Source organism: Sminthopsis crassicaudata, chromosome 6 (assembly GCF_048593235.1).
Source record: "Sminthopsis crassicaudata isolate SCR6 chromosome 6, ASM4859323v1, whole genome shotgun sequence".
NCBI classification, from domain to species: Eukaryota; Metazoa; Chordata; class Mammalia; order Dasyuromorphia; family Dasyuridae; genus Sminthopsis; species Sminthopsis crassicaudata.
Genome location: NC_133622.1, coordinates 94,664,900 through 94,725,847, shown reverse-complemented (window position 1 = coordinate 94,725,847; position 60,948 = coordinate 94,664,900). Strand labels below are relative to the sequence as shown.

Below are 60,948 nucleotides of genomic sequence, written 5' to 3'. Positions count from 1 at the left end.
ATTTAAGACCAAAAGTCATTCCCCAATAGATCAATGGTCAAATTACATGACTAGGTCCAAAGAAATTTCATACAGGTTAGTCGCCATATGAAAGAATGCTCCAAATCATTACTAAGAAGAGAAAAACCCATTCAAATAACTCTTATTTTTGTCATATACTCATAAGTTGGAAAGGGTGACTAAAGATAGGAGTAGTGTTAGAACTGTGAAGTACTTTTAAAAATCATTTTGAAAAGCAATTTTGAATTAAACATGTAAAGTAGGTAAAATGTCTATAACCTTTGGGCCTTGAAACTTTATTAGTAGACATATATCTCAAACAGGTAAATAATAAGCAAAAAAAAAAAAAAAAACACTCCATAAACAACCACATATTTATTCAGTTTTGTTGTTATTGATATGGTTGTTGAGTATGTGTGTATAGGCATACAAAAGAACTAGGATCAACAAGATTCATTGGTTAGGGAAATGTTGGGCATATTTTGCTAAATAATTATAATGGAATATGAATCTGTTATAAGGAATTATGAATATGTTGAATACAGAGAAGACTTCCATGAACTCATTCAAAATTAAGTAAATAATGAAAGAAATCTATGTAATTAATAATAAATAGAAATGGAAAAAAACCACCACAAAACAACTGAAAATAAATGTTTCAAAATGACAAAGAATAAGTATGACTTTAACAAGGACATAGAGGACACATCTCTTTTCACTCTTTGCAAAAGAAATGGTGTTTATAAGTATGGAACACAACAATATTGTCACATTTTTCTGAATGGATTAATGTTTTGCTAATTATTTTCTCTTTCTCCTTTTTATTTTTTCTTTCTCTAAAATTGCTTATTATGTGGTTTGACTGCTTAGAAAGGATTCAGGGGAAATTTCAAGGATCAGTTGCTTTATGTATATACATGCTTCTCTCCTCCATAGATTATAAACTATTTGAGAACAGGGGCTATTTCATTTTTCTCTTTATTTTCAGTAAATAGCTTAGTATTGAGACATAAAAAGAACTTAGTAAATGATTTGTTCACTGACTTGTTTAGTACTTAATACCTTTAAGACACTATTGAAAATAAAAAGATTAAAACCCTCCCTTGTCCTTATAGAACCTCAATTCCATAAAAGGAGAAGCAGGGGAATAAGGGAGGAAGAAGAATTACTACTGAAAAAGGCAGAGAAGAAAGTGAAAGTAGAATCAAAATTGTAATTTTACAAATCCTACAGGAAAGGTGAATGTAAAAAATGAAGAGGTATACAATGTTGCATGCTTAAGAAAGAGCAAAATATTTGATCCACAATATTTGGTGATGAAGGTTATTGGAGAAATGAGATAGCAGACTTACCTGGGTAAAAAGGTAAAAAAGCTTTTCTAGATATTTGGAAAAGCAAAGAGGAAATGAGACAATTTTTTTGTAGGGTACTATTTCTGAGTGAGCAAGAGGGAGAGGAAGTGTTAGGAAATATTTTAATATATTATTTTATATGTTATTTTATATATTCTTATCAGGGTAATATATTGTTTATAGAAATGTATATATGTATATATACGATTTTATATATTCTTTTTATATATTATCAGACCTTATTGTTAAAAACTATATTTTCTTCAATGAGACTATAGATGTTTCAAATTCTTTATTGAATGCAAAAATAAGGAATTATTTTCTTTTATCATAGAATGTTTAAGAATTACAATTTTGCTGCAAGAATCATAGAAAGTTTCCAAGGCTTCTAGAAGGAGAATCTATTTCTTTAAAAATATTAATTATAACCATACTATATTATTCATATTAGATGTGAAATTGAATACTATGTGTATGTACTCACGTGTGTATGTGTGAGTAATACACACACACACACACACACACACACACACACATTTCAAGTAATCTCCAGGTTGATGAATTATAACTACATGACATTAGAATTCCATTTGTCTTTGAAAGCAGGGACTTTGTGATTCTTTGAATCCCCAGAATTTATCACAGTCCCTGGCATGTGAAAAGTTGTTAATAATGCTTATTGACTTTTGGACGTGGAATATGGGGTGAGGCCCATATGATTTTATGAAAAACTCTTTCAATTACAGTTCTCTGTGATTAAGTCTGAATCCACAGTTGAATACTTTGCAAGAATTGTTTTCCATTCTTTTCAAAATAATGTGGTCTGGCAAATGTCACTTAGCAATTCTGCTCCATGTAGATTGTTCTGCTGTCTCTGATTAATAAAAAAGAGGAGGAGGGGAAGTCAGAATTTCCCAATAGGTAACTCCCTTATAGGATTAGATCTAAAAGTTTCTAACAATTAAATGGCTGCTGGAAATATACCATAACTCAATAAAATAGCACTGGGAATCATCATCTATTTCTATGTTGATTGGATCTATTTTTTTAAAACATTTTTCCTCCTCAAAGTGGGGAAAAATTTATAGAGGTCTACTAAAATTCAGTGTAAATTTTGTTGAAGATGAACAACAGAAGGCTCAGTCAATGAAGTTCAAAGCATAGTTTTCTGGAGAAGGTTAAAGGTTAAAGTGCAGAGAATTGGGGGGTAGGGTGGGGGTGGTGAAGACCTTTAGAATAAAGCTACAAAATAGTCTTCAAATCAAATAGTCTTTATTGAGGTCTTAAAGATGTTAAGAAATAAAGTGAAAGCAAACAGAAATCTATGGCATTAAAAAAAATACCCCAAATTCTGCTTACAATCAATTCTAGAAAAGACAACATCTATCTTTTAGGTGATTCTTACGTTTATATTGAATTCATATGATTTTGTATAAAATTACTTTACTAAGCACACCATAGACACATGAACAATTCTTATATGTCATAATAGTCCTTATAAGCTTAGAATTGAAGAATTACAAAAACCTTATTACCAAGGGATCATTGTTCAATGTTCTATCACAGTAAACAAATATTTTGTACTTGATTAAATAGATATATAATGTTGTGAATTGCCATGATTCAAGGTTTTTCTAGATGTCAAATTTTAGGGAAAATTTAAATCAAATACTTTTTTTTAAACATTGATTCAAAATTGGCTTGACTGAAATTTTAACTTTTCTGGTATGTGCAACAAGTATTTATTATATGTCTACTGTGTACCAGGTACTGAGTGAGATGCTGGAAGTTCAGGCAAAAAACATCCTATTCTTAATGAGCTTGCATTTTATTGGATAGTGTTCATTGATTTATAGACAAATTGTTTTATGTGTAGACATGGTCCTAATATGATAACATCGAATGATAGCTCTTTAAAACTAGAAAGGACATTAAAAATCATTTGAACACAGCCAAAATTTTTGTGGCATTTTGAGAATAGACAACTAAAGAAGAAATCCAAAAGTATTCAGGTCACATAACTTTTACATATGGCAATGCTATACTGAAGACTATTAGTCATTCAAAAATAACGGATTTTTAAAAAATCACTTATCCAACAAGTGCATGGTAAGCCATTTAAGATGACCCTAGTTCAAGACCTACCTGGAAAATGATTAGCTTCATAGATATAGGCTCTGTTTGTCCCCAACAACTCTATAAATGAAGCAGAGGAGATAATTTATTTTATTGGTATATTTTTCTTTGCCAACAAAATTTGCACTTGAAATTACAGAACAAGAATAGCTTCAAATAAGGAATTGATATTCAAAACAAGTAAACAAATTGTAAGTGAGCATCTAGTTGCCTTTGGTGGATTCAAGTCACCTGGTTAAGATGGATATTCTAATACACTGAAAAAAACTAGCAGATGTGATAGGAGATATATCTTAAAGTATAAAGAGGCAAATAAACCAATTTTCAAAGAGGATTAGAGAGCAAGCTATACAATATAGGCCAGAGTACTCAACTTACAAAAATTCTGGATTTAATAATAACAGTAATAATAATAACTATTATTTGTAAAAATGCTTTGTGTATATCATGTCAATTGGCAATTAACATATAACTGTATCTATAAAGAGAAGTCTACTTACAAAAAAGTAGAATGGCTTCATTAAAAATAGAAAATTCCTAATTAGCCAAATTTCTTTTGGGGCAGGTTTATTAAATAAGTAGATCAAGAAAATGTTATGGATATGATTTATCTAGATTTTAGTAAAACTTTTGATATTGTATGCCAAACTATTCTTATGAAGGTAAAAATATGTAGACTACATAATAAAATTATATGATTCCAAACAAGTAGGTGTAATGTTCAGTCTACCTTTCTGGAGGACCTCAGGACCAACCTTGATCTTAGTGCAAGAATGCAGGAGGCAGGACAGCCACCATGAGGCTGGTCAAAGATAGAATGTCTATCTTCCAGTCCTGCTTTGCCTTATATATCTTATTGTAATTACATCATTACCACATACTGATTATGTGTGAACTTAGAGAATCATTATATCACCTTACTAACTCCTAAGTATAGATGTGAACTAGAGAACCATTATCTCATCAATTCAATTGAGTTAACACCTTGTTTCAAGTATACTTCTCCAGAGCTCCAGCTCTCTTCGTCTCCCTCTTTCTTTTGTTTTAGAACACAGGTGGTCACACCCTCCCTGACTTCTCAGGAAGAGTGGTGAAAAACACCCCCCCCAAAAAGGAGGTGATCCAGTCCTTCCTGATTTCTCAGGGAGATGAGAACATCAAACCAGATATTGTTAGCAGGTTTCCTCTGGGCTGAAGGGTCTTACCTGAAAAATGTATACATAAATCAATCAACCTGAGAGATATTACACAAGCACATATTAATATAACACAGGCTAGTTGTGATGTAACAAACAACATGAATCAACATGAGGAATTATGAATGTCCATAACTGCTAGAGATAGCCCAAAACCAATCTATTGCCCATTACTTCATGTGTCAAGAAAACCAATGATTCCTGCAAGTTTTGAAGTCCTGCATCAATCTCATCAACAATTTTTGATGTCTATGAGTCAATTGCCATACATATAAGGTTAACAGCCATCCTTTTTCAGTGGCACTTGTAGACAGAGATGGAACTGCCCAATGTTTCTTGGGTCTTCTTCTTTGTTTCAAGGGTCTTCTCCATCTCTCTCTGATGGACAAGGCAAATACAGCTCGTTGGGACCCATCTGATTCCTTCTCCATCTGTAGAGATACAAGCAAACCCTCTCCCCCAAGCAGTTAACCTATCTGGTCCCTTCCATTCACCACTTTCTAGATCTCTCCACATGACCTGGCGATTATCTAAGGATAGTGGAGCTGCTCTTACTGGACTCTACCCTCCCAGTGGGTTATAAAACCTGTCTGCCAGAGCCAGTGCATTTTTATCAAAAATAAAATAAAAAAAAAAAATTAATGGTATAGAGAACTAAGTTTAGGAGTCCTTGAGGACTAAAAGACATGCCAGCAGTGTGTAAAATCTGATACTGTGCACAGAAGTGTACAAAATGTTTAGAAGTATATGCAGGTCAATTATCAGTTTTTATTGCTTATGGAACACCCAATTGCAAAAGCTTATATAAGCAATTCAGTGACCACTTGGGCTGTCTCTTTTGCCACTGGTATTGCAAATGTAAATCTTGACATGGTGTCAACTACAACATGGATAAAAGATAGACACCAAAAGATTTATAATGGGTCACATCCATTTCCCAAATTTCAATGGGTCTCAAACCATGAAGGTTTTTCTCTGAAGGGAGTATAGGAGCGTGGAAAGGAAGGCAAGTTGTACAGGCTTTTACTATGTTCCTAGCTACCTCTTTTGTTATCCCAAATTGCAAATGTAAAGCTTGAGCAGCCTGATGATATTTAGAATGAGATTCTTGGGCTGCCTGAAATAAAGGAGTATTGGCCAATATGATTAGAAGGCTATCTATAGCCTTTGAATTACCATCAAAAATGGTAGTCCACTATGTGAATAGACATGCAAAATATAGATCTTACCTGGATGCTTTCTCACTTGCTTTTGAAGTTCCTTAAAGAACTAATATATATTAGAAGCTACAAATTTTATTTGGGCTGTGGCAATTCTTTGTACCACACCTGCTAAATAGGCCAAATCAGATATTATATTTATATCTCCTGGATAATAATAAGAGCTAGCATGATTGCATACAATTCATTCTGCTGAGTGGATTGAAAAGGAATTCTGACTACTATATTTATAGTTAAGTCATGAAAGTACACAGCACAAATTTTATGTTTGGATGCATCTGTAAAGATAATTGGTCCTTTAAGAGGAACATTAGAAACCTTTTCTTGAAGAATCCATTGCCAATTATGTAATAGTTGGGTTATCTTTAATGGAGATCATGTGTAAAATTTGGAGCCATGGCCAATAAAATTTGCTATTCTGAGATGGTTTCACAGCATATATTAATTTGTGCATTGATATAAAAGGTATATATCTTGTCAGTCTTATCCCAAATAATTTTACTGCTCACTTAATTGCCTTTAATAAAATTCTAGCCACAAGCACTGGGTAAGGAATAAGGTTTTGTTCTGGTTGTGCTGGGAGGTTCACCATGCTATCACAAAAACTGATATTTCCAAGGGTTCCTAAATGACACTTTCAATCACATTGGATAAAACCAGTTCACCTTCTCTCAAAGCCTTTTGAGCTTCTTTCATAGGCTCACATGGTGAGGTTAAAGCAGTATCTCCTCTTAAAATGTCATATAATGATTGTAATTGAAAGGTAGTTAAGCCTAACACTGAATGCATCCTTTGAATATCTCCTATCAATTTCTGAAAGTCATTTAAGGTGTTCAATTTCTCTGTTTTTAAAGAAAGTTTTTTTTTGGTTTTGTTTTTTTTTACTGTAAGTACCTTAGGATACACTTCATATCCTAAATATTGAAAAGAAGCATGACTTTGAATTTTTTTTCCTAGAGCTATATGTAATTTGTAGTTCCTTAGTGTTTCTATGGTCTTTTGTAGTCATGCTTCTAACATTTGCTCTTCAGGTATACACCCCAAGATATCATCCATGTAATGCTTTTCTTCCTGGAATAAGAGCAGTAGCCACATACATTTGGCACATAGTAGGGACATTTTTTATTCCCTGTAGCAAAACTGTCCATTCATATCTTTTATAGACTCACCTAAATTAACACTAGATACTGAAAAGGCAAAATCTTTTCACATCTTCCTTATCTAGAGCGTTAGAATAGAATCAATGCTTAATGTCTATAACCCAAAGAGGCCATTCTCTAGGCAATTGAATAGGAGAAGGAAGTGCACACTGAAGAGTTAACATAGTTTCCATCTGTTCATTTACCTTTCTTAAATCAGTCAACATCCTCCATTTTCCAGGTTTCTTTCTTACAACAAATACTGGGGAATTCCAAGGACTTAGAGAAGGTTGCTTCTGTACTATATCTAATAAGGCCTGAATTCTATCACTACTAAGGGCCATTGTTCTACACACATTGGTGTATCAGTTTTCCACTGAATAGAAACAAGTGAGAATGCAGTCAGGCTTTCAACAGCAGCCCTGCCTAAAAAGGCAAAATACTCAATTGTAATCCTAATTGTTGTAAAATGTCTCTTCTCCATAGATTTATGGGGATTTTTTCAACTACAAAACAAATAAAATCTCCTGTTTCACCTTTAAATATCCATCTCAAAAGGGTAGCATTAACTTCATCTGCTATTGATTCTCCTATGCCAGACATATAAATGTCTGCCTTAATCTTTGGCCAAAGACTGCACCAATTGCCACCTCTAATGACTGTACCTTCTGCACCCATGTTTACCAACCCTTCCAGTGTTATGCCATTTACATAGATAGTGAGCATAGGATGCGCAGCTGTGATAGCTGCGATGTAGAATATTCCTGGATTCTGTTTTTGGGAGTCAAAATATGGGCAAATATCACCAGATTGCCCATTAGAAGTATGTATCAGTAAACCTGATGCTACTACTTCTCCTGGTTGATAAGTCAAACATTGTCTACCTGTATCAGTGACTGGGATAATTGCTACACATTCTCTAGTTCCCCAATCAGTGTATTTATGAACACTGTTTTGTAAGCACTCTCAAGAGGTTTAGTGGTCAAGCCTACTGTGCCTGGTGGCAAAGGATCCATAATCCAGAGAGGGACAGATTTCACCTCTCCCAGGGATATCTAAGTTTTTCCAGCTACATACAATTTTATTCCCCCAATTATAATCTCTTTCCCCCATCAGGTTCCTTTTCCGTTGATTAATCATGTAATTCCTTTCTCCCAACATGTTACTTCTTGGTTGATTGATCATGTTGGAGTACTGAACTTCTAAAGACTCTCTGGGTATAACATCAGCTGCTATCATTACCTGGAGCCTTCAGCTTCCCATTTCCTTGAGTCAATCTATATTCTGATGCCCAGTGGAAGCCTCTGTTGCATTTTAGTCTTGTTCTCCCACTCTGTCTTCTCTGCCAACATTGAGCTTTCAAATGCCCTACTTTACCACATTGAAAGCATTGATGAATCTCTCTGTAAGTCCCTTGCCAAAAAGGACTCTGTCTGCTCATATTCAGATCTTGAGAATTCTGCATCATAGCCTAGGAATAAAAGGTATTTGTGCCCATTTTGGCACAGCATCTTATGATCTCACCTAAAGGAGTATCCTTTTGTAGTCCTAGTATAATTCTTCTACAAAACTCATTTCTTTATCAAGTTGTCTTACCATAATTTCTATTCCTACATTTTCAGTAATAGTTCATATGATAGCTATCTGCATACATCCCAAAAATTAGCAAAGGGTTCATTTGGACCTTGCACTATTTTCATGAAGGCTTGCCCTCTATCTTGTCTTCCTGGGAAGGTGTCCCATGCTTTGATAGCAGCAGCAGCAGCAGCAATTTGCTCATAAGCTGCTATAGGGTAATTAATCTACGCTAAAATGTTTGCATATAGATCTAAACCTTCTAGTTGATCAATGGTGACTAGCATATTAACTCCATGTTGCCTATTTCCTTGGGCTCATATTCTACAGAGTTCATTATACTCAGAAAGCCACAACAAGTTTTGTCCAGGTTCTAGACTTGTCCTTGCTATAGATTTCCATTCATTAGAGATTAAAATTTCAAAAGCCAAATTCTCTAATAACATCTTAATATAAGATGATGTAGACCCATAAAGAGTGCAAGCCTTTTTCAGATCTTTGATAATTTCCAAATTAAATAGAGTGTACTTTCTTTTTTCTTGACCTGAAGAGTTAAAATCTTCAATTACAGAGTACACTTCTATTCTCAAATCAGATGTATCTTGTCTTTCATTTTTAGCTTTAATTAATGCCTTTTGTAATCCTGTCATAGGGGGTGGACAAAGCTGCTGCATAGGTGGTTCTGATTGAGATTCCTTACTTTCATCAGCACTGTACTTAACTCCTTCCTTATCCAATTCTTCGACCTTTTCAGCTGTTTTGTCAGAACCTCTCCTGCTCTTTCTCCTTTTTCCTTATTTTAGAACTTAGATAATTCCTAATAGTCAATTGTATTATGTTGTATATGTAGAATGTTTCCTCAGGAATTGAATCAGGACCATTATCACTGTAATATTCAATTAGTTGCTCTCCCACTAGTTTTCACTTATCTGGCTCTAATTTTTCTTCCTTAGAGAAACAAGGAGATGTGTATTCTAATGTATCTAAGAGTTCAATAATCTGCTCCCAAGTTACAATCAAACTTTGCCATTTTATTAATCTAACTATGCTTTCTACACACTTCCCTTTGGTAGGGGAGGCTCTTTTCTTAGTATTAGTAATCTCTTAATATTATAATATTTCTTAGTATTCATATTTCTTATCTACACTTTTTGTTATAAACCTATCATTGTTAAGTCAATTCTACATAGTCCATCTTTATGATTAAACAATACCTTCTTTTAAAATTATCTTTTTCTTCTCTTCTGTCAAAGTATGTGTACATATGTTCTAGATCTCTCATTTGAAATTTTTGAATATCCTATTTGGAGAGATTTATTCTCTTATATTCATTTATTATGAATTCAACTTTTTTAACCCACATTTTCTTATTTATTATTATTATAGCTTTTTATTGACAGAACATGGGTAATTTTGCAACATTATTCATTGCACTCACTTCTATTCTAACTTTTTCCTTCCTTCCCTCTACCTTCTCCCCTAGATGTTAAATATGTTAAAGTATATCTTAAAGTATATGTGTGCAGATGCATACAGTTCTCTTGTTAAACAAAAAAAAATGGATTCATAAGGTAAAAATAACCTGGGAAGAAAAACAAAAATGCAAATAGTCCACATTCATTTCCCACTGTTACTTCTATGGTATAGCTGATTCTGTCCATCACTGATCAATTGGAACTGAATTGGATCTTCTCTTTGTCGAAGATATCCACTTCCATTGGTATATATCCTCATACAATATTGTTGTGGAAGTGTATAATGATCTTCTGGTTCTGCTCATTTCACTTAGCATTAGTTCATGTAAGTCTCTCCAATCCTCTCTGTATTCATCCTGCTGGTCATTTCCTATAGAACAATAATACTCCATAATATTCATATAGAAACAGTTTCAATTTCATCATTTGAAAATTGTCTGTTCACAATTCTCAGATGATGAAATTGAAACTATATCCACTCATATGAAAGAGTGTTCCAAATCACTACTGATCAGAGAAATGCAAATTAAGACAACTCTGAGATACCACTACACACCTGTCAGATTGGCTAAGATGACAGGAACAAATAATGATGAATGTTGGAGGGGATGTGGGAAAACTGGGACACTAATACATTGCTGGTGGAATTGTGAAAGAATCCAGCCATTCTGGAGAGCAATTTGGAACTATGCCCAAAAAGTTATCAAACTGTGCATACGCTTTGACCCAGCAGTACTACTACTGGGCCTATATCCCAAAGAAATACTAAAGAGCGGAAAGAGACCTGTATGTGCCAAAATGTTTGTGGCAGCTCTATTTGTTGTGGCTAGAAACTGGAAGATGAATGGATGTCCATCAGTTGGAGAATGGTTGGGTAAATTATGATATATGAAGGTTATGGAATATTATTGCTCTGTAAGAAAGCACCAGCAGGAGGAATACAGAGAGGCTTGGAGAAACTTACATCAACTGATTCTGAGTGAAATGAGCAGAACCAGAAGATCACTATACACTTCAAGAACAATACTGTATGAGGATATATTCTGATGGAAGTGGAAATCTTCAACATAAAGAAGATCCAACTCACTTCCAGTTGATCAATGATGGACAGAGGTAGCTACACCCAGAAAAGGAACACTGGGAAATGAATGTAAATTGTTAGCACTAATATCTGTCTGCCCAGATTACATGTACCTTCGGAATCTAATGCCTATTGTGCAACAAGAAAATGGTATTTACACACATGTATTGTATCTAGGTTATATTGTAACACATGTAAAATGTATGGGATTGCCTGTCATGGGGGGGGAGGGAGTAGAGGGAAGGGGGATAATTTGGAAAACTGAATACAAGGGATAATATAATATCTATATCTATATATCTATATCTATATACATATATATATAATTTTTAAAAATCAGCTTTTCTTTAATTAAAAAAAAAAAAAAGAAAAGAAAATTGTCTGTTCATATCCTTTAACCATTTATCAACTGGAGAATGGCTTGATTCTCTGTATATTTTAGAAATGAGGCCTTTATCAGCATTTTTAAATGTAAAAATGTTTGCCCAGTTTATTGCTTCACTTCTAATGTTGTTTTTGCATTAGTTTTATTTGTACAAAAGCTTTTTAATTTAATATAATCAAAATTTTCTATTTTGTGATCAATAATGACCTCTAATTCTTCTTTGGTCATAAATTCCTTCCTCCTCCACAGATCTGAGAGGTAAACTATCCTATGTTCCTCTAATTTATTATCTCATCTTTATGCCTAAATCATGAACCCATTTTGATCTAATCTTGGTGTACAGTGTTAAGTGTGGGTCCATGCCTAGTTTCTGCCATATTAATTTCCAGTTTTCCTAGCAGTTTTTGTCAAATAGTGAATTCTTATTGAAAAAGTTGGGATCTTTGGGTTTTTCAAACACTAGATTGCCTTAGTTAATGACTATTTTGTCCTGTGAACCTAACCTATTCCACTAATCAAGTAGTCTATTTATTATCCAATACCAAATGGTTTTGGTGACCACTACTTTATAATATAGATTTACATCAGGTACAACTAGGCTGCCTGTATTTGATTTTTTTTCATTAGTTCTCTTGATATTTTTGACCTTTTCTTCTTCCATATGAATTTTGTTGTTATTTTTTCTAGGCCATTAAAATAGTTTCTTGGGAGTCTGATTGGTATAGCATTAAATAAGTAGATTAGTTTAGGTAGTATTGTCATCTTTATTATATTTACTCAGCCTGTCCAAGAACACTTGATATTTTTCCAATTGTTTAGATCTGACTTTATTTGCATGGAAAGTGTTTTGTAGTTTTGCTCATATAGTTCCTGACTTTCCTTTGGCAGATAGATTTCCAAATATATCATACTATCAACAGTTATTTTAAATGGAATTTCTCTTTGTATCTCTTGCTGTTGGATTTTGTTGAAATATAAAAATGCTGAGGATTTATATGGATTTATTTTGTATCCTGCAACTTTGCTAAAGGTGTGGATTATTTCTAATAGCTTTTTAGTAGAATCCCTGGGATTCTCTAAGTATACCATCATATCATCTGCAAAGAGTGATAATTTGGTTTTTTTCATTATCTACTCTAATTCCTTTAATTTCTTTCTCGACTCTTATTGCCAAAGCTAGCATTTCTAATACAATATTTAATATTAATGGTGATGGTGGGCAACCTTGTTTCATTCTTGATCTTGTTGGGAATGGTTCCAAGTTTATCCCCATTACATGTGATGCTTACTGATGGTTTTAAATAGATACTCCTGACTATTTTAAGGAAAAGTCAATTTATTCCTATACTGGCAAGTGTTTTTAATAGGAATGGATATTGGATTTCATCAAATGCTTTTTCTACATCTATTGAGATGATCATCTGGTTTTTGTTAATTTGATTATTGATATAATCAATTATGCTAATAGTTTTCCTAATATTGAACCAGCCCTGAATTACTTGTATAAATCCTACTTGGTCATGGTGTATTATCCTGGGAATGATTTTCTGTAATCTTTTTTGGTGATATTTTATTTAAGATTTTTGCATTAATATTCATTAGGGAGATTAATGTATAAATTTCTTTCAACCTACCTGGTTTAGGTATCAGTACCATGTCTGTGACATAAAAGGAATTTGGTAGGGCTCCTTCAATCCCTATTTTTTCAAATAGTTTATATAGCATTGGAGTTACTTGTTCTCTAAATGTTTGGTAGAATTCACATATAAATCCATCTGGTTCTGGGGATTTTTTCTTATGGAGTTGATTAATAGCTTGTTCTATTCTTTTTCTAAAATGGGACTGTTAACCAATTTACTTCTTCCTCTGTTAATCTGAACAAGCTACATTTTTGAAGGTAGTATTCCTTTTCATTGAAGTTATTGAATTTATTGACATAAAATTGGGCAAACTCCTAATTATTGCTCTAATTTCCTTTTTATTAGTGTCCTTTTATTAGAGTTCTCCCTTTTCATTTTTAAGACTAATAATTTGATTTTGCTCTTTCTTTTTTTTAATCAAATTTACTAAGGGTTTATCTATTTTGTTGGTTTTTTTCATAAAACCAACTCTTAGTTTTATTTATTAATTCAATAGTTTTGTGTTTTTGTTTTTGTTTTTTTTTTTTACTTTCAATTTTATTAACTTCCCCTTTTATTTTTAGAATTTTAAGTTTAGTATTTGACTGGCATTTTTAATTTGTTTCTTTGTGAGCTTTTTTAGTTACAAGCCCAATTCATTGACCTTCTCTTTCTCTTTTTTATGCAAGTATGCCTCTAGAGATATAAAATTTCCCCTTATCACTGCTTTAGCTTCATCCCACAAATTTTGGTATGATGTTTCATTATTGTCATTTTCTTGGGTGAAATTATTAATTGTGTCTATGATTTGCAGTTTCACCCATTCATGTCTGCTTCCTATCCTTAGAGAAGCTATCTATAGTTAGAGTACCCTTTAATTTTTTTCTCATTTTGACCAAAAAAAAAAAATCAAAGAAAACAAACAAACAAACAAAAGTAAATGAGGTCTGCTTTTTGGGGGGCAGTATGGTATTACCAAGCTTCCTCTACAGACTACCAGAGGTAGCAATGAAGCAGCAGTGGAACAGCAATGGCTGGGCTGCCTACCCAGCGGCCACTCTCTGAGACTCTGAGAGCATGCTCAGTCATTCTCGGTGTTGGATGGGTGTGGTAAAGTCCTGAGAGACCCCAATGTTCTGGGATTGAAGTCTTTACCACTTGTGCTGATCTACTGGCTTGCTGCCAGGGCAAAAAGTTCACACTGGGTAAAGTTCTCCCCACAAATTTTCCAATAGCTGCAACTACACCCCTCCCCTCTCCAATCTGTTCAGTGTGAGCTGCCTTTTGTGCTCTCACTCCCTGCCTGCAGTCTGTGCCTGGTCTAGCCATCCCTGCCCATGAACAAAAACAGACCTTTTCTGGCAAATTTTAAGGATATCTTCTGTTTTATAATGTATTTGTGGGTTTTTTCAGTCAAGCACTAATTCCAAGTCCATATCATGAAAAAAAGTATTCTGAAGGCAAGAAAGAGCTTAGATGGATGTGTGTGTCCTCTCCACCATCTTGGCCAGAAGTCTTGACCTACATTTTCAATTCTGCCTTGAAAAAGACTTAATTTTATTCTTAATCTTTTTTAGAATATAATACATCTTTTGAACCATATTGGCTCCTTTTTGTTCCATATTTTCTCAGTATTCTCTTTTTCCTTGTATAATTTTAGTTCCTTTCTTATCTTCTACTTGTTCATTTAGCCCTGGCTGATTTCTGAATTTTTATTTATTTATTAATTTTGCTTCTGTCTTTATGCAGCCTCTCTGTTGTTGTATTTGTTTAGGAGCTGGATTTTTACTCAGGGTTCCTATCTTTAACTTTATGTCTTTCAGCCTTTCTCTTATATTTCCTGTCATTTGGCTCTGATTTCTCTGAGCACTCTGACTCCTCTTTCTTCAACTGCTAAATTGTTCCCAAAGACTGGTCTTCCTTAGCCTTCTTATGGTGAGAAGTGTTGGGGGCCAACCTGTAGCCCAACCCAAGTGAAATTCTTTTGCAAAAGATCTAATCCTAGTGATTTCTAGTGTTCTTTTCCTCTGGTCTACAATCTTTTCCTTCTATTCAATGCTGCCCTGATGGAGTGCTGAACATTTTGTCTACGAGGTATTTTTTTCCAACTTTTTCCTTTCCAACAGATATGCTTCAATGTTTATTGTTTGGTGGTGTTAATAATGATGGTGGTAGTTTAGTGATTATAGTTGTTGTTATTGTTGTTTAGAATTCACATTTGCCATATCTGTGCTTGAAGGAGAGTGAATAATTGCCATGGAGAAGACAAACAGGGATTCCCCAGAGCCGGACTCCAAAAGCACAAACAAAGTGACTCCTGGTGGAGTCACTTGCCTTAACTGCACATGGTAGAAGGCAGATGGGTAAAAATTCTGAGTCAGAGATTAAGCATTTAAAGTACTCAATGTTATTTCAAGAGGTTTTTTTTATCAGTTTTTCTTTTTTAAATATTGTTGTCTTTATGATTCACATTTATTTACTCTATATATTGACTTTATAGTTGGTACATAATTCCTTTTTTTTCTGAGAATTTGTTCGTATTAGACAATTTAGTAGAATAACAAACCCTCCAGACAATTTTCCAATCATGGGACCTTCAACATTGGGGTTTTAAATGAACAAATTCTTGTGACTGATGAGAAAGAGAGATTTAGTGAAAATATTTTGCAATATGAAATAAAAAAAAAATTCTTTATCTTCTAAGAAAAGATTAAGGCCCTTCCTTTGTTCCATTCTAGAAATAATCTTTGTTTTTTTTAACTGTCCCATGAGATGCAAGTTCTGGCAAAACACACTCTTGAATAAGCCTGAAGAACAGAACTTATGTACCATCTAAATGATTTGTCTTAAGACCAATCCAGCTAAATTCAGAGAGATTCATCACCAAAAAGCTGGAGATATAATGATTTTTTTTTCAGTCACAGCAACTCATAAGGACAATTCATTAAGATAAAGAGGGGTTATATTCTGCATTAGTGGCAGAAAAACTCACAATGTTGAAATTATGGACCTTTGAAGTATCAGAAAATACACATATACCAAATTAATTCAAAATCAGTAGTTTCATCAGTAAGCAAATAAATGTGACTAATAGTATAAAGATTTGCCTTTCTTTGATTTTGTAATTTTGCAAATTATGCTCTATCCATGATTTTTAATTAAGCTTTTTTCTGAAATTGTTAATTTATTAAATTACCTCTGTTATTACTGCTTCTAAGAATAGTTCCAAACTTTTCCTAGTGTTGATTTCTCACATGAAACATTTCTAGTTAAAAGGAGAATGATCCCTATCAATAATTGGTGGTGACATATATTAAGAGATATAAGAAATTAGGAATGGTCCCTTGTTAGGCTTTTCTCTCTCTCTCTCTCTCTCTCTCTCTCTCTCTCTCTCTCTCTCTCTCTCTCTCTCTCTCTCTCTCTCTCTCTCTTTTTAGTAGCTTACCAAGTCAAAAATAATTGTTAAGTAGAAGAAGAAAATGATTTTGATGACACTTTAATTTAAACATAATACTTGACTCCATCCCAAAGTTCTTACTTTGCTTCTGCTCAAAGACTATAAGGGTTATAAGTAATTAAAAGAAAATCTGAAATGAAGAATTCAAATTTTCCTCTGCTTTGATCTTGAAATTCCTTCTAGCATTCCTATCATTTTCTCCTTATGCTTTCTTCCATTTCTTTTTCAACTCCCTCAAAACTTGACTTTTCAAAGATAACTCTGGAGCATTTTCCTCAGTCTACCCCTCACAGTGTCTATCCCATATTGATTGAAATTATCTTGTGAAATATCAGGTAGTATCAGAGAGAGACTTTTTAAATCTAGACTCACTTTTCTTCTATCTGTTACTGAGTAATGCGTGTTTAACTAAATATTCCCCTACTAGGTTCCCAAATGACCCAAAGATGATCTAATATTTTTAGTTTTTAATATTTATTACATTGCCCCACCAAGTTTATTGTGGGCACCAGATTGATTTGTTTTTATTATAGGATTTTTGGCAGTGAAAGATAATTTCAATACTTTAGAAAGCATCCTTTTCATATGAAGCATCTTCCCCCTCCCAAGTCTGCTTAAATGTTGCCAGATTGCTAATACTCATCTTTTCTCTTTGATCTCTAGTCTAAAATCACCAAAATCTATGTCATTGGGAATCCTGTAAATCTTTCAAAATGCAAAATCAATCATTTTAAATTTCTTTTAGTCTCATGAATTTTTAATCTCATACTCCTTTTATTCACATTCTTCCAGACATTTTAAGTAATTCCTACTTTAAAGTGACTGCTAGCTTCTTCCACAACAAATAAGTAACAGTAACAAATGTACTTATAAGATACTATTTAAACAGAAAAGTATGTTTTCCCCAATTAGGAACAGCTTTCATTTAAATATTTCTTGTTTCCTAATGTGTTATTGGGTAAAATAATTGTATATCTAATATAAAATCAGATTCAGTTAAAAGTCAAATTGTCTCAATTGACTTCCAGCTCAAGAAATAAAATGAGAGGTCAGGAAGTGCAAGAATAATGAACTAGTAATAGAGATGGAGTCAGGTGTTAATCATCTCTGGAAACTTTGAATCTGTCATACTTAGAAATAGAAGAACTCTTGTTATTTAACTTGATGAGTTAGCTGCTTAAGGAGCTATTCAAAGTGAAATGTCTGACCCAAGAAGAAAGTTAGCTGATTTCTGTAACTTAGATAATTTGGTGAAAGCTAAAAACTTGTCAGTGACTAGAGCAAAACAGAAAATGTTCTAGCAACTGAGGAAATAAAACCACAAATGTTAGTCTCTTAATGGCCTGAGGTCAGTTTGGGAAATCAAAATGTTTCTTTGTCTATCTCTTTGTTCATTAAAAAAAAAAAAAAAAAAAAAAAAAAAGATATATATGGTACTTCTGAGATATGAATGCTATGCTTAAATAAATTTTTGGATTTACTTTGAATTGATGTAAAAAAGTTTGAAAAAATTGGGATTGTACAATAACGATAAGAAATCAAAGGAACTTTTCTGAAATGAAATCAGGAAGATAATTTAATTTGGAAAAAATCATTTTTAAGTATAGTGTAGTTATAAAAAAGGAGAATAACCTGGAAGGTGAAGAAATCCTGGGCTGCAGATCTTTTGATATTTTCATGATGTCAACAAAGTAATCATATTCTACTTCTCACAAAAGAAAACTACAAATATTTATGTCAATTCTTCTTCAGACATCAAAGGGGAAAGGAGAGAGAGACCCAGAGAGAGCACTACTGAGATACTGGAAAATCAGCCTGTCAGAAATTTCATTTAAATCAATATCTTATACCACATTCAATCATAGTATCCTGATAGACATGAATCTATTAAAATTTGTACATTTTATATATATATGCATGTGTGTGTGTGTGTGTGTGTGTATAAAATAAATCTTTCACTACTATGGATAGTGAATAAATACATAGGCAAAGGATAAGGATAATTGACAAAAACATTTTTGAAGGAACAAAATTGTTGTAACTAAAAAAATAAGAGAAAGTCTCTGACAAGGAAAACATTTATGGGAATAGTCAATGTAATGGTGTTCTAAAAATAAAGAAACATTAGTGTCTTGCTTTTGGAGCTATGAATTGGTTAATGAATTCTGGTGAAAATTAGAATTCTTAAAAGATAGGGACAACAATGTTTAAATCCAGAGACTTTCCAATTAGACATATACTCCAAGGAAATCAACAACAACAAAAAAAGGTCAGTATATCCCAAAACATTTTGTTGTTGTTGTTCAATCATTTTAGTTATGTCTGACTCTTCATAACTCCCTCTGGGGGTTTTCTTGACAATCATACTGGAGTAGTTTGTCATTTTATTCTCCAGCACATTTTACAGATAATGGAACTGATGCAAACAGAGCTAGTAATAGTCTGAGGCTGTATTGGAACTCATAAGTCTTCTTGATTCTAAGCCAAATGCTTTATCCATTGCCCAACCTAGATAATGGGCATGAGATAAAAAGAAAGAGAGAGAAATAAAGAGAAAGAGAGAGAGAGAGAGAGAGAGAGAGAGAGAGAGAGAGAGAGAGAGAGAGAGAGAGAGAGAGAGAGAGAGAGAGAGAGAGAGAGAGAAAGAAAGAAAGAAAGAAAGAAAGAAAGAAAGAAAGAAAGAAAGAAAGAAAGAAAGAAAGAAAGAAAGAAAGAAAGAAAGAAAGAAAGAAAGAAAGAAAGAAAGAAAGAAAGAAAGAAAGAAAGAAAGAAAGAAAGAAAGAAAGAAAGAAAGAAAGAAAGAAAGAAAGAAAGAAAGAAAGAAAGAAAGAAAGAAAGAAAGAAAGAAAGAAAGAAAGAAAGAAAGAAAGAAGAAGGGAGAAAGGGAGGAAAGGAGGGAGGGAGGAAGAAAGGGAGGAAAGGAGGGAGGGAGGAAGAAAGGGAGGGAAGGAGGGAGGGAAAAAAAGGAGAGAGGGAGAAAAGGGGAGAGGCAGAGAGACATTAAAATTCATAATTTTTTTTGGCTAAGATGAATAAAATTGTAGACCTTGCCTTGAACTCTGCTTTGGATTTTTAGCTTTGGACTCTTCAGCTTCCTCAAATGAGAAATAAAAATAATAATAGCTTGTATCTCCCAAAATTATTATGAGAATCAGGTGAGATAATATTTATTGTAATCTTAGCATGGCATCCAACATATAGTAGATACTTAATAAATGCTTCCTTACCTCCTTTAGTTATGCTACATAAAATCATATGAAATTACCTTCTAATTCTGGGGTTGTCATTTTGAATGAAAAAGGTTGTCTAGCTCTTTTTATGGTGGCAAAAACTGGAAACTATAGGAATGTCCATCATTTGGGAATGACAACAAGTTGTGCTACATCATTGTGATGGAATCCTACTGTGCTATAAGAAATGATGAGCTCAATGATTTTAGAAAAACATGGAAAGATGTGCACACACAAAGAAGAATAAAATGAGCAGAACCAAGAGAATATTGTGTAAAACAACAGCAATACTGTTTGAAGAATGATTTTGAGTGAGTAAATCATTTTGACTGTAGTATAAATATCCAAATTAATTATAAAGGACATATGAAAAAAGATTTTATCTGTATCCAGAGAAAGAATTCAAAAATAGAAATTAGCATAGAATAATTTTACATATATATGTATACAGCTATTTGTATCTAATGGTAGACATTTCTGAGGCTGGGGAAGGGGAGGAGGAAAAAAGAGGAAAAGGAAATTTACATGATAACTAGTTGTGTATGTAAAACAAATACCAAAATTTTTACATAGTGAATTTATAGTTTCATGAGGCTGGGGAAGGGGAGGAGGAAAAAAGAGGAAAAGGAAATTTACATGATAACTAGTTGTGTATGTAAAACAAATACCAAAATTTTTACATAGTGAATTTATAGTTTCATGTGCAATAATCTTTTTTATTGTATGATGTTATGAAAATTCTTATTTTATTCCATAAATTTAAAAATAAACAAATAGATAAATAAATCAAATGGCTGTATACCACTATTAGCAGCTCTGGATAGAGGTGACAAATGTTTTCTTAAGGTGGTAATGATGAGGGTTGGGGTCCCTTTAAGATTCCTTTTTAATTGCCCAACCCATGACTGACCTTGATTCACAAATCCTGGTCAAAGGCACCTTTGAATATCCAGGCCCAGCCCCCACCCTCAGCTCAGCTTCCCCCAGCTCTCACCTGATCTGAGCTAACTGAAAAGCCCTCCGAAAACTTAGGAGTACCGCCCATCATTTTTTGGGTATAAAAGAAGTGAACCTGAACGCACTCTTGGCAGGAGCCCTTCCAGCCAACACATGGTATCCTTCCAGCCATGTAGGGGTTCCTGCCCACCTAGCGGCCACCTCTGGCCCTGGCATCTTTCTAACTGAACTTTACTTCCAAATTTCTACAATAAATCTGTAAATTCATTTTACAGGGGACACTGCGCCTCATGGGATTATCTATGAGCCGAGAAATGGGGTTCCCCCTTTCCTTTCCCTCATTAGTAGTAATGATGGTCAGTGCTGACTTGTCACTGTTACTGTTACTTTTAGGCAACTAGTGGTTAATAACAAATAGATATGTGTATGCATATATATATATATATATATATATATATATATATATATATACATATATATTTGTATATAAATTCTTACATTTCATAATATTCTAAGTTATTATTTTCTGTGGAAAAGTGATCTCATACATAGTACAATATGACCAAAGAGGAAGAAATATTTTTTTTTCTTAAATAACACTTTTTTTTTTTATCTGATCACTTAAAATTCAATTAAAAATGATTCTAAAACCTGAATAATTATTAGAGATGTACTCCTCACATGTGAATGTTATTATTGCAATGCTAAGTTTGGATCGTGTGAAAGATTTGACAGCAAAAAGTATGTAAAGGGGGCAACTAGGTGGCACAGTGGATAGAGCACCATCCCTGAAGTCAGGAGGACCTGAGTTCAAATCTGGTCTCAGACACTTAACACTTCCTGGCTGTGTGACCCTGGGCAAGTCATTTAACCCCAATTGCCTAAAAAAAAAGTATGTAAAGAATATTTCAAGATTTGTGTATCATAAATTTAAGTCATGAGTATAATAGAATTCATATATTTCAGTGAAGGAAAATAGGCCAAGATGTTTATACTAAGATAATCTAGAAAACAATGGTATTAACAGGTGGTATGTTTGTAATGTCATTTAGGTAAAATAAAGTTTGTAGATCTCTTGTTGCTCCAAAATACTAACAATTATTGGTCTAAGAGAACAAGGAGTTTTCAAAGATGTTTTATTGCCAAATTCTGGTCTTTAAGTCTTTGGCTTAGGGAGCAGCCACTTTTTGAAAAAAGGGCAAGAGACAGATGGGTCTTGTTCATTTATAAAGACACTGTATCTTCTGGGAATAGCTACTTGTATATGTGGTCCTAGGAGTATGTTTGGAATATTGTATGCATTTAATAAATGATTGTTGAACAGGATTTGAAAAAGAAAAATAATAAGGATGCAAGAAAATGAAAGAATTAGTCATGCCCAGAGATTCCAAAAGCAAAATGCAAGAAAATGTTCATTCTCATTCTCTCTCTCCTCTCCCTCCCTCCCTCTCCCTCTCCCTCTCTCCCTCTCTCCCTCCCTCCCTCCCTCCCTCCTCTCTCTCTCTCTCTCTCTCTCTCTCTCTCTCTCTCTCTCTCTCTCTCTCTCTCTCTCTCTCTCTCCCTCTCTCTCTCTCTCTTTTTCTCTCTCTGTCACACACACACACACACACACACACACACACACACACACACACACACACTTGTAACAAAAGATCCAATCATTCTAGAGAGCAATATAGAACTATGTGCAAGGGTATGAAACTGTGCATATCCATTGACCTAGAAGTGTTTCTAGTGGCTCTATAAACCAAAGACATCATAGAAAGAGAAAATAACCAACATGTGCAAAAATGTTTGTAGTAGCCCATTTTGTACTGGCAAGGAAGTAGAAACTGAGTGGATGCCCATCAGCAGGGAAATAGCTGAATAAGTTATGACATATAAATATAATGGAATATTAACATTCTATAAGAAATGATCAGCAGGATGATTTCAGAAAGACAAGAGATTTATCTCAATTGATGCTAAGTGAAGTAAGTAGAACCAAGAGTACAAACATTGTGCACAATAGTAACAAGGATTATGTGATGATCAATTGCAATGGATTTAGCTCTTTTCAACAATGAAGTGATTAAAATTAATTCCAATAGGCTTGTAATGGAAAGAGCCATTTGTAGCCAGCATTGGGACTATGGAGACTCAATGTAGATCACAATATATAGTGATTTGTGTATCATGAATATAATAGAATTCATTTCAGTGGAAGAAAATAAACCAAAATGTTTATGCTAAAATAATCTAAAAAACAGTGGTATTAACAGGTGGTTGTGCCCTTGTAATGTTATAGTATTTTCATCTTTGATGTTGTTGTTTGGTTTTTTCTTTCTTATTTTCCCTCTTTTGATCTGATTTTTATTGCACAGCATGATATATGTGGAAATATATTTACATATATATATGTAACCTATATTGGATAATGTGTTGGCTAAGGGAGGGGGAAGGTGAGGACAGAGGGAGAAATATTTGGAATACAAGATTTTGCAAAGGTGGATATTAAAAATTATACTTGCATGTAATTTGAAAAATAGAAAGCTAAATTATATGAGCAAAATTACAAAACACTTTCCACACAAATAAAGTCAGATTTAAATAATTGTAAAAATATTAAGTGCTCTTGGATAGGTGGAGCGAATATAATAATGATGACAATACTCCCTAAACTAATCTATATATTTAGTACTGTACCAAGTAGACTCCCAAGAAACTATTTTAATGACCTAGAAAAAATAACAACAAAATTCATATGGAAAAACAAAATGTAGAGAATTTCAAGGGAATTAATGAAAAATAGAAAGCTATTACTATTATTAAAAATAAGTAATGATTAAACTAAAAAAAAATTAAAGAGTTGTCCTCAATGACCTCCAAAGTTCCTTCCAGCTTTAACTATATGATCACACATTGCATATGCCACTGTAATAATGCTTTTGGTACATTTCTAAATGAAATATGCCATGTTTCTTTCCTGGAAGGATTGGTATCCTTTGAAATATCTTAATATATTCTTTTTGATTCCCCTAAGAGGAAATATTAATCTCTTTATGAAGGGCAATCTACTAATATCTACAGCAGTTTCTTGTGTTTCAAATAATTTTTATTCCAATTAATTTTAATAATTATTTTTAGATTATTTTATAGAGAAGGAAACAGAAACCAAGGAAATAAAATTACTTCTCTGAAAATACACAAGCAGTAAAGATCAGTGGTAAGAACATAGGTCTTTGGTGTGATTCCAACTTCAGTGGTTTTTACATTCTACTGACATAGCATAAGCAAATATTAGTAATGAACAGACTTGTCCTAAAAGTTCAAAGATAATAATCTAACAAATTCATGTGTGTGTGTGTGTGTGTGTGTGTGTGTGTGTGTGTGTGTGTGTGTGTGTGTATTGCTGAAGCAATAAGAGTTAAACAACTTGCCCAGGGTCACACAGCTAGGAAGTGTTGTGTCTGAAATCAATTTGAACTCAGATCCTCCTAACTTCAGAGCTGGTGCTTTAACTACTACCTCACCTAGCTGCCTCTCTAGTAGTATATTTTTAAGGTAATATATTTTAAAGTAGATCTAGCCATCAGTATAATCTTGTGATAAAAATAGAACTCAAAAAAAATGTAATAGGTATTCTCTGCCCTCTAGAGCTTGTTTGTCATAAAGAATTCAAATCAATTGACTTGATATTTGTGATATACCGTGTGCCTAACAGCAGCTTAAAGAGATTCATCTGATTGATATAACTTTTTAATACTTTTTGTTAGCCTCAGTTCACAAAAATATTTGAGAAATATGGAAAGGGAGAAAGGGAGACACTGACAGAAAGAGAAAGGGAAAGACAAAGAGGAGAGAGTATATTTTTAAATTTTTATTGAAACTGCTAAAATACCAGTAATGTTTTAAGGATGATATGAGAAAAGGAATTCTGAAATATCAAAAAAGGTTCAGCCTAAGCCAGTTTAATGACAACAAGACTGCATAGCAAATTTGCCAGACACTTTAGGTCCAATATTGGATCTACCACGTATTTAATAAGCATTTTTAATGTTCAGCAGTATATAATTTGTTTCCATAGTGATTATTCATTTCTTTGTCAAGAATAAAAAGATACCTATTAGAAAAATACCTTTCTGATCCCAATTGTATCTCTGTATATTGCATGGTATAAAGAGACATACCCTTTTCCAAATATGAAATAAATTTAATTTTGGCCAAAGCCTCAAACCATTCTTAAAGGAAATAATGTTGGAAAATACAAGAGAAAAAAATCAATTCATTTGTCTCTTATTTGCTAATAGTCATCTTATCTGAAAACTCAAGTGCAAAAGCTGTCAGCTGAACTATATCAAATTCAAGAATTGCATAAAGCCCTTGGTTTTAAGTGACAAGGCCAAATATAATTAATGTTGAATTAATGTGCTAAATAGAAAACAAGGATATTATATTTGATTTAGCTTTATATCCATACACATATAAACAACACTAGTAGAGTCATACTGTTAATCTTCCAAAGACCCATTCACCATTTCTAAAAGTCCAAAAAACTCCAAATAACTACATAGTGGCAGAAGTACTGTAAACATACAGAAGTCATCACAGGGCTCAAATGTAGCTCAATTATGAAAAGTCAACAGAGCTGTGGAAGTAAGAAGGCATCATCTTGTGCCAACAATCTTGCCCAAGGACTCAGCCATCCTTATCATATATGGTCAACAATATCTAACACTCTATGCCAAGATAAAGTTGAAATGCATTCATGATTTAGACATCAAGGGTGATACTATAAATAATCAGAAGAACAAGGGATAGTCTACCTCTCAGATCTGTGGAGGCAGAAGGAATTTGTGGCCAAAGAGAACATTATGAAATACAAAATGGATAATTTTGACTATATTTAATTAAAAAGGTTTTTTACACAAATAACACCAATACAGCCAATGTTAGAAAGGAAGCAGAAGAGGCAGCTAGGTGGCACAGGGGATAGAGCACCAGCCCTGAAGTCAGGAGAACCTGAATTCAAATGTGGCTTCAGACACTTAAGTGGCAAGTCACTTAACCCCAAACCTTAGCAAAATAAAACAAAAGGAAGCAGAAAGATGGGGGGGGGGATTTTATAGGCACTGTTTTTAATAAAACTCTCATTTCTAAAATATATAGAGAACTGACTCAAATTTATAAGAACACAACCCATTCCCTAATTGATGGCCAGATGATATGAACAATTTTCAGATGAAGAAATTAAAGCCATTGCTAGTCATATGAAAAGGTGCTCTAGATCACTATTGATCAGAGTTTAAAAGAATTGCAAAAAAAAAAAAAAAAAAGTGGTCAAAAGGAAAAAGAAAGGAGTACAAGACTTCTTAGGCAATGTTTTGGGCTTTTGGTGTTTTATTTTGTTCTTTAAGAAAATGTTGTTGCCTTTTATTTGTTCTTCAAATGTTTTCTTATAAACAACACATTTTAGGTCTTTAATCCACTCTGATATCCACTTTCTTTTTCTGGGAGAGTTCATCCCATTCACATTCAAAGTTATGATAATTAACTGTGCATTTCCCTCCTCCACCCTATTTTCTTCCTGTTTATTATTTCCTCTCTCCTTTCACCCTGTCCCTCCTTACCAGTGTTTTGCCTTTCATTATCCTCTTCCTTTTTCTTCCTTTTTTCTTAAAAGATTTTATAGTATATAAAAAAACACAAAATAAAAAAAAATAGGATCAGTCAACATGAATTTTTGGAGTCCTTTCCAAAATTCTCTGTACCCAATAGTCAAGCAGGCATGCCTTCTTTCTTCTTTTCATTCAGCCTCTGGATTGCCAGAGATAATTTGTTCTCTGAGTTCATAAAATGAGGCTTCCTCTGCCAGATACAAGACTGTGAATTTATCCAAGTTGTAGAAACAAGCTTTTACTATGCATCTACCAAAATATCTCCCATTAAGATCAACAACAGTTTCAATTGCTCATTCAACCCTTTCAAAATCTAAAAATATTCATACAGTTTTATCAGCAGGAGCACCAGGAATTTCAAAAATTACACATTTTCCAACTTTGTTATATTTTTACATTCTTCTTTGGTATCGGCCTTCTAGATCTTCATCTACTTCCCCAGCACCCACCATGTTCCTTAGCAGAACCATTTTAGTAGACATTTAAGGATCTTGATTAATCGATTTGAATCTGATTTGTTAGATGCATCTTTCTCTGTAGCATCAATTCTTGCTCATGTTTTCCAAGATCCTGGCCTTCTCGGAAATTATACTTCTGCATGATTTTATGAGCAATGATACCACCCATATTAGCAAGGAAGGAATTACGGAACCCTGTTAGGGATCATGGTCTCTCTTGTTCATCATACATTGGAGAGGGATAGCAGCTTTGGAAGACTGTGAACAAGGTCTTGGTTCCTCTTCAAATGGAAACATTCTGGATAATTCCTTGTCTTTTTCCACAAGAAAAGTTAGTAGTGCAATGGCAGCATTTCACATACTTTCTTTCTTCCTTTCTCATATATAATCTTCATCTTCATCAGAATTTTTCTCTCAAAAACCACTAACTTCATGCCTGTTTTTATAAATCCTCTTTTCTCTTTCTTCAATCTCTTTTTGCCTTTCAGCTCTCCACTGTCTTTGGAATTTCTCCTTTTGGTGTTTTACTACTTTCTCATAATCATTAGGAAACATGGTTTCATATTCATTGCTAATGGAATCAAAACTTCTCCTGCAGAAAATCTACTAGCCACAGGATCCTTTAAATCTGCTGCAACATGAGGTGGAATATCTGGCAGATCTATGATCTGCCAATCAGATCAATCACTGGAACAAGCACTGTACTTTGTTTTGTTCTCTGACTCTGCTTGGGTTAAAATGGCCTTCTTGACTTGCAGCTGAGACTGTAGCAGTTTGAAATTTTTGGACTAGCCTTCTGTCTTTGAATCACTGTTCTCCACTCCCAAGTTATCATATAAGGACAATTTTTCTTCTTTTTCAAAACCAGGGGGCGTGCTGGATTTCTCCATAGGCCAGAGCAGCAGCATTGGCGGTAGCAGGGCTAGAGGTGGACTAGAGCTAGCTAGCAGCAGTATGCCCCCACCTCCCTTCCTTTTCTTTCCCCTTCTATCTCCTACTTCCTTATAGGCCAAGATAAATTCAATTGAGTTTGGCATGTTATTCCAAATCAAATCTGATGAGAATAAGGTCCAAACAATGCTTACCCAATCCCTTTTTTCTCTCTACTTAATAGGTCTTTTGCACCAATTCAGGTGACATAATGTATCCTATTATGCCTCCTGCTGTCTTTTTCTTTCAGTATAATACTGTTTTTAATCCCTTAATTTTTTTTATATGATTACATTCAAATTAACTTATAATCATATCTTCTATGTATGTTCATTCTAACTGCCCTGACAGAGATGTAGTTCTCAAAGTTACAAATATCTTCCTATATTCCTTATTGAATAATAATGCTTGTTTGTTTTTCTGTTTCCATTTTAACACGTCTCTTTTTTTCTCCTTTTTTTAAATAAAGTTTTTTATTTTCAACATTCACTCTTGCAAAAACTTGTGTTTCAAATTTTTTTCCTCCTTTTTCCCCACCCTTACCACTAGATGGCAAGTAATCCAGCATACGTTAAACATGGAACACTTCTCTTAAATCTTGTATTTGAAGATCCAATTTTCTGTTCGGCTCTGGTCTTTTCATCAGGTAAATTTGAAAGTCTCTTTACTCCTGAAAGATTATGTTCAATTTTGCAGGATAGTTCCACATTGGTTGTAATCTGGAATTGCCTTCCAGAATATAATGTATGTTCTGATCTTTTAGTGTAGTAAATGTCTTACATACTGACTGTGACTTCTTGATATTTGAATTTTTTTCTGATATCTTGAAATACTTTCCTCTTGACCTGAATGAATTTGACAACAATAATCTTTGGAATTTTCATTTGGAACTCCTGTTCAGGAAGTGATTGATGAATTCTTTCAGTGACTATTTTATCTTCTTGTTCTGAGGTATCATGACAGTTTTCCTTGATAATTTGTTGAAGGTTGCTAGCCAGACTTTTCTTTGGTCATGGCTTTCAGATAGTACAATAATTCTTAAATTATCTCTTCTGGATATATTTTCCAGGTCAGTTGTTTTTCCAATGAAGTATTTTACATTTTCTTCCATTTTTCATTCTTTTGGTTTTGTTTGATTTTTGATATCTGAGAGTCATAAGCTTCCATTTGTCTAACTTAAATGGTTAAGGAATTATTTTTTTAGGTACTTTTTATACCTCTTTTTCCATTTGGCTAGTTCTACTTTTTATGAAGTTGTTTTTTTCAATGGATTAGTTTTCCCCCATTTGGCTAATTGTACTTTTTAATGTTTTTTTTTTTTTTAATACTTCTTTTCTTTAGTCAATTTTTGTCCTTCCTGTTGATTCTCTCTCTCTTTTTAGTAATAGTTTTTTTCAGAGTACAGCAAATATAGTTTTCAACATTTACTCTTGCAAAATCTTGTATTACATCTTTTTCTTCTTCCCTCTTTCTCCCCTATATAGTCAACCAATATAAGTTAAATATGTGCAGTTCTTCTAAATATATTTTCACATTTGTCATGCTACACAATAAAAATCAAATCAAAAGAGAAGAAGAATTAGAGGAAAACAAGAACAAAAAAACAGGTGAAAATACTATGTTGTTACCCACATTTAGTGTCCATAGTTTTCTCACTGGATGCAGATAGTTCTCTCCATTACAAGTCTATTGGAATTTATCTCAATCACCTTGTTGTTGAAAAGAGCAAAGTCCATCATATATTCTTATTGTTGCTGTGTACAATATTCTTTTAATTCTACTCACTTCACTTAGCATCAGTTCATGGAAGTCTCTCCAGGCCTTTTTGAAATCATGCTTCTGATCATTTCTTATAGAACAATTCTATTCCATTACATTCATGTACCATTAATTTATTCTGCTATTACCTACCTGAGAGGCAATTTTCAGTTCCTAGTCACTACAGAAAAAGCTGTTACAAACTTTTTTTGTGTATATCAGTTATTTTTTCTCTTTTTTTATGATATCATTGGGATACAGAGCCAGGAGAAACACTGCTGATTCAGAGTATGAACAGTTTTATAGTTCTTTGGGCATAGTTTCAAATTGCTCTACAGAATGTTTGGAACAGTTGACAACTCCACCAACAATGTATTATTGTCCCTGTCTTTTCCCATCCCTTCCAGAATTTGTCATTATCTTTTCCTGTGTATCTTTTCCTGTCTCTTACATAACTCTCATTTCTGTTTTGAATTTTTCTTCTACCTCTCTTACTTGACTTTTCAAATATTTTTTGAGTTCTTTTAAGAAGACTTTTTGGTCTTGAGACCAATTCATTTTTCCCTTTGACATTTCACATTTTGACATTGTTATCTTCTGAGTTTGTTTTGACCTTTCCTATTGCTATTTATGATCAGGGCTCTTTTTTTTTTTTTTTTTTTTTAATCATTTTTAGCTTATTTTGTTGTGGTTTTTTTTTTAAGTTGAGCTCTGTTCCTGGGGCACAGAAGGCACTTTCTCCAGCTTCTTGTGCTGGGGATCAGGGGTCTATTTACTAATTTTATGTATTAGTCTCTAGTATTGGTGGCTTGATCATGGCACTGTGGTGGCCTACTCTAGTCACATCTGTTGCATTAGGGGTTCACAAGCTGATGACTTGTGTGCTACACTCTGGTTGGAGGCCTCACAGCTGGCCTACTATTCCACTAGCCACATCTGAGGCAGGTAAGATGAATCTTAGTTTTTGATCTTTGAGGCAGCTAAAAGCTTTTCACTGGCTGGTCCAGACAATATCTGCACTAGGTTGTGTTCTCCCTTTACCCATGTGAAACAGAACTTTCTGGAAGTCCTTTAAAATTATCTTAAACTGAGAAAAGGATTCTGGAGAGATGACAAAGTACATCAGAAAATTCCAGGCTCTCTAGATTTCCCCCAAAAAAGGAGACAAAATTGCACCTGAGGGTGAATGATCAGTTAAAATGAATAAGAGGTAGGGCAGAATAGTTGTCCTTCTAGAACAATCAGAAAAAATCCAAAGAAAGATTCCAGGATGCAGGTTTGGCCCATGTTAAATATAAACCACTCCAGGCTAGTTTCACTGAAACAGTAAGAGGTAAGCCCTGTGGCTGTCTAGTTTGGGAGGTAACTTTGGTCCTAGCCATAGAAATTTTCACCTCTCAGACAATATGGAGAGTTGAGATTGAGGGAACCTCTGCTGATAAGGAATGCCAGGCCCAGCTCTGCTGCCAATATATGGCCCTGGGTGTGAAATAACAGCACATATCAGGTGAATATGAAGCAATGAAGCAGGAATAATACTTACTTCTGGCACTTACAAGAAGATTGAGTTCTTAGTTTTGGGTTCCAGACAAGAGAGAAGACCTGAAGCCAGAGGAACTATCCCTCATGCCCCTGCTACAAAATGGGCAAGTAAAGGAAAAAGAATCTAATCATAGAAAGCTACTATAGAATACCAGGTTTCTATAGGGGAGGATAAGGAAATAAACCTCTCCTACCCCAAAGAGTTGTATCAAGCAGTCACCTACCCAAAAAGATATTCATAGAAGAACTTTAAAAATCAAAAGAGAGAGACTGAAGAAAAAGAAGGAGAATGAGAAGGAAGAAGAAGAGGAGGAGAAGAATTAAAAAAAAATTAAAGTTGTGTAAAGAAAGTCAACGAACTAGAAAAGAAGATCCTGAATCTTAAGGAAAAAAATGATTTTTTGAAAACCAAGGGGAAAATAGCAAAGTTATGAGGCCTAGAAATAGTAAAAATAAAATATAAAGAATGAAAAAGAAAAGAATGTGAGACATCTCACAAAAAATAGCAGATATGAAGAACTGATCAATAAAACAAAACATAAAAATAATTGGACTACTTGAAAGTTTTGACCAAAAAAGAACATTGATATAATAATACAAAAAAAAATTAAAGAAGATTTTTGCAAAGTTTTAGAACAAGAGCATAAAATAGAAATAGAAATAATCTACTATTCACAACCTGAAAGAGATTCTACAAGGACATCCTACAGGGACATTATAGCTAAATTCCAAAAACTCAAGGTCAGTGATAAAATATTGTAAGCAACAAGAAAAAAAAGCAATATGATGCAACCACAATTAGAACACACAAGATCTAGGAGTGTCTGCATTAAAAAAGAAAATATAATCTTGGACACTATATACTGAAGAATAAAAGAATTAAGTAAGTTGCAGCTGAAAATATCATACCCTCCAAAATTAAGTGTAATCCTGAATTTTAAAAAATGGACACCAAATGAATTGTCAGATCTCTAAGATTTTGCTGCAAAAGACCCAAACTTAATAGAAATTTGGCAAATAAGATCCAAGAAAAAATATCAGGTAAATATCACATTACTCAATAGGGATAATTTTTTTTTGTTTGCTTTATGCATGGGAATATAAACTGTATGTCTAAGATTGTCACTAATAAATGAGTAGTTCAAAATAAAGACTGTGATACAGCTGGGTATGATATAATTCTAAAAAGCAAAACCATGTAGGAAAATATAAAAAGAGTAATTATATTATACAAATGAGATTCAAGAACAAAAACTGACAGAGAGGAATTAGATAGGGGAAAGGGCTGGTAGTTCTGAGATCCTACTCACATTAGAAATAGATTAAAGTGGGAACAATACATATAAATAGAGATATATAGGTAGAAGTAGATAGATATAGATATATCTAAAGGGTATAAAAGTCTTCTAAATTTATTAAGAAAAAAGGAGATAGAATAAGAGGGATATGGAAGAGTATGTAGATTAATGAGAATGAGATGAGGTATGTAGATAACAGATAATGGGAATGGGATAAAGATAGAGGGAAAGAGTGGGAAGAAAAGGTAGGGGGAAGAGGATAAGGAAAGGATTTTGGAAGGTAGATTAAGTAATAGCAAAGCCCAGAAGAAAGTAGAAATAAAGTAGAAGAGTCCGCAGGGATAGGAACAAGAGATATATACAAACATGATAATAATGATTAGCAGTAGAATTTATTAGGAGAAAAGAAGTAGTAACAAATGAGCTCAAAGTTAAAGTTAAAATATTTTCAATCAAAAGAGAAAAATATGGAAAATACACTATATGTCAGCAATCAATGATGAATTGGTAAATTTTGAAAAATATGTAAAGACTTGAACCTAAGAAATTCACTTTTAAAGAAATAGGTGACAAATAAGTGTAGTACAGCTTTCCAAAGATGCATAAGAATGTATATGTGTATGATTGTAGACATCTATATCTATATCCTGTATATATACATATATGTATGTGTATTTGTACATAGGAATATGTATGTGCATGTATATATGTGTACATATATACATATGTCTATGCTTAATTGTAGCCTATTGGGGGGGGAGAAAAGTAGGAAAAATAATAAAATGAAAATTGCACAGCAGAGAACAAAAGAAAGCCTACAAGGAAGCAAAGAGAAGATGGACAGTTCTGAATACAATATGTAATATTATATATACTTTCTTGAAATGATAATTTATTGTTTCATATTTTTAATTCTCTTATGTTATTCTGGGCACATAACTTTTTCTTTTTATACTCTTTATTTAAGCTTTTTAAAAATATATTTTAAAAATAATTTATCAAGATGAAAAATTGTTTCACTATCTTTTTGTGCATTCTGTTAAATCCAGAACCTATTTAGTGGCTTGGTTTAATATTTCTGAGAGAAACTGGGGAGAATTCAGGCAACTTCCTGTCTTTTCTCTGCCATATTGGCTCTGCTGTCTTGATGACAACTTCTGATATTCAATACAAGAGAATGTTTGTACAGAGGTTATATAATCTTGGAAGTCAAAGATAACCTAATCATAACATCTATTTCTAAAAAAAATTTCTTCTAACCCCACTCAATTTTGTGTAACTTCTGAAAAGGGGAATTATAAATAAACAATAGCAACAATTTTACTGAGCACTATGCTAAGCACAAGCAAAGATTTATATAAAAAAGTTTATATAGTGTCTCTATCTTCTTAGAACTTAAAAGTATATCAAAGACACAATGCAAACAGTTATAATACATAATACTCCATGATAAAGGAGATTATGTTTTCATGCTCTGAATGATACCTCAATAAATTTGTGATTCCATTAAAGTAGGGATTTCCTATAATTATGAATATCACAAACCACGCTTCTCCACCTCAATGATTCTCATCCCACATTTGTTTTGTCCTCATGCCAGGTTGTAATTTCTTGATTTTCACCATAAGTATTCTCATTTTCTTATTCATTTCCTCTTAGAAGTTGACTCCTCACAGGGAGGGGGAATGGGAAGGAAGGAGTTAATCAACTTAAGAATGCCCTCTTACAGCTCTCTTAACATTGCATACATGCTAGATGAATGGATATTAATTCGTGAGTGAATTTTAAAAGTTTGAATTCAGTCAAAAATCAATAAACATTTATTGAGTGCCAACTATAGACAAATACTATGCTGTGTTGGGGATTTAAAAAAAAAAAAGAGGTGAAAGATAGTCCCTCCCCTCAAGCAGCTTACAACCTAATGGGGAGACAACATGCAAAGAAATACATACAAAGCAAGCTATATTCAAAATTAATAAATAAAAATTTATAGAGAGAAGACATCAGAATTAAAAGTGGTTGAGAGGAAGCTTTCTGTAGAAGTTGTAATTTTATTTGAGACTAAAGGAAACCAAGAAGATGACTAGTCAAAAGAAGATTAATTACTTTGTGGAAAGTGATCTGCTAAGAGTAAGAGATAACAATTAGAAAAGCAAAAATAATACCTGCTTTCAAAGAGCTTATATTCTAATGAGCATGACAATATTTCAATTCAGGTGGATAGTTCTCATAGCTTCTAATGTGCAGCAAGAACAAAGAGTAATGTATATTCTTTAATATTATTGCTACTGATAAGGCATATCCATTTTTAGTGTTGAATCATTTGACCAAACCAAGGACTTTAGCATAGAGAATTTTCAGTCAGAGAATATCATCTAAAGAATATTAATGTTTCAAAATGAGCCATTTTTCCCTCAAGGAGATGAGGATTATTTTTTTTAACTTCACATTTTCCCAAAGACAAGACAACTTTCTCTATTCCTCTTCCTCTATTCTAATTACAGATCACTGTCCATCCAAGGTATATCTTGTCCATCTCTTTTTCCAGATATGCATCTAATGATATCTTTTGTGACACTTCTTATCTTTTGATAGTAATCTATTTCAGCCTTATCATGCCTACCATAGACTTTTCAATTGCCTTTTGGATCTCTTTCAATTTAAATTCTTCAAAGACTATGATATCTTTGGAATTTTTACTCAGAGAACATCATTTAAAGACTAATAATGCTTCAAAATAAGCCTTTTTTCCCCTTAAGGAGGTGGGGTTATTTAAAAAAAAAATTCACAATTTCCCAAAGACAATCCAATCCTCTATTCCTTTTTTATTATACTTATAGATTACCATCCATCCAAGTATATCTTGTCCTTTCAGATTGAACAACAGATATTCTTCATCTCTGTTATTTTTCCTATTTGGTTATTTAGACCATAATCTTTTGAGTAATGATAGCATTTATTTAAGAAGCTCTACATTGTTCTAGGAATTATTAGATCTGTACAGCGCCATCTGAAAAGTACCTGTGATGCTTCTATAGGGAATTCCTCTTACTGTATACTTGTCACTGGACATATTTCAGGATAATTACAAATACCATATGTATGTGTATATATACACACATGTGTACAGACATATATGTACCTTTCAATTACATTTTATGTGTGTACATATATATGCATATATATCATATGTGTGGTATTTGTCACAAACTTTTCCTTGTGTGAGCAAGAATTAAGTCACCTTTAACATTTCATCTTACTGAAATTTTGTGTGGATTTAAAATAAGCATGGAAGATACCTTGGAGGAGAACCTTTAAGAAAGCATTTTGCTCTCTTGAATCAAATTATTTTTATAGTCAGCTAACAGAAAGAAATTGTATCCTCTATACTTTCTGTCAACTGTACAGCTACAAGGATATGGTCTGCAATAGAATAATACCTGTGCAAACTTGTTTCCTACTGATATGTCCATACAACAAGTCCTTTAATATATGTATGTAGGTTTTTCTCACAAATGTTTTATAGAAAGAAGAAAATTTAGGATATGGGACAGTGAGTAGGAAAATTCTCAATCACTTTTTTATGAATATAAAACTTTATATGAATTTATATACAATTTTAGGGTTTGTAAAGAACTTTATAAATATTGACCTCATTTGATCTTTACAACAACCCTGGGAAGCAGGTATTATTATTAAATCCATTTTACAGAAAAGAAAATTGAAACTAGTAGAAATTTAGTGACTTGCCTAGTTGTCATATATTTTAAAAGTACATGAAGTTAGATATGAACTCAACTCTTTCTGACTCCAGGTCCAAAACTCTATATACACTCCATTTTCTTGCCTAATAACAACTAAAAAAAAGAAATTCCAAGCATTTACTATTTTGTTTTCTTTTCATGTTGGGAACTCATCTTTAAATACTCTAAATATGGACCTCTGATATATTTTTATCTAATTCAGCTACTGTTCCCAACATTATTTTTACAATGCTATTTCTATCTCCACATGCAAAATAAATTGTAATGTAAAAATATCCACATGTGATTATTTCATTGTAAATAGGAGAGAAAGTGCTATAAAATACTTACACATTTCTTTCTTTGGGGATCTGTTTGTTGTCCTCCCAGTTTCATCCTTAAATGTTTTTTTTTTTTTTAATTATCTATATTAATTGGATCTTTTACCAAATTTTTTGTAAATTTGTTTTTTTTCTTTCCTACACTATTTCTCACTATTTCATGAGATAGTGCTGTTCCTATTCTTTAATATTTGATAAATGAGATTATATTAAAAATTGGTTTCAATTTTGGCTGCCATTTATCTTAGCTTGGCAAAGAGATCCAGGGTTTGCTCTCTGAGATGATTTCTAGCTTCTCTTTTTGTCCTCCTTATAACAATTGGGTTACATTGGTTAAACCTCTTTTCAAAGTTTTTGCTCACTTTTTAAATGACCTTAGTTTTCTCAATGAAATTTGTGGCTGACATATAATGGAATTAGATTGTTGGGAGAGGTAGGTGAGAATGAAAGGAGTGGGGAATAAAAGTTTGCATTAACATTTGTGACAGATGAAATGGGGGATAAGAGTAAAGGTTGATAAATAATTGCCAAAGCAATGAGGATTCAGCAGAATTTATATACAGTGAATTTGCAATGGGTAAAGACAGTATTTTCTTACTTTCTCCAGAGATCCTCAGCAGTCCTTGTCAGAGTTGTAAGGGACAAGATTCCATAGATCCAAAATGATGAAAACTCAGGTAAGCAAGAAATTCATGCGTATCATCTAGTAAAATATCAGAGGGGACACATGATCACAGCTGATAATCAATAGTTCAAAAAACAGTTAAAACATATGTTGTGTGTATAAATTTTGGTGGAATTCCGGCAGGTCAGTTAACTAGCAAATTATGTTCTTTTCAAACATTTAATATGGATCCAACCAAAAATCTCATTTCCTAAATATTAAGTAGACTCACATCTGGAAAGTCTAGTTTCATGTATGATGCCAACACTGTAGACAATATTCTGTTTAATTTATTAAAAATAATTTTTAAAAGCTATTTTTTTTGGATTTCAGACTCTTTCTAAACATATCTCTGTCACTTAAAATTTACAAAATGTTTTACAAACATCTGTATTTACTATTTATTGCTCAGAGTAGACCAACAAGATAGGCCAGGGTTCTTTTGCTCTTTGTTCTGATGAAATCTGAGGAACAGACTCATTCAAAGTTTTCACTGGGGTAGCCTAGTAAGTTAATGGAAAAAGCAGGATTTGGTTTTAATGCCACCATCTTCTACCATAGTCCCAGTCCTAAGTTATACACTCACTCATAAATCCATAATGTGCCAGTATGACAATTTCAATGCATCGTGTCAACCTGATGAAGTGAGATAAGCATAAACCAGGTCCGTCTAGCTAGTTAATTCAGGTAACAGTTTGCTTTGTTCAAAACGGATAAGGACTAGTTGCCAATCCAAATTGCCTATCTGATGGGTCCAGAAATATCAAATTGCTCAGTTTGTTTATTCCCATTGCTCCATTACAGAGCAAGCATTCTAGAAAAATCATACACTTTATAGTCCGTTGTTGGTAATAGCTGAGGAATGGAAATGGAGAGTCACAGACATAGACTTGAAGGAAAACAGATGTTTCTTTTCTTCCTCATATTGAAAGTTTTAAAACATGCCTTTTTAGTGCATTATTTTGTCTTTAAAAAATCAGTCATAAAGTTTAATGTGTCATTATAAATTGATTCAAAAGCCCCCAGCACTGACCACTAGCCCAGAAATGGATACCCTTTCTGATTAGCAGAATCGGAGAATAAGCATTTGACACCAATACAGCAGGAACTATTTGAGAATTCCAGAGACACAGAGCTGGTTTCTATCATTGAAGGGTGGAAAAAGAAAAAACAAGAATTTTGGAAATAGGTCACTGATGAGATTGGGAAAAAATGTATTGTCCGGTTTCAAGAATCTTATTTTGTTATGTCACAAAATGGCAAATTTTTGGAAGAGAATGTGTAAATTTTAACATATAATCAAAAAAACATAAATTAACTTCTAGGAAAACCTTAAACAACACTAGCTGGTGGTTAATGTATTTGTTGTCTGGATATTTCCTCCAGATTATTTTTTTTCCCTTTCTCTTCTCTCCCTTTTAATATGCCAATATAATTTGAATAAAAGGACACAGGCTCAATCATACTTTTGTTCTACTTAGAGTTTCTTTTTTATTAACAAATTATTGTACTAGTTATCCTGAATATAAGTAACACAAGTCATTAGTTAGGAATCATAGAAAACTTAAAATTCTGGGCCTGCCACTCCTTTGCCTCTAATCCCTGCCTAAATTGAAACTAGTAGATCACTTAAATTTGGGTTTTCTATTTGGGTAAAGTAAATCCTTACTAAATCTGACACAAATATAGTGAGCCTTTGTTCCACCCCTGGTCAACAATAGGGCTACCAGGTTGCCTAAGGAAAAATAAATACATGTAGTTTTATAAAAAATGAAGGGGAAGGGGAAAGGGGGCGAGGAAGAGAGGGAGGAAGGAAAGAATGGAGTGAAGAAAGAGGAGGAGAGGGAAGAAAAGAGGAAAGGAGGGAAGAAAATTGGGAGAAAAGGAAGGAGGAATTAAGAGAAAAACAGAGGGAAGAAGAAGAGAAGAAAGGAAGGGAGGAAGGGAAAAAAGAGGAAAAGAGGAAAGAAAATTGGGAGAAAGGGAAGGAGGAAGAGAGGAAGGGAGGGAGAACATTTAGTATGGAAAATTTTACTACTCTTTATGAATGCTTTATTGCTTTTAACATATATGATATTGAAACCTGCTATTTTGAAAAGAGAACTTACCTAAAAGCAGAGAATCATTTATCACACTGTAAGACCAAAAAGTCATTTTATGAGGAACTAGTCATACAAATGCTTTTTGATTTGGTAAACAGAATAACTAGCACAACAGACCTATTAGAAAGCTCTTGGGAGATAAGATTCTGAGTCACTTTAAGTCTAATGAACTGGTTCTTACCTGTGCAGGAATTTACCTTTTCTACTAAGGTCAAGTGAGAAGGCTTGTCATACTCTAAATAGTCCACCTCAACATTTAAACAAAGGTATATCCAATCTGAAAATGGGCATGAGATTGAACATGTCCAGGCTTATGTCAGAGAGAGAAAGGGAGGAACAGAGGGAGGGGGAGAAGGAGGGGAAAAGCAGAAGGGGGAGAGAGAAAGGGAGAAGGAAAAGGAAAGGGAGACAAGGAGAAAGAGAAAGAAAGAGAGAGAAAATGATAATATATATACAAATATATATTCTAATCCAATTGATCACAAGCCCAAAATTCTCTGTTTCTTCTTTTTGTTTTACCTCTGTCATCATGTCTGATTGACTTTCAAGTGTATCAAGAAATCACATAGAATCTCTTTAATTTTGGCATATAATAATAGTTAATTTTTACACAGGCCTTTACAATTTATATAACTGTGCTCAAAACAGCCTTGTCTAGTGCAAATAGTATTTATTTTCATTTTATAGATGGAAAAAATGAGGCTAAGAGTGGTAGAGGAAACTACCAGTCACCAAGCTGGCTATGGCGATGAAAGCAAAGCCAACTCTAAATTACTGGCACTGAATTGTGACTAAAATACTTTAGATTATTCCACCTTTTTTACATCAATTACCTAGATTATAACAAACACAATTAATGAATACCCTGAAATAGCAGATTTCAATACAATGGTACAGCACCCTTTAAATGAGCTTCAGTAAACTGAATCTTCTAATCTGATCCAATTAAACCATATAGCTAGAGAGCCTTTTGCCCACCTAGAATAAGAGAATTAGAACTTCACAGGCCATCTGATTCAATCTTCTTGATTTATAGATGAAGATACTGAGGCTATGGAAGTAAAGTGATTTGTCCACCATCCCAGAGGTAGCAAGCATCAGAGACTATTCAAACCTAGGACCTCCAGTTTCAGAGCCAGTGGTCATTCTCTATTGTGCTGTGCTGCCTATGTCATATGAGAAGGGAAAATCAGTTCTATTGGAGAGAGCTTAAACTGTGTGAGATTTATCCAGAGGTAAATGCAATAAGACTAAGTTGGAGGCAATAAAAAGCACAGAAAACACCTGCAAAGGGGGAAGACCTCATTTGTTTGTCATACTGTCATGATTACCTGACAATTGATGGTGATATGAGGAGATACCAGGGAGTCTCTGTGAATCAATACATTCTTGGGAATTAGGTGAATCAGTCTGGAAGAAGAATTCAGGGCTCAAAGTCAATAATTATAGAAATAAATCCAAGGATAAAGTTATCAAAATAAGTTAAGCCTAATAATAGTTGGCATGTTAGAGTACCTCAAGTTAAAAAAGCAAAAACACATCATCTGATTCCAACAAAATCCCTACAATATGAGTAACAATTTAAATTTAAATTCCACAATCAAGTCTGTAAAGTGAATTATATAATCTTGATCATCTGAAATAGCTACTATTAGCCCCAATTTACAGTTGAAGAAACTGAGGTTCAGAAAAATAAGTGATTTTCTCATTATTACAAGTGTCAACTGCTGCCACACCTTTGTTAAACTAAGGACAATCCTTTGTCACACTCTCTGGATTAGGGATTATCTTAATCTTTTTTTGTTTAATTAAAAGATCTCTTTGACAATCCAATAAAGCCTATAGATCCCTGCTGAAAATAATATTTTTGAATGCATAAAACGAAATTATAGGATCACAAAAAAATCTAATTATATTGAAATAGTTATAACAAATTAAACTCAAATCTATGAACCCCAGATTAAAAACTCCTGCTCTAGACAGAGAAGGAACTGCAGTCAAGTTCTGAAATGCAAGAGTACTCAGAAGCAATGGCAACTAAGGATGCCTTTTGAAGATAAAAGTTCCTGGGCAGCCATTGTGTCTAAATCCCTCTTGCCACTTAGAGTAGCATAATTGGCCTGGAGCCTGAACCCAGTTAGAGAGTGACATCTGCAAGTCAAAATTAGTGTTCTTGAAAGATATATTTTAAAATATCTGATAAAAAACTATGTAGGGAATAAACAAAAATATATAAAACTAAAAGCCATTCTCTAGGATATGAGGTTAAATGATATAAATATTTCTCAAAAGAAGGTAAATTATAAATAATTACTTGAAATATCTCTGAATCAGGTGAATGGAGCCAAGATAGTAGAGAGGACACATGTGTCTATCTAAGTTCTTTCTTGCCCTCAAACTACTTTTTTTTTGAAAGGCCTTGGAATTAGTGCTTGACTGAAAAAAACCCATGAATATTGGGAGTACAACACATTACCAACAAAAGATATCCTCGAAATTTTCCAGAAATGGTCTGTTTTTGCTAGTGGGCAGGGAAGATTAGACTAGGTACAGCATCAGGCAAGTTGGCAGTTATAAAGTCCAAGCTAGCTCCCTGGAGGCTCAGAAGCAGCCAGAGTCAGGATAAGCAAAAGTCCTTGGTCTTTAGGGGGAGAAGTGAAGGAGATAGAGCAAACTGCCAGGAGTTTTGCCAAGGATCCTTCCTTGATTCTAGAGTCCAGAATCTCCACACTTTTCTCCTCCTCATCCTGAGGCCAAGTGAAGTCCTCTTACCTTTTTCACTCCACCCTCTAATCCTTCCCTACAATTCTATTAACCCCAAGCATTGAGCCAGCATTAACTGTGAGAAAAGAAATTCCAAACATATGCTAATAGAGGTTTGTCCAATAGGTAATTAGCCTTAAGCACTCAGTTGTCTGATTTCAGTATACCTATTCACTGTCCTTTACATGTAGTGAGAGCACAGAAGGCAGCTAACTCTGAGCAGATCTGAAGGAGGCAAGGTGTGACCTCAGCCAGAGGAAAATTTGCAGGGAGAACTTTACCACTCTGGCAGCAAGCCACTAGATCAGCAGAGAAGCTATTAAAAACAGGGGGTAATGTGAGATTCTCTGGGGACCTGGCCACACCCACTCAATATCCAGAGTGATTCAATATGCTCTCAAAGTGCAATATCTGTGCAGATGCAGTGCAGCCATTGATGTCTGACTGATGCTTCACTGCTACTTCCTATTGTCTGTAGAGGAAGCTTGATAATACCATACTTGCCCCAAAGCAGACTGAAGTTGTTTTTTTGTTTGTTTGTTACTTTTCTTTGTGTCTTTTTTGTCAAAATGAGTAAAAAGATATGATATTCTCCCCACCACACAAAGCTCTCATAGAAGAAATTAAAAAACATCTCACAAGAGAGATAGAAGAAAAATGGGGAAAGAAAGGGGAAGCTTGGCAAGAGGGTCTGGATAAGTCATCCTACTACTCATTTACAAATAGAGTGTATAAAGAAATCAAATACCTGAAAATTAGAATTAGTGAACTGGAAAAAGAAAATAGCTCTCTAAAAATAAAATTATATATAAATAAAAAAATAAAATGGAAAAAAATTCCATAGAACAAAACAACTCATTTAAAAAGTGAATTGGATAATTATAAAAAGAAATAAAAAAGTAAATGAAGAAAATAATTCATTAAAAATCAGAATTGAAAAAAAGGAATAAATGACTCAAGGAGGCACCAAGAATCAGTCAAGCAAACTCCTCCCCCACACACACACACACACAAAAATGAAATGATGGAAAAAATGTTAAAATACCTTCTTGGGAAAACAACAGACCTGGAAAATAGATCTAGGAGAGATAATCTGAGAATTATTGGACTTCCTGAAAATTATGATGGAAAAAAGGAGCCTAGACACTATTTTCCAGGAAATCATCAAAGAGAACTGCCTAGATGTTATAGAAAGAGAAGGTAAAATAGACATTTAATTCATCAATCACCTACAGAAAGAGACTACAAAATCAGACCTCCAAGAAATATTGTGGCTAAATTCCAGAACTATCAGACCAAGGGAAAAATACTACAAGCAACTAGAAAAAAAAACAATTCAAATATAGAGGAGCCATAATAAAGTTTACTCAGGATTTAGCAGCATCCACATTAAAGGATTAAAAGGCCTGCAATCTGACACTCCAAATGGCTAAGGAACATGTTATGCAATCAAAAATAACTTACTCAGCCAAAATGAACATTTTTTTCCCCTAGGGAAGAAGATGGACATTCAATGAAATAGGTGAATTCCATCTATTTCTGATGAAAAAAAAGAGAAATAAATATAAAGCTTGATTTCCAAATATAGGACTCAAGAGAAACATAAAAAGGTAAAAAGAAATCTTGTGAATTATATTTCTGTTATAAGTATACATAAAGAACACATATATAATTTGGTTATATTGTTGTAATATAAAAAAAGAAGTTAGATGTGGAAAGGAAATTGTACCAGAAAAAGGGAAAAGTGTAGGTACTACATCTCACAAAGAGGCAAAGGAAACCTATTATATCTGAGGGGAAAAGGGGAGGGGAATGAACATAATGTGATCTTACTCTCATCAGAATGGGCTTAAAGAGAAAAATACTAGACATATTTGATTTACAGAGAAAATTCTCCCACCTCATTGAAAAGTGGGAGGGGAAAAGTGAAAAGGGAAGGAGTAAGCTAAATAGAAGGGAATACAGAAATTGAGAGGAAAAGGATTAAGAAAAGGGGAAGGACTCTAAGGTGGGAGGAGGGATCCTAAAGAAGGAGGGCTGCTTAAGGCAAGTGATGCTCATAATCTTAATACTGGGGAGGGAGATAAGGGGAAAGGAAAGGAGAAAAGCATAAGCTGGGCTTAACAAGATGGCAGGAAATGCAGAATTAATAAGTTTAACCATAAATGTGAATAGGGTAAACTCCCCCATAAAGTGTAGGTAAATAGCAGACCGGATTAAAACCAGAATCCTATAATATGTTGTTTACAGGAAACACATTTGAAGCAGGGCAATACATAAAGGTAAAAGGCTGGAACAGAATCTACTATGCTTCAGGTGAAGTCAAAAAAGCAGGGCTGGCCATCCTAATCTTCGATCAAGTAAAAGCAAAAATTGATCTAATTGAAAGAGACAAGGAAGGGCACTATATCTTACTAAAGGATAGCATAGATAATGAAGCAATATCAATATTAAACATATGTGCACCAAGTGGTACAGCATCTAAATTCTTAAAAGAGAAATTAAGAGAACTGCAAGAAGAAATAGACAGCAAAACTATAATAGTGGGAGATCTCAACCTTGCACTCTCAGAATTAGATAAATCAAACCACAAAATAAATAAGAAAGAAGTCAAAAAGGTAAATAGAATATTAGAAAAGTAATGTATGATAAATCTTTGCAGAAGACTAAATGGAGACAGAAAGGAGTACACTTTCTTTTCAGCAGTTCATGGAACCTATGCAAAAATTAACCATATATTAGGACATAAAGACCTCAAATTCAAATGCAGAAAGGCAGAAATAGTAAATGTATCCTTTTCAGATTATGATGCAATGAAAATTACATTCAATAAACAGCCAGGGGAAAATAGATGAAAAAATAATTGGAAACTAAATAATCTCATTCTAAAGAATGATTGGGTGAAACTTCAAATCATAGACACAATTAGTAATTTCGCCCAGAAAATGATAATAATGGCAAGTCATATCAAATTGTGTGGGATGCAGCCAATGTGGTAATAAGGGGAAAATTTATATCTCTAGAGGCCTACTTGCACTAAGTAGATAAAGAGAATGTCAATGAATCAATCTTGCAACTAAAAAAGCTAGAAAAGGAACAAATTAAAAAACCCTAGTCAAACACTAAATTTGAAATTATAAAAATAAAAGGAGAGATTCATAAAATTGAAAGTAAAAAACTATTGAATTAATAAATAAAACTAAAACTTGGTTCTATTAAAAAATCAACAAAATTGATCAATGATGGACAGAAATAACTACACCCAGAGAAGGAACACTGGGAAGCGAATGTAAATTGTTAGCACTACTGTCTATCTATCCAGGTTACTTATACCTTCGGAAGCTAATAATTAATGTGCAACAAGAAAATGGTATTTACACACATACATTGTGTCTAGGTTATATTGTAACACATGTAAAATGTATGGGATTACCTGTCATCAGGGGGAGGGAGTGGAGGGATGGAGGGGATAAATTGGAAAAATGAATAAAAAAAAAAAAAAGAAAGGGCAAGAAAGGCCCCTTATCATTAAAAAAAAAAAAATCAACAAAATAGATAAACCCTTGGTGATTTTGATTAGAAAAAGGAAAGAGGAAAATCAAATTGTTAGTGTTAAAAATGAAAAGGGAGAACTTGCCACTAATGAAGAAGAAATTAGAGCAATAATTTGGAGTTATTTTGCCAAACTTTATGTCAATAAATTCAATAGCTTAAATGAAATAGATGAATACCTTCAAAAATATAGCTTGCCCAGATTAACAGAGGAAGAAGTAAATTGGCTAAACAGTCCCATTTTAGAAAAAGAAATAGAACAAACTATTAATCAACTCCCTAAGAAAAAATTTCCAGAACCAAGTGGATTTACATGTAAATTCTACCAAATATTTAAAGAACAATTTACGCTAATGCTATATAAACTATTTGAAAAAATAGGGATTGAAGGAGCCCTACCAAATTCCTTTTATGATACAGACATGGTACTGATGCCTAAAGCAGGTAGGTTGAAAACATAGAAAGAAAGTTATACACCAATCTCCCTAATGAATATTGATGCAAAAATCTTAAATAAAATATTAGCAAAAAGATTACAGAAAGTCATCCCCAGGATAATACACCATGATCAAGTAGGATTTATACCAGGAATGCAGGGCTGGTACAATATTAGGAAAACTATTAGCATAATTGACTATATCAATAAGCAACTTAACAAAAAACATATGATTATCTCAATGAATGCAGAAAAATTGGATAAAATCCAACATCCATTCCTATTAAAAACACTTGCCAGTATAGGAATAAATTGACTTTTCCTTAAAATAGTCAGGAGCACCTATTTAAAACCATTAGTAAGCATCATATGTAATGGGGATAAAATGTAACCATTCTCAGTAAGATCAGGAGTGAAACAAGGTTGCCCACTATCACCATTAATATTCAATATTATATTAGAAACATTAGCTTCAGCAATAAGATTTGAGAAAGAGATTAAAGGAATTAAAGTAGGTAATGAGGAAACTAAATGATCATTCTTTGCAGATGATATGATGATATTCTTAGAGAACCCCAGAGATTCTACTAAAAAGCTATTAGAAATAATCCACAACTTTAGCAAAGTTGCAGGATACAAAATAAATCCACATAAATCCTCAGCATTTTTATACTTCACCAACAAAATCCAACAGCAAGAGATACAAAGAGAAATTCCATTTAAAATAACTGTTGATAGTATGAAATATTTAGGAATCTATCTGCCAAAGGAAAGTCAGAAACTATATGAGCAAAACTACAAAACACTTTCCATGCAAATAAAGTCAGATCTAAACAATTAGAAAAATATTAAGTGTTCTTGGATAGACTGAGCAAATATAAAGATGACAATACTGCCTAATCTATTTATTTAGTGTTATGACAATCAGACTCTCAAAAAACTATTTTAATGACCTAGAAAAAGTAACAACAAAATTCATATGGAAGAACAAAAAGTCAAGAATTTCAAGGGGACTAATGAAAAAAAAATCAAATGAAGTGACCTCGCTATACCTGATCTAAAATTATATTACAAAGTAGCGGTCACCAAAATCATTTGGTATTGACTAAGAAATAGATTAGTTGATTGGTGGAATAATTAGATTTACAGGACAAACTAATCAATAATTATGGCAATCTAGTGTTTGACAAACCAAAAGATTCCAATTTTTCGGATAAGAATTCACTATTTGAGAAAAACTGCTGGGAAAACTGGAAATTATTATGGAAGAAACTAGGCATGGACCCACATTTAACACCATACACCAAGATAAGATCAAAATGGGTTCATCATTTAGGCATAAAGAATGAGATTGTAAATATATTAAAAGAATATAGGATAGTTTACCTCTCAGACTTGTGGAGGAGGAAGGAATTTGTGACCAAAGAATTAGAGAGCATTATTGATCACAAAATAGAAAATTTGGGGGGCATTTAGGTGGCGCAATGGATAGAGCACCAGCCTTGAATTCAGGAGGACGCAAGTTCAAATCTGGTCTCAGACACTTAACACTTCCTAGCTGTGTGACCCTGGGCAAGTCACTTAACCCCAGCCTGGGGGGGGGGGGGAGAAGTATAAAAAAAAAAAAAAAGAAAAATTTGGTTATATCAAGTTAAAAAGCTTTTGTACAAAGATAATGCAAACAAGATTAGAAGAGAAGCAATAAGCTGGGAAAACATTTTTACAGTCAAAGGTTCTGATAAAGGCCTCATTTCCAAAATATATAGAGAATTGACTCTTAATTTATAAGAAAAGCCATTCTGCAATTGATAAATGGTCAAAGGATATGATCAATTTTCAGATGAAATTGAAACTATTTCCACTCATAAGAAAGTATGTTCCAAATTACTATTGATTAGAGAAATGCAAATTAAGACAATTCTGAAATACCACTACACATCTGTCAGATTGGAGAGGATGACAGGAAAAGATAAAGACTAATGTTGGAGGGGATGCAGGAAAACTGGGACACTGATGCATTGTTGGTGGAGTTGTGAATTGATCCAACCATTCTGGAGAGCAATTTGGAACTATGCTCAAAAAAATTATCAAACTGTGCATACCCTTTGATCCAGCAGTGTTATTATGGGCTTATATCCCAAAGAAATACTAAAGAAGGGAAAGGGATCTGTATGTGCCAAAATGTTTGTAGCAGCCCTTTTTGTATTGGTTAGAAACTGGAAATTGAATGGATGCCCATCAATTGGAGAATGGTTGGGTAAATTGTGGTATATGAATGTTATGGAATATTATTGTTCTGTAAGAAATGACCAGCAGGATGAATACAGAGAAGCTTGGAAAGACTTACAAGAAATGATGCTAAATGTATTGAGCAGAACCAGGAGATCAATATATACTTCAACAATAATGCTATATGAGGATAAATTCTGATGGAAATGATTATCTTTAGCAATGAGAAGATCCAATTCAGTTCCAAATGATGAACAGAACCAGCTACACCCAGAGAAAGAACATTGGGAAATTAATGTGGACTAGTTGCATTTTTGTTTTTCTTCCCAAGTTATTTTTACCTTTCTGAATCCAATTTTTCTTGTGCAACAAGAGAACTGTACAAATATGTACACGTATATTGTATTTAAGATATACTTTAACATGTCTAACTTGTATGGGACTGCCTCCCTCTAGGGGAGGAGGTGGAGGGAAGGAAGGGAAAAGTTGGAATAGAAGTTATTGCAAAGGACAATGCTGAAAAATGACCCATGTGTACATGTATATGTTCTGTCGATAAAAAGCTATAATAAAAACTAAAAAAAAAAAGAAATATCTCTGAATAATTGATAATGAGAAACCTGGAAGTCAAAATAATGTTGATCTTTCTTTTTATATCCTTATTTTTGCAAACTTACAAAGATGACAAATTATGAGAATAATCAATTTTAAAGATTTAGGAGAAAAAATAGGTACCAATACATTAATAGTATGATTCTCCTTTAGTCTAAATATTCTGGCAAGCAATTTGGAATTTTGTTATGACAATGAATAAATTGCCTATCTATATTCTTTGATAAAAAGTTTCCACAACTAAGTATATGGACCATAGCAATGGGGAGGGGGAGGGAAGGAAGGCAGGGAATGGAGAGAGGGAGGGAGGAAAGATGGGAGGGAGGAAGGAAGACAGGAAGGGAGAGAGGGAGGAAAGAAAGGAGGGAGGCAGGGAGGAAGAAAGGAGGGGGGCAGGGAGGAAGAAAGGAAGGAAGGAAGGAAGGAAGGAAGGAAGGAAGGAAGGAAGGAAGGAAGGAAGGAAGGAAGGAAGGAAGGAAGGAAGGAAGGAAGGAAGGAAGGAAAGAAGGAAGGAAGGAAGGAAGGAAGGAAGGAAGGAAGGAAGGAAGGAAGAAGAGAAAAAGAGAAGGAGGAAGGAAGAAAGACCCTATAGATGCTAAAATATTTATATGAGCACTTTTTGTAGGAGAAAAGAAACTAAAAAATAGATATTCATCAAATAGGCAATGGCTCAACAAATTGTGAGGCATGAATATAATGGGGTATTACTACATTGTTAAGAAATAATGAATATTTTTAAAAAATAATGAATATAGAAAATAATAGGGAGAATATGAACTGATGGAAAATAAAGTAAACAAAACCAGAAAAACAATACATACAACAATATAAATACAAAGAGAAACATCAGTGAAACAAATACCATGAAATTAAGATAACTACCTGGATCTAAAGACAAAATATGAAATTTCATCCCCCCAATTCTTTATAAAGCTGAAGTAGAAGAAATATAGAATATTGCATATATCAGATTTGGTTGATGTGTTAGGTAATTTCACTGAACTTTTTTTTCTTTCACTTTTTCATTCTTTGCCATAGAGAATGGCCCTCTTGGAAGGTAAAAAAGTGCTCAATATAGATACTCTAAACACAAAATGTAAAATAATAACTTGTCTTTTGATTTCCTTGGAATAAAGGATTTCCAGATGAGAAAACACCCTCAATCATTAATATTTGGCACTTTCTTTGCAATTTATCATCTTACAGAGCTGCATAGAACATAGATTGGTCACATAGGTAATATGTATCAGGGAACTTAAACTCTGGGTCCAAGGTTCTAATATAGCATAATACCTCTTTAAAATATAAAATATAGTAATATTTTTAAATGGGAAGGATGCACATACATTCCTAGTACGTCAAGTATCACTTTGAGCTGTGATCCAATAATCTGCTATATCACATTTCCCTTCTTGAATCTAAAAAGGTACAATCATTATACCCCCTTAGAATCAAAAAGAAATCATTATTTTCTCCAATTCAATTAACATGCAAAGCCTTGGGGATTCAAAAACAAAACAAAAACAGTTACTGTCCCTAAGGAGCTTACATTTTACATACATCCTCCAACCAAATAAAATGGATATGAAAAAAAGCACTTCTTTACCCATGTAAACCATGTCTATCTACCATTATCACTACCATTGGATTGCTAAAGAATCCTCTAATTATATGCAAGGAAATTGAGAAGTAATGCTGAAAGAATCTAATGTTTTTCATTTACTTGGAGTCTACCCATCAACCTATCATCATCTTTCCTCTTTGAGATACCATTTTAACAAGCTATATGCTTCATCAAGGTTAAAGTACAAATAAAATTGCAGACCATATAATTCATAACAAATAAGAATGTATCAAAATCTGTATTACCACTTTCAGCCAAGTTTAAGTCTAATGTGCCTTAATAGTCATTTATTATTTATTTTTATTTTGTCATAAAGACTATTCAGTCTAAATCATAAAATTTCTTTCTTGGATGATATACATTCTACTAAGTTGTTCCAAAAGTTAAGGATGACACAGGAAAATGTACTACATAATTTACATGCAATATGACTTTAGCAATAAAATATGTTTAATTTTTTGTGGTACTAGAAAAATAAAACTTCAACTCTTCACTACTTCCTCTTTGGGAAAAGAGAGATAGAAAATGTAATAGCTTTCTTTGTAAGTTTTTTTTTTTTTTTTTAATTAATGTGTTCACGATTCAGTACTGAAAAATCTGATTTTTTTTTTTTACTGTATATAGTTTAATGAAAATGTTTTCTAAAGGGAAAAGAAACTATAAAGAAACCATAAAATTCAAAAATCTAAAGCTATCATTTCTTCAGAGATTTCTTCAAATTGGCAGCGTTATCATCAGCAAATCAATGAAGTTTACAAAATTCCATCACATTAAGGACATAGTACTATTAATTTCCTTAAAAGTCCCTTTCTAAAGAATCTTCTTTTAAAAAAAAATTTTTAATGTACCATTTATTTTCTGTTCAAATTATGAATACCATATTCTTTTCCTTCATCCCACATCTCACCCATCCACTGTATATCAAATATATATATGAACAAATTATTTCCATATTAACCATATCACACACAAAATTAAGAAATCAAGAAAATTATACTTCAATTTGCCTTCAGAAGTCATGACTTCTATTTTGGGTGGTAAGCAGCATTCTTTTCATCATAAGTCTTTTGAAATTGACTTGGATAAATTATATTAATTAGAGTAACCAAATCTTTCATAGTTGATCATTATTACATTTTTATTGCTGTGCACAATAATCTCCTAGTTCTTCTTACTTCACTATTTATAAATTCATATGTTAAGACATGTTTTTTCTGAAACCAACCCCTCATCATTTCTTGCAGCACAACAGTGTTCCACTGCAATCACAGGCCCAACTACTTCAGTCATTCCTCAACTGATGACTATTTCTTCAATTTTCAATTTGTCACCACATAAAGAGTTGCTATAAATATTTTTGTACATTTGGGTCCTTTTCCTTTTATATCTATAGGTTATAGCCCTAGTAATTGCCTTACTATATCAAAAAGCATGCACAGTTTTATAGCTCTTTGGGTATAATTCCATATGGTTCTCCAGAATGATTAAATCAGTTCACTTCTCTACCAACTATTCATTAATGTACTTATTTTCTCTCATCCTCTCCAGGATTTGTTTTAATTTGTCTTTTTCTAATACATAATCATTTGGAGCATTTTCCATATAATTTGAGACAACATTTATTTTCTCTTTTGAAAATTGATTGTTCACATCCTTAGACCACATATCAATTGGGAAATTACTCTTATTTTTATAAATTTTACTCAATTCCCCATATATTTGAGAAATGAGGTCTTTATTAGAGAAACATGCTGTCATTTTTATGTTACATCATTGTCTATGGTACCTTTACTAAAAATGTAATTTATCTGCTTATCTCTTTTGATTAGGTCTATTTTTTGCTTTTGCTTTGTCTGAGATCATGATTGCTACATCTGCCTTTTTTTACTTAAATAGAAGCATAATAAATTCTGCTCCAATCTTTCATCTTAATTCTACATGTCTTTCTATTCTGTGTGTCTTATATACAACATATTATTGATTTCTAATTTTTTTCTACATACTACTATCCACTTCTGTTCTATGGGTGAACTCATCTCATTCACATTTACAGTTATGATTACTATATATTTCCCTCCAAACTATTTTTCATCTGTTTATCCTTCTCTTTTATTATCCTGTCCCTCTTATAGTCTGTTTTACTTTTAACTACTGCCTCCTTTAATCTGCCCTACTTTTTTTCATCTCCTGTCACTTTTCTCTTAGCCTCCTTCCTTCCTGCTCCCTTCTTGGATAAATTTCATTTCTATACATGAGTGTGTGTATGTGTGTGTGTGTGTGTGTGTGTGTGTGTGTGTATTATTCACTCTTTGAACCAACACCAATGAGAAGGAGGTTCAAGAAATGCCCACTACTCTCCATTTTCCTCTCCATTACAAAAGCTCTTGCTTAAATGCATTTTTATGTGAGCTGATTTTCTATATTCTACCTCTTCCTTCTCCCTCCTTCTAGGGCATCCCTCTTTTTCATCCCTCTTTTATTTTAGATCATTAATTAACTTACACTTGTGTCCTCTGTTTATGTAGACTTTCACTTCCCTAATAATGATAAAGTTCTTAGAAGTTACATGTATACCTTTCCATAAATAGTCTAACTTTTTGAATCCCTTATTATACTCTTTTGCATTTACTTGTTTATGCTTCTCTTGAGTTTTCTGTTTGAATGTTATATTTTTTATTCAGCTCTGGTATTTTCATCAGGTATGCATTGAAGTCCTCCATTTATTAAATATGCATTTTGTTTTTCTGAGTAAATTATTCTTGATTGGAACTCTGGCTTCTTTGTCTTCCTTCTGAAATATCATATTCAAAGACATCTATTCTTTTAAATGAAAGCTTCGAAATCTTATATGTCACTGTCTCCATAATATCTAAACAGTTTCTTTCAGGTTACTTGCAATATTTTCTCCTTGATCTGGGAGCTCTGGAATTTGGTCATAAATATTATGGGCCAGAACTCTGAAACAAGGATTCTTACCAGGTGTTAAGTCAATGGGATTGATAAAGACAATGGCTATCTAGTTTAGCATGGTGCTTAATAGTTCTCTAGTTCAATACATGTGCTTAGTACTTAATATAGTTTTACAAGATTCACACCTATGATAATGTAATTATAAGGGAGCATGTAAGCTGGGAAAACTCAGCCAAAGTCAGAGCCAGAGTAGAGAAGAGGACTGGAGACAGGAGCTCAAACTCTCAGAGCCAAGGAGAGTCAGATTCATTCATCCCATATCACACCACCTTGGTGACAGGGCTCCCCTCCTTAGCTTCTCCACTGAAGCCAAGACTCCAGAAGGCCTCTAAGAAAGCTAGCCCAGGCTCCACAAAAGGAGACAAGATTGTGAAGGAGATGATAAAGAATTTGGACTTTGACATCTGGCTATTCTTGGGGTGTTTACTGAACTGAAAGGAAGGCTGCTCCAGAGACCTCCAGAAAATCACCAAGAACATTATAATAACATTCCTGGGAATTTTTACTTTTTCATCTTTCAGGAAATGATGAGTGGATTTCACCATATTATGTCATCATTAAGAGCTAAATTCCACTTTTACATGTTTAAAGGAGTTTTAAAGGAAATTGAGTTTAGATGGCAATCTGGAAGGAGAGTCTAGACTGGGAGAAGAACAAGACTTTCTGGGAGAACTTCAGGGAAGCTCAAGGAGATTCAAAGCCAGGATTCAGGAAGAAGAGGATTCAAGATTCTACCTTCGCTCTGGCTGGAGGCTCCAGAAGCTTCCCAAGAAACCTACTCACAGAGGAAAAGATTTTACAGAAAAGACATATCTTCCCAGAGAAGGATTATAACTTAGAGACAACAGGACCTTTACAATTTGGCATCCAACATGGGGCAAGGACTTATTTGAGCCCTTCAGAGGAGCTAGCCCGGACCTTGACATTTTGTCTAAACTCAATTTCCCAATCTAGACTGTCTTCAGACTCAATGTTGCCTTCTTTTATCATCGCAGAGAATGGGCCCGTGAGAACTCAGGCACGTGTGGGAAATACTTCAACCAATGAACTTGCTCCTCTTAAAGGTGCAAACTCTTTTAAACATGTAAACTCCCCCCCAGAAGTCCAAAGGTGCAAACTCCTTTCAAAGGCCTGAACCAAAGGTGTGAATTCTGAGCTAGAGAATTGTTTAGACAACCTGAGTTATCACCTTATATCCTAACACCACTTGATACAGAAAACTAGAAATTAGTGGCTCCTGTCAATTGCAGAGTGCCTAACATGATGGCATATGAATATAATAGAATACTAATTTTCTATAAGGAAAGATGAAGCAGATGGTTTCTAATAAAACCTGGAAATAATTTTATGAAATGATGTGGAGTGAATTGAGCAGAATAACAATTTATATAGTAACATTACAAAGGCAAACAACTTTAAAAGATTTGAGAACTCTAAAAATGATCTATGATGATCTCTAAAGAGATCTATAGTGATAAATTATTATTCTAGAAGACTGATTAGTAAGTATGCTACTCATCTTCTGACAGAGAGGTGATGGATTGGGAGTACAGAATACAGCATACATTTTTGAACACAGCCAGTATGATTTGGGTTGCTTGACTATGCATATATGTTATATTAATCTTTCTCCCAATGCAGGGAAGAAATAGGAAGGGACAAAAAATAGATTTGTTTAATTTTTTTAAATAAATTTTATGTTTAGTGAAACAAGCAGAACAAGGAATATATTGTACATAATGACAACAATAATTTGAAATTGCTGTGTTTGGACTAGCTCTCTGGAGGATCTCTATAACACCTTGAGTCCTTTGTCTTAAAAGAGGAGTGATGAGTCTTGACTAACATGGATGATCAAACATGGAGTCCATTTATTCCAAATTCTCTCAGCCTTATGTACCCTAATACCTTTATATAACCAAAGCAACACTGAACATTTGCTAACTATATACTGTGCGAGAACACATAAACAACATGTATGTAGATAACTTTTTGTCACTTAGTATCTGCTTTAATTACAACACAGATTGTCACTGCCCCCTGACTTCTCAGGAATGCTGAGAGCCCTTAGGGGAGACGGGGAGCCGAACAAGACATTGTCAGCAGGTTCCCTCTGGGCTGAAGGGTCTTCTACCTCACCCAGAGTTCCCCCACTATCTGTGGCCCTCTTCATGTAATAATCAACGTGAAAGGCTTGATTCTTCTCAGCAGTTTGGTGATCCAAAACAATCCTAATAGTCTTTGGAGAGAAAATTCCATTTGCATCCAGAAAAAGATCTAAGGAAAGTGAATTTAAATCAATACATGCTATATGTTCACTTCTTTTTCCCTTCTTTAAATCTCTCTCATGGTTTTCCCTTTTGCTCTGATTTTTCTCTCTCAATATGATTCATAAAGCAATGTATATTAAAAATAAACTTACTACATAAATAAATGTTTAAATGTTCTATTTTAAATATGTGCCTTGTCCATTTACATTTTCATAAAAACAAGCTAAATCTCAAGTAAATTTGAGCCTCATTCTATGTGGAATGTTACGGCAAAAAATATTCAAGAATGAAGAATGCAGCTCTTGTGTATTCTATGGCTTTACAATCTATTATCCCAAGCTACTTTTCTAACAGGACATACAGGCAATATTTCCAAACTAATTAATTTCTATCTCCATTAATCATAGAGAAGCTAGTGAAATTTAATAAAATAGAATTTAAAATGATCTTGGTTCTTTGGAGAAATTATTGAAATACACATGCACACAAATAGACACACACATACCAAATAAAAAGCAGTTTGCTAAGGTCAGGTTAAATAATTCAATCATGAAAAATAGGAAAACAGTTCAGATGAAAACCAAAAATATTAGTAAAGTATCAGGAAAATAAAAGTAAAGACTCATGAAAGTTATATTCTTCAAATTTTATTAAGTCCTAAAATATAACCTTTAATCATGGAGTAATATTATGCATTTCTATGTATTTTATTTTATATATTTAAAAACATTTTTTAGAAAGAGCTCATGGAAATCTTTAGAATGCCCAAGGGGTCCACAACCCAAAAATATTACGAACTCCCTTGGAGTTCATAACATCCTTGGAGGGTCATTATCCAGCCTCTGTTTAAAGAACTTAGTATTAGATAATTCACTATGGGTCAAGGCAGCCCATTCCACTTTTATTAGTTATAATTGTTATTAAGCTCTTTCTTATAATGAACCAGAATTTTCCTCCTAGTTCTGTCCTCAGGGACCAAGCAAAGGAAGCCTAGTTTTTCTTTCTTGTAATAATATGACAGCCCATCAAATAATTGAAGATAGTTCTCATCTTACCACCCCCTCAGAAACAAAAAAAATAAACAAAAAATCCTTCCTTTATCCATGTTAAACAACCCTTTTGCCTCCATCCAATCTTTCCTTAGCACAGCAGCCTGTTCCCTTCCTCCTCTCAATTACTCTTCTATAGGTATGTCCCAATTAATTTTAAATTACTCAACCAATTCTTATGCAAGAAATTGTGTCTAGCTGTATTCCTTCTCCATGCAAGACAAAACCAAAGGAAACTCAGCTGGGCTGTATTTTGGAAAATTTGGGTTTCACATTAATCACAATTGCTTAACACAAGGCCATTTACCAAAGAAAATTGTGAAATCTGTAGAAGCCTTGACTCACTTTGCACATAATTTTTGCATAATAAAGCAGGGATTGACCAATGATAATCCAATGCTGGGAGCAAGTGCAATAAGTTCTGCTTGCTGCATACCAAATTGGAGCCTTGAGAATTTGCTCCCAAAATATATGATGTTATGTAATGGAGAGGCCCTGCATCCGATTAAGATCATGTGTAGATATGTTGTGCCTGTTTCTCTGACCATGTATTGCATGATGGAGCCAATCCCTTTGCTGAGCAGGGATTAGCTGAGAAAAATTTCTCGCCCTTTCTTCTATTCCCTTTCTTCCCTCCCTTTCTTTTCTTTTCCTTCCCCTCTCCACCTCTTGACCCTCTCTCTCTCCCTTCCTACCTTCCTGCTTCCTCTGTCCTTCCTCCCTCCCTCTCACCCTTCCCTTCTTCTTTCCTTTCTCTTGTCCTTCTCTCTTTTTCCTTCTTTTCCTCTCCTCCTTTTTCTTCCCCCCTCTTTTGTTCCCTCCCTCCTCCTTTCCTCTTTCATCCTTCTCTCTTCTTCAAGTGTAGCTTTAATGGTTTTCTTAAAAACCTATCTGAGCAATTCTCCAAAGTGGTTCTGTCCCACAAACAAAGGAGCAACCATACCTATCAGTTGGTATTTGGTATTTGGAATTGAACTTGATGTTGCAAGCTATTGGGTATTAATTTTATATAGATGATACTAATTAGTAACATCAATAATAAAAAGATACTAACTAGTACTAAGTGATTGATATTGGGTAGAAAACACATTAAAATGGGAGCTCAAGCCAATTTCATTAGAAAGACACCCCTAGAGAGAGAAATGAGATAGAAGAAAGATGAGAGCAAAGGAAGCAGTTGACTTCTCCCAATATTGCTCTCCAAACTTAAAAATAACAATTTAAATCACATTATGGAGCAGCAGCACCAACAAAAATTTAGGGTAAGTCTTTTTCTAGTCCAAAACAACTTAGAAAGTCAGAAAGAAAGATATATTGAAGTTTTTGGCATAGTTAGGAGTCAGCATAATAGCAACACTAGATGTGTCTTAGAAGTGGCAAAAGCATTAACAGGAGCTTCAGGAATTGTCAGAAATGATAAAGGGATCTGTCAGAAGGAGATTGTACAGGGAACTCCTGCCCTAACACTAAGTGTAGGACAGGGTTCTATTTGGCAACTTCATTACCCATATGCACTTCCGAGTTCAATTTATAAGTCAGAGAGGACTATTTGCAGTCTGAAGGGATCAGTATGCAGTGGCAAGAGATCAGAAGCCCTTTCTTTGTAAGAACCAATTTTTTTTCAATTTTCAATTCAATTAGTGTTTTGCTTTCTTTATGTTTTTTGTTTTTCATAGTATTTTCTTGCAATATAGACAATATGGAAATAGATTTTGCATGACTTCACATCTATAATTTATATCATATTGCTTCTCTTTTTCAATGGATGAGGGGGGTAGATAATTTGAAACTAATTTTTTTAAAAGAATGTTAAAAATTTATAAATAAATATTTACATATAAACAATAATGGAATCAATGTCTCCCATCTAAAGACTAGCCTAGCTATCTTTGCTTTCATGGTTTGAATTTTTTAGCTCCCAAAAAACTAAAAAATTATATAGATTTTGGAGATGTGGGGAACATTTTCAACAAAATTACATATTATATCTAAAGTTTTGAAATAAATATTTTATTACTCTTTAAAAACTAAGTGGAAAAAGAAAAATTGCCTTCAACCCTTTAATTACTTTAAACTTGGAGGAGAGATATAATCATTCTATTGGAACTGACTTGGAGAATGTGGGTTAGTGGAGTTTCACCAGAGAAGAATTCTGCTTCTTTCAGTTTTGATCTGTCGCATTTTTCTACTTTACTACCAAATTAAGTTTTACTTATATCAACAGATTCTATGAACATAAGCATTATCTATCTTTAATAAAATACTCACTTTTCTCACAAACACAACCAGCTAATTTGCTCATTAGGCTCACTGCCTAGTATGAAGTCATGATTATGTGGATCTATGCTTATTTTCATGGTTGACGTAAGGTCATTAGTCTGGGACAATTTTAACATGATACTGCCCAGAACAAGAAGTTAGACTTATTCAAGATGTCTTCTATTTCCAGGATTATCTGATTATATAAAATGACTTATTTCAGCTTAGTTAAGAACATTAGCCCCATGATTAATTAAATAAATGTGCATTTCAAGCAATGGTGGTGACAAACTCTTTAAAAATTAAGGAAGAAGACTTGTACAACTTTGAGTAGTACACATAGAACATCATTTCAAACTGTTCATTAAATGATTCTATCTACATAGTCTAATGGTATCTTGTCTATATTGCCAAAGCTTGTCTTATATTTAGGAAGTCCTTCCAAGGTTAGTGTTCTATCCACTGTATCATCTAGTTGCTCCTCTGGTCTTATCTTTAACATCATCAAGCACCACCCCCTCTCCAAAAAACAAAAACAAATAAATAAATACATACATACATACATACATACATACATACATATATAAAACCCACTATTCTGATGTCCCTATTTTTGTCAGATAGTATCGCTAATCACTTGGGTCAAACCCTGATTCTTCCCTCTACATCATTTAGATTATATTTATGAAACATTGCTCATATCTGATCTTTTCTTTCTATTTCATTATTAGTACAGATTCTCACTTCTACTCATCTGAACTGTTATAATTCTTCTTCTATGTATTCTTATCTCCAATCTGACTTCCCATAGTCTTTCTTTCCTCTACCCCATTTACATTCATACTACTGACAGATTAGTCTTCCATATATACAAATCTTATCACATCACTTCTCATCTAAAAGACTTTTGGTGTACCCCTATTATCTCCCAAAAAAAAATCCAATGTCATCCTAACAAACAAGGTCCAATAAGATATGGAATTTCTCTTGGCCAGACTTACTTCAAACTATTCTGCCTTCTTGTGTGCTAATTTTTGAACAAACTGGACTACTCACTGACACTCATATGAATGCATGCTTACTAATATCTATTTCTTTCCTTGTTCTATTGCCTATAAGTGGCATGCCCTAACCCCTAATTCCTACATTTTGAAATTATATAACCCTTTAAGGCTAAGTTCAAATGTCCAAATGTCCAAATGGCTCTCTTTATCACAAGATCATTGGAACTGGTCTGAATCACCTCATTGTTGACAAGAGCCATGTCCATCAGAATTGATCATCATATAATCTTGTTGTTGCCATGTATAATGATCTCCTGATTCTGCTCATCTCACTTAGCATCAGTTCATGTAGGTCTCTCTGAAATCATCATGTTGGGCATTTCTTACAGAACAACAATATTCCATAATATTCATATACCATAATGTATACAGCCACTCTCCAATTGATGGGCATCCATTAAGTTTCCAGTTTCTTGCCACTATAAAAAAAGGGATGTCACAAACATTTTGGCACATATGGGTTGCTTTCCCTCCTTTAAGATCTCTTAGGGATATAAGCCCAGTAGAAACACTGCTGGATCAGAGTATGCACAATTTGATCACTTTTTGAGCAAAGTTCCAAATTGCTCTCCAGAATGGTCGGAGCCATTCACAGTTCCATTAACAATGTGTTTTTCCATATCCCCTAATTCCTCATTATCTTTTTCCCTCATTTTAGCCAATCTGAGAGGTATGCTGTGGTATGTCAGAGTTGTCTTAATTTTCATTTCTCTGATCAATTAGTGATTTAGAACACCTTTTCATATGACTATAAATAGTTTCAATTTCTTCATCTGAAAATTGTTTATATCCTATGACCATTTAT

The 60,948-nt window shown here is 33.5% G+C and overlaps 1 long non-coding RNA gene and 1 pseudogene across 2 annotated transcripts; both read right to left on the bottom strand.

The window, feature by feature from the left end:
* Positions 1 to 1,909: 1,909 nt before the first annotated feature.
* On the bottom strand, positions 1,910 to 40,715 carry LOC141547741 (uncharacterized). Of its 2 annotated transcripts, XR_012483614.1 has the most exons (4): positions 40,647 to 40,715; positions 37,148 to 37,252; positions 3,498 to 3,548; positions 1,910 to 2,226 (listed from the first exon to the last, which is right to left on the bottom strand). It is a non-coding gene; the product is annotated as an uncharacterized LOC141547741 (long non-coding RNA). The 2 variants fall into 2 exon arrangements; XR_012483613.1 differs by lacking the exons at positions 37,148 to 37,252; positions 40,647 to 40,715 and adding an exon at positions 4,473 to 4,662.
* Positions 26,608 to 27,845, bottom strand: LOC141546218 (splicing factor 45 pseudogene; annotated as a pseudogene).
* Positions 40,716 to 60,948: the final 20,233 nt, after the last annotated feature.